This window comes from Monodelphis domestica, chromosome 6, assembly GCF_027887165.1.
Source record: "Monodelphis domestica isolate mMonDom1 chromosome 6, mMonDom1.pri, whole genome shotgun sequence".
Taxonomy (NCBI): Eukaryota; Metazoa; Chordata; class Mammalia; order Didelphimorphia; family Didelphidae; genus Monodelphis; species Monodelphis domestica.
The window spans coordinates 309,846,571-309,917,668 of record NC_077232.1 but is presented as its reverse complement, the minus strand read 5'-3'; the positions used below and the strand labels follow the sequence as shown (position 1 = coordinate 309,917,668).

Below are 71,098 nucleotides of genomic sequence, written 5' to 3'. Positions count from 1 at the left end.
TACTACTGGGGGCTATAAAGAGAAAATTATCCAAAAAAAGAATTAACAACTTGGTAAAGGAGGCACAAAAAATACTGAAGAAAATAATATCTTAAAAATGAATTGGTCTAATCATAACAAAGACATAAAAATTCCCTAAGGAAAAGACCTTCTTAAAAAGCAGAATAGGCCAAATAGAAAAAGAAATACCAAAACTTAATGAAGAAAATAATTTCATAAAACATTAGAACTGAGCAACTGGAAGCTACATCAAGAAATAATAAAACAAAATCAAAACAATCCAAAAATAGAAGAAAATTTGAAGCAATTCATTGGGGGGGGGGGGGAAACCTGGATAATAAATTGGAGAGAGATAATTCAGAATTATCAGTCTGGGTAAAAGCTATGATCACAAAAAGAGCCTAGACATCATATTTCAGATTTTATAAAGTAAAACTGAACTAATATGTTAGCTCGAAAAGGCAAAATAGAAATTGAATCAGTTCACCAATTACCTCCTTGAAAGATATCAAAATGAAAATTCCAATTCCAGAGCTCCTAGGTCAAGGAGAAATTATTGCAAATATCCAGAAAGAAACCATTCAAATTTCATGGAACCATAGACAGGAGCACACAATATTAAGCAGTTTCCATAGTAGGGGGGACTTGAAATATGATATTTTGGAAAGAAAAGGATCTAGGATGACAACAAAAAATAACTTACCCATCAGAACTAATCCTTCACAGGGCAAAAATGGATATTTAATTAAATGGAGGACTTTCACACATTCCTGTTGAAAAGACCAGAGCTGAATAGAAAATTTAACATTCAATTATAAGATCCAATAGAAGCATAAAAAGGTAAACATAAAAAAAAACCACAAGGGTCTCAATAATATTAAGCTATTTACATTCCTATATGGGAAGATGATATTTGTAACTCCTAAGAACTTTATCATTGTTAGGACAATTAAAAGTTTACATGGGCAGAATGCATGGGTGTGAGTCAACTATACTGGTGTGATCTCAAAAAAACTGAAGATGTGAGAAAGAAGGAATCGCTGGGAGAAGAAGGAGGATAGAGGTAGATTGGAGAAAATTTCATCCCATAAAGGAAGTACACAAGGAAGAGCTTTTACAGTGGAAGGGGAAATGCTGGGGCAAGAGGACAATGCTTGAACCTCACTCTCTTTGGAAGTGATTCAAAGAGGAATATAAGGATAGATAGATAGATAGATGGATAGATAGATAGATAGATAGATAGATTGATTGATTGATATCTATAGATATCCTCAGTTGGGTATAGGAGCCTATCTTACCCAATAGGTAAATAGGAGAGGGAGACAATAAGAGAAATGGAAATGCAGTGATAAAAAGGAGCACCGATTAAGGGAGGTAGGATGGATAGGAAAAAGAGGGAGAGAATACCCAAAAATTATTTTTTAGAGCTAGAATAAATCATAGCAAAATTCAACTGGAAGAATAAAAGGTCAAGAATATCAAAAGGATTATGGAAAAAATATATGAAGGAAAGAAACCTAGACTTATCTGATCTCAAACTATATTATAAAGTGGTAATCATAAAAACAATCTGAGGGGCAGCTAGATGTCTCGGTAGATTGAGAGCCAGGCCCAGAGAGAGGAAGTCCTATGCTCAAATCTGGCCTCAGATACTTCCTACCTGTGTGACCCTGGGCAAGTCACTTAACCTCTATTGCCTAATCCTTAACACTCTTATGCCTTAGAACCAATCAATATACAGTATTGGCTGTAACAGGTAATGGTTTAAAACAAACAAATAAAAACCCAGTCTGGCACAGGCTAAGAGTAATGGATCAATGGAATAGGTTAAGTAATGAACACACAATAGTTAATGACCATAGTAACCTAGTGTTTGAGAAACCCAAAGATCCAAGCTTGAGGTGAAGAACTCACTATTTGACAAACACTCCTGGAAAACTAGAAAATAGTATGGCAGAAGCTAGGCATAGACCAACATCTCTCACACCACATGCCAAAATAAAGTCAAAATGGATCCTTGACCCAAAATAAAGGGTGATACCATAAAAAATTAGGACAACATAGAATAACTTTATATTCTATTCATAGATCTATATGGACAAGGAAAGAATTTATGACAAAACAATATAGAGAGATTATAAAAAGTGAAATCAACCATTTTAATTACATTAAATTTGAAAGTTTATTACAAACAAACCCAAGATTCGAAGGGAAACAACAAACTTGGTGGGGAGCGGGGTGAATTTATAGTTCGCAAACCTGCCAAAAGCTTCATTTCTCAAATATATAGAGAATGGAGTCAAATTTATCAAGAATACAAAGCAATCTCCAATTGATAAATGAACAAAGAATACAAACGGGAAATTCTCAGATGAAGAAATTAAAACTATCCTCTATATTCCTATAAAAATGCTCTAAATCACTATTGATTAGAGATGCAAGTTATAACAATTCTGAGATACCATCTCATATTTATCAGATTGGTTAATATGACCAAAAATGAAAATAATAAATGTTGGGGAAGATGTGGGGAAACTGGGGCACTAATACACTATTGGTGAAACTGTGAACTATTCTGGAGAGCAATTTGGAAACATGCCCAAAAGGCCATAAAACTATGCATACCCTTTCACCCAGAAATATCACTACTAAGTCTGTATTCCAATGAGACCAAATTATAGGGGGGAAAGGATCTACTTCTGCAAACATTCTTAGCAGCTTTATAAACTATTTCAAACTATTTACTGCCCCAGGAAGGGGAGGGGAAGGGAGAAAGGGAAGGAATCTGAATCTCAAAATTTCAGAAAACAATTGTCAAAAACTGTTTATATAATTTAAATTTTAAGTTAACAAAAAGAGAGAGGAGGAGGAAAAGGAGAACCACAACAGTAACAACAAACCTGTGAAACAGAAGCAGATAGCAGAATGTATTAGAAGCAAGAATACAATCATATGTTGATTAGGAGAGACACACTTCAAACAAAAAGGCATGCACAAAGTAAAAATAAAGGGCTAGAGCAAAATCTAATATGCTTTAGCTAAAGTAAAAATGTCAAGGGTAGCAATCATGATCTCAGACAAAACAAAAGTAAAAATAGACCTAAATAAAAAAGATGTCAATTGGAAAAAAAAAACAGAACTACTAAAGTAGTCAGTAAAGCCCAGTCTTTAGTCAGGAAAGAAATGGAGTTCAATATTTGGCCACTACCAGAATCAAATGTCTAAAAACCATGGGCTCTGGGGACAGTATCTCTGTGATAATCACCCGCAACATAATTCTCCAAGGAACAATAGATGGTTCCTTCCCAGTGTTCGATTTCTTGGGAAAGGATCTCTGATACAATGGTGGAAACTTCTAAGGCAAAAGGGAGGGGTATTTAATATTTGACTGTCTACTAGTCCCACCTAAATTGGGATCATCAAGCACTTTAAGGTCTATTGTTGAGTCTGAAATGAGTCAGTGTGGGACTTCCCTCAGGGCGAGTTCTTGGGGGACAGGGGCAAACTTGGGGTTCCCAAAAACCCAGTTGAGAGAGAGAACCAGGGAAATTACATTTTGCTAAAAGATACCATGTCAGGTGACTGACAAAAATTTGGGCTTCCAGAAGTGGGGAGAAGAATGAGGCATAGGGACAAGGATGACACAGGAGGGCCAATGAAACTGGTAGCAATCTGAGGCTAGTATTTTATAGAGAAAGTGGCATGGGATTAGGTAAACTTTTTACATGGACAATGGTTAGTAATGATTTACACTCTTAGTACAATGACTTAATTTACCTCACCAAAACTTAGAGTTTCCTATAGGATAAATAAATCAATATGTCATCTAGTCCAGATTATCAGGGAAATGTTTGGCTTCAGTGGATAGAACAAGAATAGCTCGGGACAGTCAAGGACTTATCAGGGGCTTTGGGTGAGATCGTACGTGCCTGGCTCTAGCTAGTTGATGGCTCTGATTTTATTGGGGCCTGCTCTAACTACTGGGGGCTATACCACCGAAAATGAAGTAATATTAAAAGTTTTACAGCAAATTTCTCTGACAAACATGTCATTTCTCAAATATATAGGGAACTAAGACAAATTTATAAAAAACAAAAAACATTCCCCAAATGATAAATGGTCAAAGGATATGTACAAGCAATTTTCAGAAGAAAATGAAGTTCTCTAGTCATATAAAAATACTCTAAATCTATTGGATTGGAAAAAGGCAAATTAAAATATCTCTGCGGTAACACCTCATATCTTTCAGAAATGACAAATGCTGGAGGGGATCAGGGAAAATAGATACACTAATGGATTGTTAGTGAGAGTGAATTGGTCCACCATTTTGGAATACAGTTTAGCACTGGCAACTGGTTGGATATGTGGAGTGTGGAAAAGGGAGGAAACCAAAATCATGCTGAGCTTGCAAAGAAATTTTAGAAGAAGAGAATGTTTGCAGAAAAAGTTAATGAGTTCTGTTTTGGATGAATTGAATTTCTGCTGTGTCTGGACATCCGATGCACAATGTATTGTTAACTTGGCCTACCTGAGTATCCCCACGGCTCTTTAGCCTGGTCCCAAGTCACCATTAATAGTAACTTCAATAGGAATAATTATTACTCATTTGCATGCTAAACACCAGGTAAACTTGTCCAGGAAGTTTCGTCAACTTTTAGCCCTCCTAATCCTAACATTTCCATTTGAATATGGAAAAAGCTCCCTAATCCCATGTGTTTCTATTACAAAAGTGTCCTTCTTTGGAGAAGAAATGCTTAGCAAAATAATGAAGGGAAGGAGATGCCTTCTTAATCCCTGGGAAACTTTCTCTAGATCCCAGACATAATCTGGACCTGAAGGAAGAAGCCTCTTCAGTGTTCTCTGGCCAAAGCCCTTCCTGCTCCTTTCTTGAATCTGAGGCTTCTATTGCCAAGTTTGACTGGCAGATGATAAAGATCTGGGCATTACAATAAGGGATTACTACTGATCTGACACAAGAGAGACTCGAACCAAGGGAAGATGCTTTTCTAGCTAAGTAGGAGGTTGGCTTCATCACTAGCTTTTTCTCCTAGAGCTCAAGTAGATTTCCCATTCCCTCTGATCTTCTGCTTTATTTCTTCATTCATTCCCTCAGAACTCTTCAAGTTTTTCTCCTAAACTTGGGTGATTTCCCCTGGGCAAGGAGTAGATATGCTTATATTGGAGGTGAGTGTCAAGTTAGGAGAAGAGGAAACAATGCTGCCAATTTTTCCACCTTCTGATTGCTAGGCATTTCTTTGGAGCCATGCCGGGGCTTCTCCCTTTCAAGCTCACTAGTCTTCAAGATAAAATTTAGGCTGGTATTCAAGGCCACTCTTCATTTGGATTCAACCTAGCTGTGCAGTCCTTCCTTTACTGTTCATGTACAAGACCCACAAAGTTAATGGCATGTTTTTCTTCTCATTGCAACCATGGGAATTTCTGCTTTTGTTCACAGTGTTTTGCTGACCACATTTCTCCTTTGATTCCTCAGTTTTACAATTGCCGCACCCACCATCTAACATTGGAATGATCTCTCCAGAAGACTTCATCCGAAAGGATTTGAAGACTGTCCATGGCTACCCCATGGTTTGTGCCTTTTCCTACAACTGGGAAAGGATTGAGCAGTTCCAGTGCAAGCCAGATGACATTTGGGTAATCACGTATCCAAAGTCTGGTGAGTATCGTGTCTTTAAATAGGATGTCTGCCCCAAACTCATGTTTCTTATCTCCACATTGGAACAACTTTTCTCCCTTCAGTCTTCACAAGGCAGTGTGTTTTGTAACATGGATGCATTTATGAAATAGTAATAATAATAATTGTGTTGTTGTTCAGTCTTTTCAGTCATGCTGAACTCTTCCTGACCCATTTTGGGGTTTTCTTGGCAAAGATTTGCCATTTCCTTCTCCAGATCATTTTACAGATAAGAAAACTGAGGCAAACAGGGTTAAGTCCTTGCTCAGGGTCATTCAGCTCTAAGTATCTGAGGCAGGATTTAAACTAAGAATAATGAGTCTTCCTGACTCCAGGCTTGACATTCTACCCACAGTGCCACTTGGCTGCCCTCTATTAGGTGTTCCAAAAGTCTTGGTGTACTTTTAAGATATTAAAAGCTTGGAGCTACACCTAGATTTTGGGAACACCCTGTACTGTAATACAACTCTCTGAATCCCCTTTAGCTCCATGAAGGCTGATAATTTGCTTTTTCTGAACTATGTACTCTATGTCTATTTCCAAGAAAATGTAGCCACGTTTCCACATTATTGCATCAGATTTCTCAACTTAATTACCTCGTTGAAAAGGGCTAGCAGCTTCAAATCCTCCTATCCATAAGGAGTTCCAAGGAACATTTTCTAGGCAACTCTATACTTACGTCATGGGAAAAGAAAGAGCCATATTGAAATAATGTGCTCTGCCTCTCCCCTTCATTGCAGAAACAGGGGACTCTAAGTATTGAATATTGCATCCACGGTCAGATTTGCTTGCCATGTTGGTTGGATGTGCTGTCCTACTGGGTCATTGCACTGGTTGGGGTAGGGGTGGGAGTCTTTTTTGTTACAAAGGGTAGCTCGCCGGGTAGAGAAAGGGGAAGGGAAAAATCTGGAAAGGAATACGATATAAAGACGAAAGGTATGCAAAGAATGACTTTATCTACTGTTCATTGTTGTTGGGAAGGGAGGAAGAAAAGTATGTTATTTGGAGTTCATTCCAAATTCAGGTACTGGAGAGGGAAAGAAAAGAGTAGGAATCGCCTCTGGAAAGACAGCAGTTTCCACTGATCAGATTCTGAGACAAGGGCCCTACCTAAGAAGGCAATACGTGGAGAGGGGAGAAAGAAAACCAGGACTTTGCAGCAGGACAGTCTTGCCTTTTATCAACCCCTAACGCTTACTACTGTGATGCGGGCATATGGTGCTGGACAGTCCTATGCTAGTACCTTGTGGCAAGACCTGCTCACCAAGATCAGTGTGGGTCCCCAAGATGGGGTGGGTAGATGAGAAATAGGTTTGGGGTCAGGAGGCCAAGACAAGCTATTTGCAAAGCAAGGCAAAATGTATGATCACGACTTCTATTTTATAGAGAGAGTGAGTCAGACTGAAGGGATTAGGCAAACTTTTCACGTACACAGTGGATGGTAATGATTTACAAGATTGGTACAATGGATTTGCTTTACCTCATCAAATCTAGACAGAATTTTCTATAGGCTAATAAGTCCATATGTCAATGAGTAACCATCTAACCCAGATTCCCAAAGAATGTATACATCAGTAGGTTTTTGTAGGAACATCATCGGTTCAGCAAAATGGGAGGAGAAGAAGGGGTTTGAAGCCTCAGGTGAGACATGGTCTATGCGTCTGACTTTATCTGAACTATGGCTACTTCCAGAGCTTTGCTTCTAGGGGTCTTTAGGCTTTGGCTTCCATTTCTCCAGAGCTTGGCTCAATGGGGATCTCAAGCTGTCCCCACAGTGTCTCCCATGTCTCCCAATCAATACCAAAGTTCTACAGAGAGACCTTGGGAATGTACTTGTGTCATAACTCTGTGTGTTCTCCATCAAATCATCTTTTAGGTAAACGTGAGTTTGACATTTGAACAACATGGCCAGTCCATCAGAATTCCTCTCTCTGTAACAGAGACTGAATGTTGGGCTGTTCAGCTCCAGAAAGGACCTCAGTGACCAGTATTTATCTTGATCTTCAGGATCTTCCTAAGACAATTCAGATGGGACAGTTCAGGCATTCAGTGTCCCAGCGTGGTGCTGGTAGATTGTCCCGGCTTCACAGGTATACAGCAATGAGTTCAGCATGACAGCTCAATAGACCTTCTAATACTTCTTCTTGCCCACATTCTCCTTCAGAGCAGCCCAGACCCAGAGTGAGCTCTTGCAAAGACACCGTGGTCTGGGAGCAAAGCAGAATCGCCATGACTGAAAAGACATGTGAGATGTGCAAATGAAGGGACACCTTCATCTCAAATGTTCATGTGGGCTCTTTGTGCCTGACCAATGGTAGAGGCTTTTCAGGTGTGATTAGCATCCGTTGGAAACACTGTACATTGGCCCCATCGTGGTGCTGTCATCAGTCTTCCTCAAGTAAGAAGGGCAAGAACCAATACTGCCTATCGGTGCTTCCATAGCCTAACTAGGCAAGCGTTACGACAGGAGGTCTACAAACTTGGTTTTATGGGGAGTTTTTGAATGCATATTTTTATATTACCACATTATTTCTTTTTCCTTTGTGGCCTTTTGTATTTTATTTTATGCATTTAAAAACATTATTCTGAGAAAGAACCCCCATAGGCTTCACTAGAATGCCAAAGGGATCCACGATCCAAAAACAGGTTAGGAAATCCTAGGCTCAAGTGAGAGGAGAAAGAGAGAAAGCAATTAATGAGAGGAAGAAAAGGAAATTCAATAGGGAAACAGAGTCACACACAGAGAGCATCAAGAAGAAAAGCTTTAAGTCTGTAGATTAAATAAGAACTACAAGAATAGAGCAAGAGAAGCAAAGACAATGAAAGCAACTGAAATTATTTTCCTATAATCAAAGTCTCAAATATGAACAAAAGGTCCCAAAATTGTCCTTCTTGCCACCAGTACTCGGGGTCAATCAACTCATAAAATCTGAGCCTCAATTTCCTCATCTTTTAAAAGGTACTAGTAATACTTTCACTACACACACACACACACACACACACACACACATATATACACGTGTATATGTGTGTATACGTATACATATCTCTTTCTTATATATCATTTTTCTTGATTCCCCCCAAATGCCATAATCCTCTTCTAAGAGGTAGGAGGCAGTACATGTAGGGAGAAAGAAAGGAGCATGCCTAAGTCTCCCTCCATCCCCGACTAGCCCTGGTGCATGTACCAGATGAAGGCATACCTCTCTAAATAAGTCAAGCACTGTGTGAACAGAGCCTGGCCATCAATCAATCAGAAGGCATTCAACCAGGTGCCCAGCAAGATTGTTCAGATTAGCTGAGGGACTTGGTCCTGACCTGGGAGTAATAGCATACCCACTGAGGACTTGGGGTGTTCAGGGTCCAGCCTGCCAAGTGCCAGCTTGTTAGGGCCCCCAAAAGGCAGCAATGAAAATGACACCGACACAATTGGCGGTCAGGAGGACTGGAGGAGTTGATAGCAACCAGAAGCACTTTATGGAAAGTTGCATCTACTCTTATATGGGGGAAAAACAAGCTGGGGATTTTGCACAAGTTTCCACCTATACAATAGAGAAATAATTGATAAAGCGGCACCATGTGATCTCATTCACCTCATCGAGTCTACACAATAATTTCTATAGCTCATAAATCACCATATAACAACCTAGTTTCGGTTCCCAAGGGAAAAAATCCAGTGATTTTGCAGGATGAGAGGGAGGGGAAAGTTTATGGCTACAGGCCTCAGGGTGAAAAGTTGAGGCATGTGACAGACTTCAGCTGCTTTATGGCTTGAGCTTTGTTGAGGATCTTGGGTTTTTTACCTTCCATGTCTCCAGAGCTTTGCTCAGTGGAGTTTCAGGCTTTGCCCTCCTACAATTCAAGCATCTGGAGGGAAAGAGTGTAGAGTGCCCAAGCCTCCACCCTCTGCCCGTTGCCCTGAGCAGAACTTTTGTGAACTTGAGATCAGTGAATTTAGACCTTTTAAAAATTTTATCTTTATTTTATTCAAATAATAAATTTATACATAAGTTTTCCAAAGTTACATTATTCATATTCTCTCCTTCCCACCTCCCAGAGTTGACAAGCAATTCTACTAGGCTATACATGTATTTTCACTCAAAGCATATTTCCATATGATTCATTTTTGTAAGAGAGTAATCTTTTAAAACCAAAACCCCAAATCCTACAAACAAATAAACGAGTGATAAATCATGTTTTCATGTGTATTTCCCCTATAACAGCTCTTTCTCTGGAGGTGGATAGCATCCTTTCTCATAAGTCCCTCAGAATTGTCCTGGATCCTTGCATTGCTGCTAGTAGCCAATTCTATCAAATTTGATCATTCCAGTATTGCAGTTGCTATGTATAATGCTCTCCTGGTTCTGCTTATTGCACTCTGCATCCGTTCATGAAGGTCTTTCAGTAAGATTTAGAGTTTTGATCAGCACCTTATAAATATGTCCAGGACAGCAGCAGCTGTCAGCAATGTCTGAAACAAGAACGGAGACTAAACTAGATAGAAGGAAAGGAAAATTCAAAACTCTATAAGGAACCTGGCAGAACTGAACCCCCAAAGCTAAGGAGAACACCTTAATCTTTTCAACTGCAGAAGGACTGTGGAAGCTGTCAGTTGCTCCTTGGAAGGATGCCTATGGCTTTAAAACTGAACCTACTCTCCCCTGGACTCTGTATGTGCTTGGAGTTGAAAGTGTCACCTCTAGGGAGAGACATTTTGGCCCAACTCTATTGCCATAGTATATACCTTGTAAGGGGGGAAAGGGGGTTAATTCAAATAAAGGTTTATTTAAGAGTGTGGTTGCTAGGAATTTATATTAATTCCAAAGAGGTTTATTTACAATTTATTTACAAAATGTGGAAAGAGTGAAGTAAGAAAAATCAGAGAGCGAGGATAGGGTAAGATATCTAGCCTAAACACTAAATAATTTACTTCTGGCCCCTAGCCCAACCCAGGCAGGGAGAGTTATTTCTTAGCTGCCCTTGGCAAAGCTGAGGACCTGGGGAAAAACTCTCTCAAGAGGCTAGTCTCTCCTGAGACTAGTTTCTTCAGAAAATATCCAGGAAAGGAGTCAGCTCTTTCACTCACCACATGTCAGTCCAACAGTCTCATCTGGAACAGGGTTTCAGGTCCAGTCAGGAGATTTCTCCTTCAGCCTCCACTCCAAAGAATGAAGTCCCTCTCACAGGAAGTGACTGCTCCTTTTAAAGACGCTTCTTTTGCATCACTTCCTGTGTCTTCCTCCACTTTTAATGTGGACAAATCATAGTCTAAAACCTTGCTTAGGACTGCCCAGGAGGCAGTCGGTCGATTCTGATTTATCACCCACTAAAGTGGGATGTTTACACTTTTGTTGATTAGATCTAAAAAATGGGTAGATCTTCCCACTCAACTTTAAGTAGGGTATTGTAAAAATAGGCAGGGGTTACAATTTTAATCTCCTGAAAGGGAAAGAACACTGGTGGGGGCTCTTCAGATCTCTTTGGATCGATGTTCCCTAACCCTTTGAGGATGTGCCTCATCTCCAAGGAGACCAGTAGACTAGCTGTGGCCATCATGTCTAACAGTACAAACAGGGCTAGAGAGAGCGAGTCCACAGGCTATGCATGCTACATCTCAGTCTGTTTCTTACTGTGTTAAATGTGTATATATAACACCGCACCAGGCTGTTGTGAGAAGCGAAGGAAAGGGTTTGTGTAAAGGGCTTTTCAAGCTCCAGAAAATGCTCACAAAAATGGCAGCTACCATCCTCTTCTACAGAAAACCTTTCTCAAGCTCTTGTTATGCTAGTTCAATTCTTTCCTGGTCACCTTTGTCTGTCCATAGGAGTTTGTGTATTTCTTCCACCATCAGACAATGAGCGCCTTGAGGGCAGGGATTGCCTTTTGTGTCCCCTGCCGTAGGTACCTAATAAATCTCTATAACTTTATTGACTGTTAACAACAATAGCAATAAGGTAAGTGTACGGTGCTGTAAGGTGTGCAAAATGCTTTACATATGTCTATTCCTTTGATCCTCCCAGCCACCCTAGACGCAAGTGTTATGATTAAGCCCATTTTGTAAGTGACCGGGGCACAGTGTTAATAAGTCAGAAGCGGGATACCAACTCCTCTCTTCCTGACTCCAAGGCCAGCCCTCTCTCCAGGGCCACCTAGGACCTCAGTGCCACTCATGCCCTGAAGGACACATGAAGTAGATGACTAGATTCTTCTTTGTCTTTATTGCAGGGACTACCTGGGTGAGTGAAATCATGGACTTAATTAAAAGTGATGGTTATATTGAAAAGCAGAAGAACGTTCCCATTTTTGAGCGAGTCCCAATGCTGGAGTCTGCAGCTCCCGGGATAATGACATCAGGTATACATTGAACTTATGGAAGAAGAAGATGAGGGGAGGTGGGAGAAACATGGTACTCCACTCTAGTAGCGCTGGTCAAGCACCAGCCCCTTGCAGGCTCTTGATTGAACAAGGTGTTCTACTTCTCTAGAAAGCTCTTTATTCCTTTCTAAAATAGGGAGTTAATTGGTCTAGATGCCTTTAAAGGTCTCTCCTAGCTTCAAATATCACCTGATTCCATTAGAACTATTAGTCCTCATTTTTACATGAAAACGCAGTATTTAATCTCTCCAGGCAGCTAAGTGGTATGGTAGATAGAGCACTGGAGTCAGGAAGATCTGAATTTTTAAAACCAGCCCCAGATATTTATTAACTGTGTGATCTTGGGCAAGTGACTTAACCACTATCTGCCTTAGTTTCTTCACCTGAGAAATGGGAACAAGAGCACCCACTTCCCAGGGTGGTTGTGAGTATCAAATGTGATCATAATTATAAGTGTTGCAAACCAATATTTCCTCTTCTCCATCATCATTATCCCCACCATCATCACTACTGTATTTCTCTCAGCCTACAGACTTCAGACTTTGTCTTCCCTCTGTTTGGTCTCCGTGGGAATTTCTTTTTCTATTGTACTTACTATCTCTATTCTTCTCCTTGACTGCTGTCTCTCCCAATATCATTTTTTCCCTCTTTTGAGTTTCTTGGAATAATCATAATACTACCCATCGGGCATTGTGCTAAAAAGCTTTACTGTGATTCTTGTCTTTGGTTCTCACCCCACCATGGGAGGTAGGTGCAGTTATTATCCCCATTTTATAATGAGGAAACTGAGGTAGGATTAAGAACCCAGGAATTCCTGACTCCCAGCAGTGGGCTCTGTCCACCACCCCATATTATTCAGGAGGAGTCCTATTAGCAGGAGCGATGCTATCGGCTAAACGTCCCTAATTCTGAGATGCAGTCATTCTTTGACCATCATCGGGAATGGGGTGTGCGTACGAGCATTCCCTTCATTCAGCTGCACCCTCTCCTCCCTGTTTTCAGGAGTCCTCTGAGAGGTGGACACTCTGACGTGGGGAGGAAGGGGAGAGGGACTTGGACCCAGTCTTTCCCAGCTCGATGGCTTCAAGAAAAGGCAAACTCGATCAAAGACTGCTTCAGTCTTGCGCAGCTTTTCAGAAAGTGGTCAGAAAGCCATTTGTCAAGACTAGGTGGTAGACATTTCAAGGGGGAAATCTAATTTCCGCATGTGTCAATGGACTTTCCCAGGTACCGAGTACTTAGAAAAGGCGCCATCCCCTCGGTTTGTGAAGACTCACCTGCCGATTGCCCTCCTTCCCAAGAATTTCTGGGAGAGCAACTGCAAGGTAAGCACGCCCCTCGGAAGCCGTACAGCTAGCAAGAGGTCGGACAAGGAGACAAAGCCCGGGCCGGGGGAGTTAATGTCCCCCAACATCCCCGGAGCTCAGGAACGGTGTCCTCGCTCTTGCTCTCTTGGCCTCGTGCGAGCGCCCATGCCCATGCTGTTGGCGTGCAGAGCTGCTCCTGCACAGAACGCCCTTCCTCCAAAGCCCTCTGGAGGGAGTCCCGAGGGCGAAACCAAAGACGAGCGAGCAAGGAGTCCAGCCCGGTTTTTGGGCAATGGCGATGGGGCCACTGGACCTCCGTGGGACGGATGCCAGATGCGCTCCAACCTGGCCCTCTCGTCTCACCGGGCTGCTGGGAAGAGCTCCATTTGGTCTGACACTCGCCTCGCTCAAGTGCTTCCCCGCTCCGTGTGCCAGCCAAGCCCGCAGCAAAGGCGGACAGTTAGGTGAAGCGCGGGGGAGGGAAAGGGAACAGGACGGCCTGGAGCTAGCAGAAAAGCCTCCTGGAGCAGGGAGCTTTGCAGGGCGCTCGGGAGCCCCGAGGGGCCATTGCAAAGGCTAGAGGTGACCTGCGCGGAGGCTGCTGGGTGGGGACGGTAGAGAAGTCCGTCTGCAGCCGTTTGGAGTGGACACTGGCTTCAGGGAAGGTCCAAGAGAAGCCCAATGGCTCAGCCTTGAAGGGGAAGCCTCACTGAAAATTACAAGCCCGTGTAGCCCAGACAGAATTACAGCCATACACGGGTATGTCTGATACACGTGTATACGTTAAATATGCACGGTGAATTAACATGTGTGTGCACGTGTCGTTACAGGTCCGTGTGGGTTTGCTCACATTCATGTCTATTTCCATAGAATGTCTGCCTAATTACACATGTAAGCCGGATCATGTATGTGTATGCGTGTACATGCATAGTGCTTTAAGGCTTCTGAAGCACTTCAGCAGAGGTATCCCATTGGACCCTTACCCAGCAGCACTGGGAGCCGGGTTCTTCTCTGTCCCCATTTTACATATGTCTAAACTGAGCCATTCGAGGAGAGGATTTCTCTGAGGTCTCCCAGCTAGTAAGTGTCTGAGGCAGGCTGTGCACTCAGGTCTTCCCCAGGTCCAGCACTCTATCCCCTGTACCGCGGGCTGGTTTGGTATGTACACACATGGCCACGAGCCTCCATGTAAACACACATGTGAGATCTGAGTTCAGTCTGGCCCCAGACACTTCCTCGATGGGTGGCCCACCCATCGCTTCACCCCCTTTGCCTGCAGTAGGAGCTGGAGAAGAAAAGGACAAACCCCTCCAGCGGCTCTGCCAAGAAAGGCCCAGGCGATGCTGCAGTCAGACACCAGGAAGGGAGGAAGACCAAAGGCACCTAAGGATGGCTCGTCTCCCTTACTCCAGGCAGGGAGCAAGGAGCCCTGGGAGAGCCTCCCAGACGCCCGACGTGGCGTGCTTAGCTCAGAGCCACAGCCAGAAGGGGTCCCAGATGGGACCTGAGGCCAGCTCTTGGGATCAGAACCGTCTGTCTTGGCAGATGAGGTTTGTTCCTCAGCAAATCTGGCCCGTGAAGGAAGACATTGAGACTTTTCTCCTACTCTCTGGCTCATTACGCCCCTGCCTCCAAGTAGACTTCTGAGAAAACCATGCTTAGAGTCTCTAAAAAATTACGCGTTCCTTCTAGAAAAATGCCCGGTGTGTAGACTGTACCAGATGTGGCTATTTATTTCCTCCACCCCAAAAGAGATGCTTCAAAGAAAAAGGCTCTTCAACCCACATTGACAGCTACTCCAAACATGAAGTTCCTACTACACTCTCCTGGGAGATCTGTGGGACTCTTTTGTTTTATTTTTTTTTAATCGAAATTTTTTTATTTAATTAATCTAGAATATTTTCCCAAGGTTACATGATTCATATTCTTTCCCTCCTCCCCCCCAGTCAACGTGCCATCCCATTGGGTTTTACATGTATCATTAGAAATCTGTGGGACTCTTGAACAAGCATGTCAACTTCAGGGCACACAACAAGCCAACAAACATTTATGAAGTTCTTGCTATATGCCAGACGCTGTGCTAAGTTCTAGACAGTCCCTGCCCTCAAGGAGCTTCCATGGGAAATGGGAGAAGAAACATAAAAGAGAGCTGAAAAAAGATGGGGAAAGGGGAGGCTGGGCTGGGGACATTATATAGTCTAGGAAGGGAAGGGAACCACATTTATGGAGTGCCTTCTAGGTGCTTATCTTACAATGACTCACTTAAAACTATGACTTTTGATTTCTACCTTTCCCATTTCCAAGGAATGGGTAGTTTTAGTCACAGATTTAAATGGGGAACTCCTTGGCTCTCTAGGCCAGTGATGGCGAGCCTATGGCACGGGTGCCAAAGATGGCACACAGAGCTTTCTCTGTGGGCACGTGGCCGCCATACTCCTACCCCTATAGTTTGTTACCAGAATAGCAGAGGGACTCTGGTGGAGCTGCTCCTCACCCCCTCTCCACCAGCCCTGAAGACATTTTTTCACATTCTTGCCCCTCTGCCCAGCAGCCAATGGGAGCTGACAGAGGGGAAGTAGGCAGTAGTGGAGCACTGGGGCCACTCCCCTCCCCACCTCTACACTCTCTGGGGACATTCCTCACTTACCCCGCTGCTCTGCCCAGCAGCCCAATGTGCTTTCTCCCTCCCCTCTTCCCTGTGAGGGGTAAGGGGGGAGGGTGCAGGGCAGGCACAGCACTGTATCTGGCGGGGGGGGGGGGGGCGGGAAGAGGGGTCTGGCATGTTATCTCTAAAAGGTTCGCCATCACTACTCTAGGCTCTGCTCTCAGCAGTGGCTCTTACCTGCTGTCTCCCTGCAGATTATCTATGTGGCTCGGAACGCCAAGGATGTGGCAGTCTCCTATTACAACTTTGACAGAATGAACAAGTTCCACCCCGAGCCAGGCACCTTTGCTGAGTACCTGGAGAAGTTCATGTCTGGGAACGGTAAAGCCAAGCAATTAAGACCAGTTGAGTGGGATGAGAGTCACAGAGGATGCTGTTGGCAAAAGTACTTTATAGATCACCCTGTGATCCCTAAATAGTGCCTGTCCTCCCTGTGATCCCATCTTCTTCAGCATCCGTCTTCCTTATTGTCTTCTGGATGTGTTTTCTGTCTTCCAAGCTTCTTCTCCTAAAGCTGTAATCAATTCTTCTGTGAACTTCCCTTTCCCTACAAATAGACACTCAGTTTCACCATCACATGATCATCAACAAGAAGTTTCTAAAAAAAAAAAGGAGGAGAAAGCTCGATTTCTCTTCCTTCTGCCCATTCATAGACAGGACTAAAAGATATTATTCATGGAATCACGAAATCCCAACCAAGGGTGGGTGCATGTCCAGCGTGAAATATCTCTAATGTATTTCCGTCTCCGTTTTATTTTGTTTCTGAATACAGTAAGCTACGGCTCCTGGTATGAACACGTCACGAGCTGGTGGGAGAAGAGGAAGGATCACCCCATACTCTACCTGTTCTACGAGGATATAAAAGAGGTGCAGTGCTGCACAGATCTCTCTCAGACAATCCTTTCCCTGCCACTGAGGTGGAAGGCTGAGACAGGCAAATCAGGGATCAGGGGCTTCCTTGCAAGAGATCAGCATCAATAGCCTTTGATACAAATATCTACTGGATGAGTGGTTTCCATCTTATTTTGGTTTTTGAAGATTGTTTAGTCCAACTTTTCATGAACCCATTTGAGGTTTTCTTTCCAAACATGTGGTTGGCCGTTTCCTTCTCCAGCTCATTTTGCAGATGAGGAAACTGAGGCAAATGAGGTCACATCGCTAGTGTCTGGGGCCACATTTGAACTCTAGTCTTCCTGACTCCAGGCTCCGCATCTCTATCCACTGTACAACCTAGCTGCCTTTTTGAAGAGTAGGTATGCATAATCATGACCATTGCGAGGTTCAGCCATCATGGATCAGGTACTGATGATGGTATAGTAATCCTGTAGAATAGTTTTTGCTTCAAAGTCTTCAGACTGACTTCATTGAAGTCCGAAGATCTGGGTCATAGTCCAACTCTGACACTTATTACTTGTGTGACTTGGGGCATCCTTTCAAACTGCTAGTAAATTAAGGGAACCCACATTTCCTTCCTGAGCTTCTACAGCCAGGAGGCAACAGAGCCACTCTGCATCTCCGGAGTCAATTTGTAGAATCAAAGATTTAGAACTGATAGGGACATTAGACTGTTGCTGGTCCAAAATCCTCCTTTATAGATGAGCATGTTGAGCCCTAGAGAGAATATGTGATTTACCAAAAATCATACAACTAGCAACTATCTGAGTCAAGACTTGAACCCAAATCTTCTTGCCTCCAGGTCCAGCTATCTGTCCATTAGACTACACTGATTGTATCATGGTTTCTCCCACTTCTGCTGGCCTCACTAAAATATTAAGAGTAGAGGAAAATGGAGGCAAGTGGGTGGCTCAGCGGATTGAAAGCCATGTCCAGAGATGGGAGGTCCTGGATTCAAATTTGGCCTCAGGCACTTCCTAGCTGTGTGACCCTGGGCAAGTCACATAACTCCCATTGCCTAGCTCATCACTCTTCTGCCTTGGAACCAATATTGGCTCCAAGACGGAATTAAGAGTTAAAAAAAAAAAGAGTAGAGGAAAATGAGGAAACTTTTTTTTAACTCTCACCTTTCATCTTAGAATCAATACCAAATATCAATTCCAAGGCAGAAAACTGTAAGGGCTAAGCAATTGGGATTAAATGACTTGTCTAGGGTCACACAGTTAGAAAGTGTCTGAGGCCACATTTGAACCCAGGACCTCCCATAACTGGGCCTGCCTCCCTATCCACTGGGCTACCTCACTGCTCCAAGGAAGTTTAATCTTATAGAAAACATAATAATTGAAATGAGACTGCAATGTGCTTTCCATCTTCAAAAGTAGCATTCATCACATACCCAAATGAAAATGTCATGGTAATATCTCTGATTTGTTAAAAAAAAATCCAGTGAACATTTATTAAATTTTAAGATTAATTTTCTCTAAATTTTATAATAAATTTTTAAAAATCAATTAAATTAAATTTTTTCCTATTTAGCACTGTGAACCGTTGTAGCCTAACTGAAAGTTCAACATTAAATTAAAGGTATCAAGAAGACCATGATGCTAAATCATCTCATTGCTGGAATTCACTTGGAATCAAATGCAGCGACAAATATTTCTATTGCTGATCAAATAAAGGCTTATTTGGAAGAAGAAGTTCCATATTTTACAATCGGAGACCTTTCTTTGAACTGATTGAAATTGCATTCACCTTGCTCCGGGGCCCCTCCATCTTTCCTGCCTCTCAAAATCTCGTTCTCCATTCACAGGACCCAAAGAGAGAGATTCGGAAGGTGATGCAGTTCTTAGGGAAGAATCTGGATGAAGAAGCCTTGAACAGAATTGTCCAACACACCTCCTTTGAAACCATGAAGACTAACTTCATGGTGAATTACAAGGCTCTACCAGCTACCTTGATGGACCACGACATCTCTCCTTTCATGCGCAAGGGTGACTATCCCCTTTCTTTTCCGTTCCAACCTACAGTTTCCTCCATGTCAGAACTCCCCAGATGGAAAGACCCTCCACCAATACAGTTCAGGGCTTCACTGATTTGTAACTGGCAGTCTTAAAGAAGTGGCTGTGACACTGAAGCATTAAGTGCCTCATGATGGCAGCACAACTATTCCTCGCTCCAAAGGGACCTTCTGTCTCCAAAGAGCTCCATAAGTTGGAAGGTCTAAACCTGAATAGCTAGATTGGGAAGAGAAAGTGGAGGTCTCCTAGTCCAATTCTCTCACTCTACGCATGTGGAAACTAAAGACTAAGGGAGGGAGATCCAAGATCACTCGTCTTGTAAGCAGGAGAACTGGAGTAATCATCGTCATCATAATGAAAACTGCTTTAAGACTGGCAAAGCACTTTACCATTTTGAGAGACAGGCACAATTATTATCCCCATTTTGTAGGAGAGGAAACTGAGGAACAAAGAGGAAAGTGTCCTGCCCAGGATCACAGAGCTAGTAAGTGTCGAAAGACACTTTGAACTCAGATCTTCTCTTAATTCCAAATATAGCACTTTACCCACTGCACCACCTGGCTGCCACAACCTTCTATGAATTTCCTTCCTCTCATTTCAGCCTGTGGAGAGAGAGTGTGGCTTTCTTCCTCTAACCGTAATGGTGGCCAGAAGTAATTGTTCACATGTATTGGAATGGTATTTGGGTCTCCCAACCATCCCTCAGCCCTCCTCCTTTCAATACCTTTACAAGTGGGTTGGCATTTTCATCCACATTTCTTTTCTCTTTTGTCTTCAGGAATTACTGGAGACTGGAAGAATTACTTCACTGTGGCCCAAAATGAGAAATTCAATGCAGATTACAAGAAAAAGATGAGTGAAACAACTCTGAAGTTCCGAACCGAAATCTGAAGAAATTGGCTCTTTTATGTCCCAACAGATCTGTCAGGATTTCATTTCAATAAAATTAAATTTTTCTAAATAAAATAGCCTGGAAAATAAAAGCAACTACCTGGATGGTTCAAAGAAGGGCAATTGTGTAAGAGCATTCAGCTAAGAATTGGGATAATCTCTAAGAAAACTAGTTCCTCATATGATCAATCACGTGGTTTGATGGGGATGTGATTAGGGTTTTGATGTTAAAGAATTGCTCTACTGCAAGTATGAATAACATGGAAATAGACATGGATAACCTAGTGGGACTGCTTGTCAGCTCCAGGAGGGGGGAGGGAAGAGGGATGGGAAAAATCATGAATCATGGAACCATGGGAAAATATTCTAAATAAAAACAAACAAACAAGTTCCTGTCCAAGTCTTGGCTTATGGTTTCCTTTTTAAATTTAATTTCATTTTTCTTTCATAAATCTATCTTCACTCTATCCCATCAGGCTTTCCTCTTTCTCCTCTTCCTCCACCAAATGAGGAGGGAAAACCCTCATAACCAATAGGAACAAATATCAAATTGTTCCTTGAGCAATGTTGTTTACACACTTCCATGTGAGGAGCATCAAATATAATCCAGCGCAGGGTGGCGACCACCACCTCTTCTGTGTCAAAGGACATGGAAGAGCTGAAGAAGGGAGATGCACTTAAGTTTCTCTGATGCTGTTTTGCTGCATCTGACAAACAAGAGACCAGATCATGTCAATAAAGTTCAAAATGTCAAAATGTCAGAAATTCAGAGTCTAGAAGAATTTTTTTAACTCTCCAGAATACCTTCCCTACTTCTATAGCCACAGGGTCCTCAGATCCCTGAGGACAATTGGAAACTAGGAATGACTAAGCAAGTAAAACACTTAAATAGACATCCACTCTTTAATCCAACAACTAAGACCCAAAGGACACCTGCTTGAACCTCACTTTCCTGCTGTGTTCTGTTAATGTTTGCCTCCACTCTGGGATGTTTAATGGCTTTCTCTCCCTGAATCTCAGGGTTCTCTGGGTATTAAACAAGCGTGTTGGGACTCCCTCAATTCCCAGTCCTCTGGACACATTGGGAATTTCATTGCCCTTTCCCTGCCTGAGCCTCAGTTTCCCATCATTCTGAGTGACAATGGTGAACTCCAAGTACTTTGAGTTTGCCTCCATGGAGCCTTCAAATCCTAGATGCCATACTCTCTTTCAGCATCGGCATTCTCCAGGGTCAAGACAATGTGTTGGATGCAGTTGGTTATGTTGCTTCTTCTAGATCTGGCCCTCTGAGAGTCTCAGTACCTTTCCTCACCTGAACCTCAGGTTCCTGATGTGTCACAACAAGGGTATAGGACTTCATGCATCCTGAATCTGCTTCCATTCCTCAAACTCTTCTATAATTTCATTTCCTGAGGCTCAATGCATTCCCTATTTCAAGTAGGTCACCATGCATAAGAAAAGAGGTCATGACAAAATGCTGGGATTGGAGAAAGGAATTTTGAAGTTCGTAAACATGGAAGTGGAGTATATGTTGGTGACCCAAGGTCACTGTGTAACTGAAGCAAAGGAGGACATCATGGAAAGTGAGCCAATGGAGGAATTGATATTTGAGAGGGAATCCATATGTCTTTGAAATTTGAATTTAAAATGGAAGAGAGGTTTTGAGCCAGGCACTACACTCCTTCAGGAAGAAAGGACAATGTTCTGAGGCTCTTAGATAAGAACCACTAGGATTTGGAATGGGGGAGGAATTTGGACAGTCTGACCCTCAAAGGGGGTGGTCAACAGAGGGACTAGGGGAAGTCAGGAAGGTTACGACTAAGCTACCACAACCAATGAGGTGAGGATTGGAGAAGAGGATGAAAGAAAGCATAACCAGTACTAGAAAAGGTGGAGCTATGAGTCCTCCTTTTCTTCCAGGCCACCAAGAAAAACAGGTGTGAGGGGCCAGGATGTCTCCTTTTGTATATGGAGTTCTAACTTGGCAAACAATGAAAAGAGCCATTATGACTGATGAGAAGTAGCCAGAGTAGATCTGCACCTCTTTTGAAATAGGACCTGTAGGGAAGTGACCCTCTATCACACATTCCTAAGAGATCATGCTGCTATTAAGGAGGTTTGAGATTATTTTCCATACCTTCGGTATTTTTCTTCGTTCACCACTGGGGTGACCTTTCCCCCTATGTCGTTCCTCTTCATTCCCTTGCCTGGTTCTCCATTGCAGATAGCTAGGCAGCAGGAAGACTCACCACCTCCAGAGGAAACCTTCTCCCACCTTTGCCTAGGCTCCTTGAAACTCAGATGGCTGTGATCAGATAAAAGTCAACAGCTCTGTTCCTTTTTTAATTTTTAAACCTTTACCTTCTGTCTTGGAATCAATATGGTCTATTAGCTCCAAGGCAGAAGACTGGTAAAAAGGGAGGTATTGAGGATTAAATGACTTGCCCAAGGTCAAACAGCTAGGAAATGTCTAAAGCCAGATTTGAACCAAGAATGTCCCATCTCTAGGTGTGGTGCTCCATCCAATGAGCCCCACAGCTGCCCCCAATTCTATTCCTTCTGACAAAATAGAAGTACATCATACCCCACTACCTGCCCTCCCCTTACCTCCTATCCTGCTATATTTCCTGACTCGATGTCCAGAAGGCCTCCAGCACTCTCAACTGACCCACTGATATGGCCTTAGAATGCCCAGGCCTTTTGATACACCAACTCGAGTCTTTCTTTTTTAAAATCAACCTTCCTTTTAAAAATTTAATGTCATCTCCCCTATTTAGAGGGAGAGCTCACGGAGAACAGGGTCAGCCACTTTTCCATTGTGGATCCTCAGAGCTAAAACATAGTAAACGCTTCGGGAGTCCCTCCTCCAGACCTTTATAACTGCGGTCTCCAACAGGCATCACATTTTTGTATATTTGGTCTAATCCAGATGCTCTCCTCCATCTTCTTCTCTTTAGTTCATTTCTAAAGTCTCTAATGCTATAGTCCGAGGGTGATATCTATACTCATGGCAAAGGAGTCTTTTTTTCCATAAACATTTTTGCAGATCTTTTACATTTTTCTTCTGGTTTTTGCCTGATTTCAATCCTTAAATGCCCTCAGGAGAACTTTGCTTAGTTGGGTCTCTTGCCAAGCTTTCTTTCATGGATTTCACACTCTACCACTTCCACTTGAGAAAGTGTTACTCATAGCTCATAGCCTTTCATCATCTTCTCCATTAAGATTCTACAAGCTAATTTACCATCTAAACTGGTGTTGCCTTTGGTGGCCATCTCTCTGCTTGACACATCAGTCAGTTCCTTGATGATTATTGTGTTTTTAGATCATTTCTGACTCCTTGTTCTAGACATTTGCTTACATTGATCTGACTTCTGTATGAAATTATTAAAATCGAGGTCTAGGGTAACCTCTCCACTCTTCTTTGGGTTTGTTTCCTATGGTGCTTTCAGTCTCCAAATCCGTTTTATAAAATATCAGTGGCGTGTATAAGGAATCATTCCAAATCGAACATTCACAGTTCTTTCTAATACACACACATCTTTCAGCATGGCTTTGTAAAGCAAAGCCTTCAAACATTACAATTGGGATTCAGATTTATTCTACATTTACCCCAAAATCTTCCTGATTATTCCTGGACCTTCCTTATCTCAGGACTTTGCAAGAGAACCGATCTGGGGAGGGGAATGATTAATAATAAAACGGGGAAACCATCACTAAATACAGAGCTTTTTGTATCTTAGGCCAGTGAATGTGAACCTTTAGAGACTGAGTGCCCAAACTGCAATCCTTACACTGCATGTGAGCCACCCCCTTACCCAGACAAGGGAGGGAGGAAGCACTCCCATTGGGGTGCTAGGCAGAGGGTGGGAGATGAGAGAAATGTCCTCAGGGGACATCATGGGGAGGGGGAGGGGAGCAGACCCCTCCAGCATGTGTGCCATAGGTTTGCCAACATGGTTTTAGGTCCTGGGCAGGCAACACATCTGCAGCTGCCTTTGTTTTTTCCTGTTGGAAAGTCATTCAATCCAGGCCCCCACCATCTAGCCAACAGTCCACAGCCCAGATTCTAGAGAAACAAGGCAAGGAGTCCCTCAAAATAGTTGATTCATGGGGAAGCTTAAGCCAACAGACTCTGCTCTCTCTCACCATGAAGTTGGTGTAATCACGCGGCCATGGCTCCTCCTGGCTTCTGTTGGCTGAACTAGGTGCCAGCCACATCAATTTTGCTCGATGAATTTTAGAGACCACAGAAGTAGTTAAGATACAAAATCAAGGACACTCCAGGGTCCATTATGAAAACCTGAGGTCTGGGCTTTACTGCTCTGACTTCATTCTCAGGGCCCAAAATGGCAACCAACCTAATCTATTATCTTTGCACCTGAAATCTTTAAATACCAAGTCAGGGTTGCTGAGTTAAGGGGTTCTTTATCATATAAGAGGGCCACCTCAGGAACAATTAAAAATAATCTGCTAACTTTAGTTTACTGGCACCTAAGTATAAAGGACCCTCACATCCATTTGTCTTTCTCTTGGTGAATCTAATCCTAATAATAATACACTAATCCTAGTAAAAAGATAGAGCAGGAGGGAGGAGGAATGACTAAAGAGAAGAGAAGGAGAAAAGGGAAGGTGGTCCCAACCACCCATATCCAAAGGGAATTCATGCTTTGGGGGAAGTGTAATAGGAAATACACACACACACACACACACACACACACACATACACATAGACACACACACACACACAGAGTTCCTAGGCTTCTCTCATCCAGCACCAAAATCTAGCCAAAATTCATGGTTGGTGTACTAAATACTAAAATCTAGCAGGCCCTCAACCCACCCCACCTTCATAAAGGTTGCAGCAGTAACAATGAAGTAAAGCAAGTCATTTGACATTTATTTTGAAATATATATCACTATGGTAGGAGCAATATTACTCTATACAGGCTAGGCTACTCGGGAATTAGGTGGTTCAGAAGATTTGTATGAACTGATGCAGAGTGAAATAAGCAGGACCAGGAGAACAGAGTACCCAGTAACAGTGATCTTGTGGAATGATCAGATGTGATAGACTCTGCTACTCTCAGCAATGCAATGATCTGGGAGGCTCCTGAAAGACATGATGGGGAATGCTCTCTAGCTCTAGAGGAAGAACTGGTAGGGCCAGATGGATGAGGATTGAAGCAGATTATCTTTCACATCAGTGTATTTATGGTTTTATTTGGGGGTTTTGCTTCTGTATGAGTTTGCTCTTACAACAATGACTCATGGAAGTGAGTTTTGTATAATAATAAAGATTAAATTTTAAAAATTAAATTAACAATTTTTAGACATATTTGTAAAAAGAATTAACTGGTCTAGCACGTTAAGTCTTTAACTATTGATGTAGCTTCCTGATAGCCTAAGTATAAAAGTCCACGCAGGGGATGAGGAGCTGAAGCTTCCTTGAACCTGCGAGAAACCTCAAGGTAGGAAGATGGAGGAAGGATAGAAGTTCTGGATGCCGCGAGGGGGGTGGCGGAGCCAAGTTAGAGATATGAGGTGGCAGGAATGAGTCAGAAATCCAGGCCTTATTAATTATCAAGGAGCCACAGCAGAAACTCCGATCAGTGGACTACTCAGAAGGCTTGTACCCGTCCAAAGATCCAAATTTAATACCACACAGGTCGGAGACATGATAGAGAGAAGAAAGTGCCTGGCCAAAGGCCAGGTCCCAGGTGGGAGAGGTAGATAAGGAAAGGAATCAAAGATGGAGCTTGGCCAGAGGCCAGAGGCCAAGCTCCAGCAAGGACAGGCATCAGTGAGAGCTGAGATCCAAGTGAAAGAGAGAGGTGGAGCTTGCTGTGGCCCGGTATTTAATCTCTTTGATATGCAAATATACACAATACATAGGGATGATTATCGTTGGTTAATGACAAGGCATAGGTGTGGTTTCTCTTAGCCAGGTGAGCACAAAGAAACCTGTTTCCCTTGCCCATAGCTATGGGTGGACTGCTACAGGAGCCATGGTCTCCTTGAGCTTGGCACACTGCTGGCCAAGCCCACTAGGGTGGGAGCTTGAAAGAAGATGCTTCCTGGGGATGGCATTGGAACTCTCAATGGTCTGCAAGCCATGCTTCAGTACTGTGGTACCTGGAGGAAAAACTCAGAAAAAGAGTTGTTAGAGTTGATTTTTATCTCACAGGCAAAGAAGATATACAAAGAGAGATAATATCTGAGCATGGTTCCCTCAGGCAGCAAGGTGATACAAAGGATAGACTACAAGGCCTGGAGTCACAAAGACTCATCCTCCTGAATTCAGTCACTTAGTCTTGTTTACCTCAGTTTCTTCTTCAGAAAAATGAGCTGGAGAAGGAAATGGCAAACCACTGGCATCTCTTTGCCAAAAAAATCCCAAATGGAGTCACAAAGATTGGATGCGACTCATCAACAACAAATAGTTCCCTCATGTTTTCCTCTTGGGGTTTCTTTTCTACAGAAAAACAAGGCTAAAACCAATTGCTTACTCTACTCTGGCTGGCTCCACTAACAATACGCAGAAAAGACACAGGAATGCAGAAAAACACATTCAAAGTTGAGAAACATCTGCTCTACGGTTATAAATGACTTATGCTTTAGGGGATTAGTTGCAGCCGATGAAACATCTGTACAAACAGGCTAGGGCTGATAGGCAACTAACTGCAACAAAGAAATATCTGCCAGCACAGGATCGAAGGTACCTGGTGTCCCTCCTCAAACTGCCGGAACTTGGAGCCAGGACGGTTCATGGTTGAACCCCAGTTCAGCCCAGAGAGAGAAGTTCTTGGGGGACCAACACCCCCACTTTCTCCACAAAGTATCATTTAGGGGAAACGAAGTGCACCAGGAGTTAGGAGGCGTGCTATAACTCACTGTGTGATCTCAGCGACGTCATGTCACCTCTCTGGGCCTCCCTTTCTTCATCCATATATAAAATAAGGGCATGGTCGAAGGTTAGAGGTGCCCATGTGTTTTTGTTGTGAGCTACATGACCAGAAATTTGTAGTGTAAGAGTCACAGGAATTCAATTTTCTAATTAATTTTGGTGAGTTTCAGTAAGAAGTATTAAATGATCCAACTCAGCTAGAGTAACACCTAATAATAGCAGCTTACATAAATCTAGAGCAGGCTAGGGCCTACTGACAAGTATGTGTTTACTCCTGAGCAAAATTGAGCCCTGAGGTCCCTGCAGTAACACTTGCACACGGTCTACAAGACTTAGCAGCTTATGATACCCTTTCCCAAATGGGCTCTTTCCCAAGCATGCTCTTTCCAAAACCACATTTGAGATTGTGCATTTGAGGTTTTGTTCTTGTTCTTGTTTGGGTTTTTTATTAGTCAGAATATGACACCAAAGCAAACAGGCTTTGCTACTGACAGATATATGGAATAAAATCCAGAATACAGCTAGGTGGGTAGAGAACACAGACCTCAGCTCCTTTGGTTTGGCTCCAGTTCATCTATCATGAAACCATATAGGCTCTTTGGAACATCTCAGACAATTTCACCCTAAATTAGATTATCTGTTAACAGGATACTTGAACTCGGTTGTGACATAGAGGTAGGAAAGAAAAGATCTCATCTTAGCTTGGAGGTACCCCACCTGGCTTTCTTCAGCTGTGCTTTAAGACTATAACTAAAGAGCCATCAGCCTGCCCTTGAGGCTCTCATTACTCTACCCTGGTAGAGTGAAGTCCGCCTGGTTCAACTAGTCCTGAAGAGATGAAGCCGGAAAAAAGTAACAGCAGATACTACATAACTATTAGCTACCAGAGCACTCCTTAGATGAGACTAGCAGCTACCAGCAGTCAAGAGATCATCAGAACCAGCAAAGTCCATTAAGGAAGAAAACCACTGTGATGTCATTAGCGGAAGACATCAGAGCTGCTACAGAGTCAAAAGTGTGAGATATCTGTCTACACATATGATTCCCATGTTTCACATGTGATTCCTTCCATATGCTCATTTTCTATACTGAAAGCATATTTGTGGGAGAATTTGTCGAAGGTTTAAGGGGGTTGCAGGAGAGGGGAAGAAGAGACAAGATATTGAGTTGCCAACATTCTTATTATGCTATGTCATTAAATGTCTTCTGGCTAAACAGAGAAAAATATTCATCTATCTTGTTGAGTTAAAATCTGGCCTCAGACACTTACTATATGACCCTGGGCAAATCACTTCACCCTGTTTGCCTCTTTGCCTCGGTTTCCTCATATGTAAAATGAGCTGGAGAAGGAAATGGCAAGCCACTCCAGTATCCTTGTAAAGAAAACCCCACATAGAGTCACAGAGTTGAACATAACTGAATGACTAAACAACAAGAGATTTGGAAGGGAGAAGCACTAGCATCCGGGGGACCAGGAAAGGTCTCACATAGGAGATGAGGCTTGTGGTGAGCTTTGAAGAAAAAGAGGGTTCTAAGAAGCTAGGATGAGGAGGAAGAATGTTTGCAAGAGAACAAGTAGTGCTTGACCTGTGTAAACCTCAAAACTTCTTAGACTTATAAATGTTGGAAATTTCACCATTGGGAAATTTCATACTTGAAAAATTTCCTATTGATAGTGGGTCTTGACTATTGGAATGTGAACCCCATTGGCATGGGAGGTTCCTTCTCTTCCCTTCTTAAGATTACTTTAGGACAGAAACCTTTTGCTGAACAATGGAAAGGACTTTGACCTATGCTTAAGCATAGAACAGGAATTTCTTTGAGTCATGATTGATTTTAGAATTGATACAATGAAGATACTTGGAATCAATCTCCACCCTACTCAGTCCTAACAGGATTGAGTAAGGGCTGCAGCCTAGATCAAAATTTAATTATTTCAATCTCTACCCTACTCAGGTTAACAGGATTTAGGAAGGGCTGTAGCAAAGGATCAAAGATTTAATTATTTGAGAATATGACCTTCAACAGACATGTGCAAAGCCACAGACCTCTGGGTGGTCCTGGGTTAAGCTAGAGCCACCATTGGCACAGGGAAGACATGGACAGTGATTGGTAGATGTGAGAACTGAGGGGAGGCAACTTGGATGGTTTCCTTAAAGATCAGGGGGGTCTGGAGACTCGGGGTGGTTGAGAAGTTGGTTGGTGTGGTTGGTGTGTGCTCTGAGAAGCTTGCTCTGAAGGAAGCTGAAAGTGGGGTCCTCTGAGACTGTTTCTCCATTTTTGGTCACGTGAGTAATAGGGACTGATCTCTTTCCTTTGCCCCAGCTATCTAAGGGCTTGGGCCTTTTGGCCCAGCCTAAACAGAAGGGGTATTTAAGCCCTATTCCCTTCTCTCCCCTTTCTTTCTCCCTCTCTCTCTCTATCTCTAATACCTTTCTTCATCCTGTTTGTAATTAAACTCCATAAAAGGTTGACTGCTGACTTGAGTTTTCATTTAGGAATTACATAGCTGAATTCCTTGGCGACCTTAAATTAATATATATCAGTCTTTTAAAGTGATTTCCTTGTCACATTGTGGCTGACCACACGGGAGTCTAAAGAATCCTCTCAATAAAACTTCTGAAATTCCTTGCCTTTTTACTATACCGTCTCACCACTTAGTCCTTTTTTTTTTTTAACAAAAAACTTGTGATTAAAGTGATTTCCTTGTCACACCTGAACATAGGATACGAGATGAATAATGTGTGAAAAGCCTTTAAAGGGTCATTTCACAGCAATATACACCAAGAATACTACAATAACAGCAACAATAATAATAATAGATAGATAGATAGATAGATAGATAGATAGATAGATAGATAGATAGATAGATAGATAGATAGATAGATAGATAGCATTTAGGTAAAGCTTTAAGGTCTGAGAATCACTTAATAAATATTATTTCATTTATCTTCACAGTAAGCCTTGGAAGGCATGTGTGATTATTATCTCTATTTTACAAATGAGCCAGAGACTATATGACATGTCCAAGATCACACAGCTGGCTAGTGGCAGGATGTTGCACTTGAACTCAAATCTTCCTGACGACCAGCTCTTTTCACTTCTAGAACATCACGTGACGGGCTGCTTCAGTGACTACAGGCCTGAATTTCATGTAGATACAGTTCGCAGATGTGTCCCACTGTAGCATTCCAGGCACGTCCACATCTAAGAAATATAAATGATTGTATGGTTACTGTGTCTTCAGACACAAGGTTCTACTCTGATATCTGTGGGTGGACTCTTGACCTAGCCATGCGGCCTCTGTTCAAGGCAAACTCATTAACATTTGGTGCAGAGTCGAATTCCTTTGTAAAAGCACGGGTTGAAGTCAACACGCCCAACACGCCCAACACGCCCAAAAGGTGTCATCATTACCTTCCCATCCAATGTGAATTATCTGTGCTTTGTTATGTATTCCTTGAGTACCTTCCAAGCCAGGCAATAATGAATCTGGGAGGCAGCCCCGTGATTTCTTCTCTTGGACCTTTTCCCTCTCTTGGCTTTGCATTCTCACTCTTGATACGCTCACCCTATTCTCGTTCATTTCCACGCGTTCCATTGGCTTTCATATTTCCCTACCAAGGGGAATATCATAGGGGTCGTGCCTGCCCTATCAAAAATACTGACTTGTCTGTGTCTCTCATTCTTCACCCATATTCTCAGACTCCTCGCTCCTCCTCAAGTCCAACCCACAAAGGGAAAGTCCCTTTTTGTAGCCCCTGCCGGACAGGAGGCTATACACCCACCATATCCATATAATAGGAAGAGAATACTGATAGCCTAAGGGAAATACCCAGAGTAGGGGTTAGAGAGTGCCAAAGGCATTGAGCACTGGGCCTGGGGTCAGGAAAATCTGAATCCAAATCTGGGCACAGACGTTCATGAGCCGTCAATCCTGGCCAAATCACTTTCCTTTTATCTACCTCAGTTTTTTCATGTGTAAAATGTTATTAATAGTAATCCCTCCCTTCCTGGATTGTGAGGTTTAAATGAGATAATATTTATAAAGCACAGAGCCGGTCACACAGTAGGTGCTGCATAAATGCTACTTGCCTTCTCACCTCTCCTCTCACTTGTACCCCCAGTAATGAGCATAGAGCCTGGCACATAGTAGGTGCTATCTATAAATGTTGGGTTTTTTTTTTCCAATTCTCTTTCTCTTCCCAAACTAATCAGACAATGAGCACTGTGAACATTAAATTAGCTCCCCTGCCCATTTTTAGATTTAATCACCAAAGTGTAGACATCCCACTTAAAGATGAAGTGGGGGAGGTCTGTGACCCACGTGTGCAATAGTAACTGGTGGCAAATCAGTATCAAACTGACTTCCCCTTGGGCAGTCCTAAGCAAGGCTTCAACTGTAATTGGTAGACGGAAAAGTGGAGGAAGGCACAGGAAGTGAGGCAAAAGGAAGTGTCTTTAAAAGGGAGTTACAACTTCCTGTGGGGACTTCAATGTCTGCTGGAGGTCTGAGTTCGAGTTGGAGGCTGGTGAAGAATCTGCTGACTGGACCTGAGACCCTGTACTTGGTGAGACTGTCCTTGAATCTCTCCCTTTGGACTGACATGTGTTGAGTGAAAAGAGCTGACCCCGTTCCTGGATTTTCTGAAGAGACCAGCCTCAGGAGAGAGGCTCCCTGCATCCCCAGGTCCTGGGCTATAAGGGCAGAGGCCTCGCTAGCTAAGGACTGATTTCCCCTGCCTGTTTTTGAGCCAGGGGTCAGAGCAAAATACTTAGTGCATAGACTAGCTATCTTACCCTATCCTCTCCCTAATTTTCTTACTTCACTCTTTCTATATTTTGTAAATAAATTGTTAAATAAATCTCTTTGGACTTAACTAAAATTCCTAACGACCCTATTCTTGAATAATCCAGTCCAACCTTTTATAAATAACCCCTATTTCTCGCCCTTACAGCACATAGCTAAAAACAAAACAAAGGCTAGTTAACAAAGTAAGTTATACACCCATAATACTAGTGCAAAGTCAGTACAAACAATAGAAAACCAATCATGAACCAGGAGCACACTGATGAGGAAACAACTGACATGCACGCTACTGTTTGTCCTTCCTTTTCAAAGAGGCCCAGTGCCATCACAGAACGATGTCTTCACTCGCGGCTGCATTGGATTGAAGTGATGCAGAGTTGCACAAAGTTGTTGGCCTCTGTCTCTTCCAGAGCCATCAAAGTCTAGCAGCAGGACAAAAGGCAGGATGCCAGGCCATCGCCCAGGACGCAGTGGATGCCTCTGGCTTCTTCAGTGTCTAACCCAAGTTCCAAGCACTCCATGACGCCCACATCAGTTGCCTTCATGGCCCCTGAAACAAATTGTTCTCACCCACCCATTCCATTGGGGATGTCTTCCCATGATGCTTGGGGTCAACACTCCCCTAACTCCCCAAAGACCTCATGGTTACCCTCAACCTGGTTTGGCCATCTGCCAAGAAGGTAGGTGCCTGCTGCCGCCTCTTGGAACAGTTGAGTGCCAGCTGGATGAGCAGCCTTGAAAAGAGCCCTCCTCGCCCGGTGCTTGTCCTCCTTGAACACTCGTGTGCCCCTATGACGCTTGAGCATAAGTAAGCACAGCCATGGGAAGCCATTACCATCATTACCAGGCTGATGGGCAACCATTTCCCCTAGAACACCACCCATTAGGTGGTCCTTGCTCTTCGGAGACGCGCCAGCCTTGCCAATCGTCCCCCAGACTATAGCTTTGCCTTTCTAGACCTGGATGCTGGGAGTGTCAACTATGTCCTGCCAGGATACTCAGGAGCACTCATCCCTGTGAGCCATAAAAACCCAAAAGCCAGGATGGGAAGAGCCGGGCATGTTTGCGGACAGCGGCAAAGGAGCCGGAGATGGCGAGAGACTGAAGCTTAGAGAGGGCTCTCCCAAAGGAGACCAGTAGTCAAGGGTACAAGGAGCTGCTCCTCTGGCCTTCAGGAGACCAGCGGCTTCATCAGATGCAATGCTGTCCGGGAGTCTTGGGATGTAGCCAAGGTCAATAGCCCCGATTTGGTCAGCTCAGTGGACAGAGAGCTGGGCCTAGAGGAAGATCTAAATTTAAATACAGACTCGGACCGTTACTAGCTAAATGACTCTGGCTGAGGCACTTAATCCTCAGTTTCTTCATCTGTAAAATGGGGATAATAATAGTACCAACTTCCTGGAGTTGTTGTAAGGCTCAAACAAGATATTTGCAAAGGGCTTTGCAAACCTTAAAGCTCTATGTAAGTGGCAAAGTACCTACAGGAGGTGGTTCTCATCTCCACGAGCAGAGAAGGGAGCGGAGAAGGAAGTTGAACAAGCAGGAACCTCAGGGGGCCTCTGGTCTAACCCCATTGTTGTTCAGTCATTTTTCGGGCGCCTAAGACTCTTCGTGACTGCATCTGGGGGGGTTTGGCAAAGATACTGGAGTGGTTTGCCATTTCCTTCTCCAACTTGTGTGGAGGGAAAATCTGGCAGGGCTTGTTCCCCCATTAATCACTCTAATGAGCAGACTGGAGACTTGATGCTGGCAGAGTTCACATGGCTTATTGGGGGGGGCTGTAGAGTGAGGAACACCACCTGGGGCATAGGCAGTATCCTGGGGGGGGGGAAGAGGAGGGAGAGGGAGGGGGGAGACAGAGAGGGAAAGAGAGAAGGAGGGGGGGGGCTCCACAGTCTGAGAGGTCTCAGAAGTAGAGGACACAGATGCCCCAATTCTCAGATTTTATAGGCATCCAACACCATGTTTTCTCCACTTTCCCATCCTCTGTATCTTACTCTGCCCTCCTCCCTGTCCAGGATTTAGCCAGGCCGTAGCTTTGCAGTTTCTGGTTGAGGCAGGGTTTTCGGGCTGCCCGAGGACTTCTCAGATGCAGGAAACCCTTTTTGAAACATTCTGGGGACCTGCAGGCAAGATTGTAACTTGTAAGCCTGGAGTTCTCTCATAGGATGAGGCCAGCCCAGAAGAGGGGGGCGGCGTCTTGGCCCCATTTGAGAAGGGCCCGGATGTAAAGCTGCTTGGGGAGGGGTTTCTTCTGCTCCTCCTGGGGAACCATGCACAAGCTCATCCCACACAAACTCATCTTGCAGACAGAGAAACTGAGGCCAGCAGGGTTAAGGGACTTGCCCACGGTCACACAGCGAGTCAAAGTTTGAGGCTAGATTTCACCTGGGAAGGGGTCTGCCTGACTTCTCTCAGGGAGATTCAGCCACCGCCTGAGGCGGCCCAGTATGGGGAGGCCTCTGAGCCGAGAGCCAGGCTGCTGCCCCCGTTGCCTGCTGCTGTCTCTTCCCGAGCCTCGGGAGGAACAGGCAGGCTTAAAAGCCAGCTTGGAAGAACCAGTGCTTCCCTGTCGCTTCCTTCACCGGCCAGCAACCCCTGTAACGTGGTGCCCGCCCGTCTGAGCCCCGTGACACCGTGTGAGCGTCCTGCGCTTCGCTGGGACAGCCCCTGGTGGCCAATCCAACAGCAGATACACCCCATGGAGAAACTGAGGCCCCAGTGACTTGTTTCCGAGCCTCCTAACTGCACCCCTACTTCCCAGCTTCCCGGGTTCCTCGTGGTAGACACCTTGGATCAGGGGACTGACTCCCAACCCCAATCCAGTTCTGCCTCACACCCCTCCAGGGAATCCACTACGCAGTGCACATCCCCGGCTGCTGCTGCTGGGGAACAGGCAGGGAAGGACTTTCCTTTCCCGGTGATTGTACAAGCTTATGGCATATTTCCCAGTTTCCCCCGAGCTGATGACCAATGCAGATTCCCCTGTGAATTCTGTTCCCTTTGCCTTGAAATCGGGGGGGGGGGGGGGGGGGGGGGGGGGGGGGGGGGGGGAGAACCAGATTTCAAGCCAGGAGACCTGAATGCAATCCTAATCTCGGCTAGGCACTAGCCGTGTGACTGTGGGCTGCCAGCTGCCTCATCTGTAAATGCTGGGATCAGGCTGCCTGGCTTCTAATATCCCTGGCAGCTTTAAATCTGCAGGCCGGGCATCTGGAACAGGGGATCTATCCAAATGGCATTTTCCCCCATCTAGAGATTTAGTTTTCTGGGGGCTTTCTGAATTGATCCCACATCCCGCTGGCGACTGCATTACACCTGGCTGTGAGCTCTTAGAAGACAGGGACCAGCTCTTAGCAGAGTGCCTGACCCACGGGGAGTAATGAAAAATGCTCACTGATCAACTCTATTGGGCAGGATCTCTTGCCATTTTTAATCGGGGCTCTCTATGCTCAGACTTAGATATCATAACCCTCTGGGCTCATTACTAAGCTCTTGTTGCTTCCCCAAACATGTTTCTACCAGGAGATGCTTCATGCATTTCGTAGTGGGAAACCTGTCTTAGTTAAAGAAAACAAACTCAACTGAGAAACTCTTAAAGATTTGGGAATCTTCTGAAGATGTCAGGGAGCCTCTGATTCTCTCCCTTCCAGAGGCTAATTTTAAAAGTCTGGATCTAGGATTCATGTTTTATAATTATCCTAAAATCCAAGGTTTAAAATATTTTAAAGAAGTTTTAGGAAAAGAAACTGGCCAACACCCCAAATCAAGAAAGTGGATCTTTTGGAGAAGGTTCCATAAGGATGCCTATGGAAACCACACACTGCATCAAAAAATCCAGAGTGACCTTTGGGATATAATGAACTGAACTGAAGGGGGTTAAACATACAATTTATTCTGAATGTGAACGCTTATGCCAAAGAGAAATGCCCCTTAATTGGTGTTTTTGTCCATTTTTTTCTTGTTTTCTTTCTCTTTGCTTTTTCTCTTACCCCCAAAGGTTGTAATTTCCCCTTTGTAAAGTACACTATTTTATGCACCTCTAGTCAGAAGAATCTTTAGAGGTATACGCTAGTTATGTGAAATGATTCATTGGGGAAACTAGGCACGTAAACCTGGGAGATTTCAACATGCTCCTCTCCCAATAGAATCACAGGGGGGATTATGTAAATAGAATCCACTTCCCTCCCTCAGCTCATCCCACCTCACTGCTTGGCTGAATGTCATGTGAATGCTCCAAACTGAGGTCACAGGTGAAGAGCTCTGGGAACATGACCTAGAACTAAAGGTTATGGGTCTGGGTCAAGAGAAAGGATAAAGGTATGGAATGAGACATGCCCAAGGGTTCCATTCCCTGGGACTTTGGGGGGGGAGGGGAACACATTGCTGAGAGACAGCCATGTGGAGAACCATGTGGTCAGGGTTAGGTTCCATTAGGCTTAAATCTCTATGTATCTGCTTTCTCTATTTCAATGTGACTTTAAAGGATAGAGATAAGGATAGAGCTCAGGAGAGGGATGGAGATATGGGACTGGACCCATGATTTTACTGGTTTAAGGAATTCTGGGGAAACTCTCTCTCTCAGTGGAAGTCAAGATTCAGCATTACCCAGCCATCATGTGGCAGAGACAGAGCTTGATGCAAGACTTTGTGGTGTTGAATCTGTCTGTCCATTAGAGAATGTCATCCCTCACACCTTTGAATGCCCCATTTATCAAAAGTCATGAAGATGCTAATTATATAATTCTTTGAGGCAAGTAGCTGGCCAGACTGTCTTAAGTTCAAATCCTCCCATTTACTCACTGTATAACCCCAAGCAAGTCATTTACCCTCTGACTGCCTCAGTATCCTCACCTGAGATGCCCTTTGTAGAGTGCTTTGCTCCCAGAAGGCACCAAGAAATGCTTGTTTCCTTCCCTCCCAGCTCTCTTTCCATCTTTGTAAAGGCAGCTCTCCTTGGTAAATCTTGGCAGGCAAACTGAAGCGGGCCTCAAACCTGTTGGTGAGCTGGGGAATGGCTATCCCATGCAAGCAAAGACTTTCCCTGATGGATGGGCGGTGGAGAACAATTCATCCCAATGGCCGTCGAGGCAGCCAAAGCAGACACTGTGGAGCACTCAGAGCTTGCACAGACACTGAAGCTGAGGCCATCCAGTCATCCTGACTCGTGTCTTGTCGCTGGACATGGATGGCTCTGGAAGAGAGAGGGAGGCTGCGGGCTTTGTGCAGCTCTGCCTCCCCGGAATGTGATTCATGCACAAGTCAAGTCATGGCCCTGTGAGGTCCTTGGTCCTCTGATAATGATGCATGAAGGGCAGCTTTGCCCCAGAGGGAAGAATCGCACCTTGGTAGTCCTTCGGTGTGAGATGTGGCTCTGCCCATTTCTATTTGTGACCTTGGGCAAGACACTTCCCCCTTGCTTGCCTCCATCTGTTCATCTGTAGAATGAGGGGATGGAACTAGCAGACTCTCAGGCGCCCTCCACTTCTACATCCAGTTCGGAAATGCTGATCCCAATTAGTGCCAGACGGGAAGAGAAGTGCCTTTTAAGAGCATGGACTTTGGCCAGCTTAAACTCGTGTTCTTTCCCCTTGGGATTCTTTTCCCTGAGCTGTCACCCAGCAAAGAGAAGCGTGCCTAGGCTCTGCTTTCCCAAGCATCCTCTGGCCTCCACAATGGAGCGGGGATTGCTCTTTCTTACTTTTGCACGTCATTCAGCTGGGAACGTGGAGACGTTCAGCCTCTGCTGCACTGTTTCTTATGGAAGAGTACACGTTGGCAAAAACATCTGTGGCCAAGTTGGGAAGGAAATGGAAGCAGCGGCCGGGACCGAGGCTTGGGTGTGGGGCAGAGCCTTCTGCAGCCGGGCGTGAGGGTGGGAACGGAAATGTGCAGTGACCTGTAGTAAGGAAATGATAGGAACTTTAGGAAAGGGCCTCTGAGGTTGCCGGCACGGCAGAGTGCTGGGCGCGAGATCAGAACCAGGAAGGAGTTCCAGAAACGGGCATCGTTCTGACAGTTGGCCTGGGCTTCTGGGAGTTTCTCTGGCTTCTGGTGAGGACAGACGACTCCGACCTTGCTCTCTGCTGTGTATAGGGGGAGAGAGAACTCTAAACCCACTGACGAGGCTTTCCTACGGTCTCTACCATGAGAAACCGTCGTGGAGAAAGAAGTTGGCAAATCTGCTTTGTTGGAGAACGGTCTGGAGAGAAGAAGGCTCGAAGGCCTGTTTGCCTGGACTCTGCGCGGCCAGCCTGTGCCATATTGGGCGGACTGCTCCTGTGTTTCCTTGGAGACCTCTTTGAGTGTTCAAGTTATTTTAATAAGGATTAAAGTCCGGTTTTAGTCAGCTAGCATTTGGGGGTTTTAGCAAGTGCTAGGCAGCTTCAGAGTCGCTGGAAGAAACAGAAGAGTTTGCTGTGAGGAGCATGTGCACAGCCTTCAGAGAACAGTGTTCTCGCTCCCTTAGTGGCCCCAACTTGGAGTCAGGAAGACAAAGCCAGATTTGGTGAAAGCTGCCATTCCCTGCCCCCTTTCCATGGTGGAGGCCATGGCCGCAAGGGAGAGAACAAGAGAAAATTACATCTGAGACCTACTTGGGGAAGTTAAGGCTTTGTTGGACCCAGTGGAGAGAGCACTGACTGGCTGTGGAAGTCAGAAGACCTGGGTTCAGATTTTGCATCTGTCCTACCTTGTGAAAAATTGGCCAAATCATTTCTTTGCTTCAAGCCTGTTTCCTCATCTGTAAAAGGAAGGAATTGGAGAGATCCCTTCCAGCCCCCTGATGATGATCCTATGAGATCCCAAGGCCAGTGGCTTCTTACAGTAAAATTCACTTTATTCAAGGACCTAGATATTTAATACACATGCCTGTGTGACCCTGGACAAGTCACTTAACCTCACCTTGGTTTCCTCATCTGTAAAACGGGGTGATAATAACACCTACTTTCTAGGATTGTTAGATGATCAAAAGAGATTGCAAACCTTCAGATAACTAAGTGCTAGCTATTACTGTTAACACAATCTCTAAGAAGGAAACAAGCCAAGGATCCCCAATAACCGCTCTCTGATACTCCTTCAGAGGAGAGGCACATGCCTCAGTGCTGTTCCCAGGGTGCCTGCCTTGGGTACAAGGCCCTGGCTCTCTCATTGATCAAGACCTATTTCCCTATTATCGCCTTTTGCACTAGGGTGATCCTGTAGAGGCTACATCCCTAATCCTGTCCCCATCAACCCAGGTGATCAAGCAGGTGTTTTTCTTCTGTGTTTCTGCTCCCACAGTTCTTCCTCTGAATGTGGGTAGTGTTTTTTCTCCTAGATCCCTCTGAGTTGTTCAGAATCACTGCATTGACCCTAATGGAGAAGTCCATTACCTTCGATTGTACCACAATGTATCCGTCTCTGTGTACAATGTTTTCCTGGTTCTGCTCCTCTCACTCTGCATCACTTCCTGGAGGTTGTTCCAGTTCCCATGGAATTCCTCCAGTTCATTATTCCTTTGAGCACAATAGTATTCCATCACCAACATATACCACAGTTTGTTCAGCCATTCCCCAATTGATGGGCATCCCCTCGTTTTCTAATTTTTTGCAACCACAAAGAGAGCAGCTATGAACATTCTTGTACAAGTCTTTTTCCTTATTATCTCTTTGGGGTACAAACCCAGCAGTGCTATGGCTGGGTCAAAAGGCTGTGCTCTTTGGGCATAGCAGACCTTTGCTTTTAGAAAGGAAAGAAGGAAAAGAAAATGATCTATGTCTTTAACGAATAATGCTTGGAAATGATCAAATAAAATATATTTTAAAAAAAAGAAAGGAAAGAAGGTTCAGATTTATGTTAAACTCACACACAGAGAATGTATTTCTACTTGCCCTGGGGTTGGAAGGGGCTTCCGTAGCTGCCTTATTTTACAGATCAGAAAATGGAAGAGGACGGCGAGGAGACTTGGGTCACACAGGCAGTAAGGGCCAAGCCAAGGGTCACAGCCAGAGCCTGGGACTCCAGAATGGCATTCTCTCTGTTGCCTATAGCCTGATGGCAGCAGGGCGGTATTGCAGGCTGGGCAGACCCCTGGCCCCACTGCCTTGGTGAACCCAGGCGAGCTTTCTATTCCGCCAACAGTGAAGTCCATCCAACTCTGGGTGTTTCGATAAAGGACTCAGCCTGGTGATATCTTCGTCTGCCGGCTTTTTGGTCAGGAATCCTACAAAGAATCAATACATCATTTTGTTAATGTGCCATACCCAGGCTGCCTCATCTCGGCACACTGGGGAGTGCCCAGAGGACAGGCTCCAGGCCTGCTGTCCGAAGACTGACCCAAGTAAGTTTGGAGAGAGACACCGCAAGGCTGGCCTGAAGGAGACTGATCTATTGTACAACTGACAGCAGTTTCTCAGAGCCACGCGATTGCCAAGGAAAGTCAGGACCCTTAGGTTTCCAATAGCCTCCCTGGCTGCCTTGGGCTCTAGCTCTGTGAGCCAGGCGAGCCAGCTAACTCTTCTGCACAAATGACATCCCCGTACTCAGAGCACTTACAGCGCCGAGTCACTGGGAGGAGAAAAGCACTTTGGGACACTTGATGCACGATTATCCCCGAGGCCCAGATTTGGCTTGGAAATGGAACAAAATGAGGTCTTTGTAGGTCATTCAACAATTAGAAAAAGGAGATGTGCTTAGCCCTGGCCAGACATTAAGGATGCCTCTACTTGATTCAGCTGAGGGAAACCCCATCTCCTTAGTTGCTCATCATGTCCCAGTACTGGAAAGCGAGTATCAAAGAGTGCCTGAAAGTCCTCTGAGCACTTTGGTACTTGGGTATCATGGAAATCGTGTAAACAACAACCTGAGTCTCTAGTCTCCTGAGTGTCTGCGAATGGCATGAAAAACCTTTAAAGAAATACTTATATAACCTGTGTGGGGAAAGGGGTGACTCAATAAATGCCAGTCATCATTAATAAAGGAGGAGAATTTGTGGCCAGATGTCCAAACCTCAAATCTTTGCATTCCTCCGTACTTCCTGGGAGACCTTATTTGGCCTCCGATTTGCTGACACTTACGGACAGGAAGTGTCAGACACCGTATTTGAACTCAGATCTTGGCTCTAGCCCTGGCACTGGATCCACTGCACCAGCAAGCTGCCTGGTGATATCGGCCATGTCCCTTGGGGGCTTTAAGGAAGATTAGAGAAGAGAATTCTCTTTGTCAGCTGAGTAGAGAGCTAGAGGAAGAGCTGAGATCTTGAGGAAGCTCATAGATTTAGAGCTGCCTTCCTACCCTTGTATTCCATGTACGTGCTTACTCTTTCCACAGATAATCGGAGGAGTTGTAGGTATGAGCTCCAGATTTATGGAGGAAATGTTTCGTAGTTACTGTTCTTATAATGCCATTTTAATACGTGCCTTTACTTTAAACTGCCTGTGTCCTCTGGCTGACTATTAAAAATAAACCCATCAGTGCGGACCGATGAGCTTTAGTACCAGAAGTAGAGGACCCGGAGCCAGTCTCAGTCATCCCCTGGGCCACGCAGCCTGAGGCTCTGAGTGACAGGAGAGTCCAGGGAGGATTCTACCTGGAAAATGGAAAGCATTTGACAAGATGATATCTAAAGCCCCTTCGGCTCCAGAGCTGTGATTCTAGGAACTAGAACATTTGGTCTGGAAAAGAGGTGAAGGAACACGAGGGCGATCTTCAAGTTCCAACGAAGGAGGTGCCCGTTATTTTTATGCCAAAACACCTCACAGAAGGACCTTCACTGGCTGATCGAGTTAAGCTGATAGAGATGGCCATTCCCAAGAGAGATCACTCGAATGCCCACAAACGAATGGCATCACCAACCCAAGCAGATGCCACCGAGCCACGTGTGATGGTCCCTCCAAGGAAAGAAAAAGGAACCATCAGGCACGGTCTTGCTCTCTGTGGGGATGGAGTATCTGGATAAAAGGAATCTGCTTTCCCCAGTCCCCTGACACCTGCCTTTACCTGAGGTTGTGTTCCATGCCCTGGACATGGCTCCTGTTATCTCCCGTGCCAACACTGCCAGTGAAGGCTGCCAGGACGTGATGCTAGGAAAGCCAACAGTGACAATGAGAAGCAGTTTACCCACAGCCAATCAAGTATCTATGGGGAGCTAGGGTGGTGTGATGAATAGAGTGCCAGACCTAAGACATGAAGACTCATCTTCCCGAGGTTAAACCTGGCCTCAGATACTTACTAGCTAGGTGACCCTGGGCAAGTCACATAACCCGTCCGCCTCAGTTTCCTCATCTGTAAAATGAGCTGGAGAAGGAGATGGCCAACCCCCCCAGCATCTTTACTGAGAAAACCCCCAATGGGGTCACAGAGAGTCAGACACAACCAAACAACACTGGCCACTACAGGGCCACTTGGATGCTATTCCCTGAACCAGTAAAAAGACAAGTTGTTTAAAAAAAATATGAAGAGAGGAGAACGCTAGGCTCAGTGGATGGAGAGCCAGGCCTTGAGTCTAGAGAACTTGGGTTCAAATCTGGCCTCAGACACTTCCTCACTGTGTGACCCTGGGCAAGTCACGAACCCCCCATTGCCTAGCCCTTACCGCTCTTTTGCCATGGAAGGGATACGTGCCATTGCTTCTAAGACAAGGGTTTTTCTTTTAATAGTCTCACCGAAAGTGGGCCAGTAACAGAACTTCTTTTATGCGAAGGGGCACTCCCTTTCAGAACGTTTTTCAAAGAAATGAGCACAGGAGGCGGGACGGACTCGGAGTCCTCTGTTTTCCGGGATCCCTGGACTATGTCCCTTTAAGAAAGTCCAGCTGGAGTGGTAGGCCAGCCACAGGCAGCCAAGATTAGTCACTCTTCCAGCTTCCTTCTGGAATCTCTTTATGCCCGGCTTCCTTTGGTTGAGCTGGGAGCGGGGAGGGCAGGGCCACAAAGCCCTTAATCCAAGCGCATTAGTAAGCCATCGAGCGAGCGTTGACTCAGCAGCGTCTCCAAGCCCTGTGCCCCTGGAGAGAAAAGGGGCAGGAGACCCGTCTCTGATGGCCAGCCGTCCACCTCCCACCAGGGGAGGAAGCGCCCAGGGACTGGGACTTATCAAGGCAGAGAGCCGCTGAGCCACACTGCCCTCTCCGTGGACAGATTAGATAGAAGCACAGCCCTGAAGGAAATGGAGAGTTTCCGGAATGCGGATGGGATTTGGTGGGAACGTCAGTCATTTCGATGGCGAGGGCTTTGTCTAAAAGCAGATGCTCGGGAAGACCCCTAAAAGGGGACCGAGCTGGGGCTCATGTGACGACGTTCCAGCCTGGCGCTGGCTCACACTACTGAGAAGTGGCAGGAAGGCGTTCAGAGACATTTGTTTGAATTTACTCCAACCGTCCTCTCTCCCAGAGACCTTTGTTCCATTAGTCACGTGGTCTCGGCCCCTGCCCTTGTTCCCACTTGCCCTTTATGTGCTGAGAGTGTGTGTAGTTCTTTCAAAGCCCTGTTTCTGTGTCAGTTGCCTGCCCTCGGGTCTGATTTTGATTCTGCTCTTCTCTCTGTGCCCCAGCACTCCCCCCAGAATGCTCACCCCAGCAGATTTCATCAGGAAGGAGCCGAAGACCATCCACGGATACCCCATGGTCTGTGCCTTTGCACACAACTGGGAGAGAATTGAGAGGTTCCAGTGGAGGCCAGACGACATTGTGATTGCCACTTACCCCAAATCTGGTGAGTCTGGGGACCTCCCCTGGTCAAGAGATCTCATAGATGTTACCCAGTTTTATCAAGTCCCTGCCCTCGCTGGTCACATGGAAGAATGACCCCCCCCCCCCCGGGTTATTTTCCTGGTAGAGATAGACAAACCAGGCTTTGGAGCCTTCTAATGCCTTTCCCTACAGTCATGGCGGGAGGGCTGAAAGCAGAATCCACTTAAATGCCGGAGAAAGGGCTCTTGAATTATTGAGAGCTTTAAAATTATTCCCACACTCAGTTTATTCATGTGACTGATATGTTGGGTGTTTTGGAAAACATCGGCTTTGGGTTTGTCATCTGTATTTCATTTTTTAAATAAAAAGTAAGACCCGCTCTTTAAATCCACAATGAGACAATTCTGCCTAATTAGTTTACTGATTCAGTGCCATACCATTCAAACGATCAAAAACCCATTTTATAGAACTAGAAAAAGAATAACAGAATTCAGCTGGAAGAACAAAAGGTCAAAAATATCAAGGGAACTAAGGGGAAAAAATATGGTGGATGGTGGCCTAGTGGTACCACGGCTCAAGCTGTACTATAAAGCAGTGATCCTCAAAACAATATGGCGCTGGCTAAGAGACAGAAGGGAGGGCCAGTGGAATAGACTTGGGGTAAGTGAACTCAACAAGACAGTCTAGGATACAAAATTTTTTTTCACTGCTCGTTCTGTGGTGGCAAAGAATTGGGAACTAAAGGGATGTCCCTTGATTAGGGAATGGCTGAACAAACTGTGGTCTGTGATGGTGATGAAACACTATTGTGCTATAAGGAATGATGAACAGGATGATTTCAGAAAGAGCTGAAAAGACCTCCATGAACTGATGCGGAGTGAAATCAGCAAAACCAGGAGAACACTGTACACAGTAACAGCAATATTGTGGAGTGATCAACTGAGATAGACTTAGCTTCTCTCAGCAATACAATGGTCCAGGACAGCTCTGAGGGACTGACGACAAAGAATGCTCTCCACCACCAGAAAAAGAACTGTTGGAGTTGGAATACAGATCAGAGCATACGACTATTCGCTTTAGTACTTTGGGGGTTTTATTGGGGGGGGGGTTGGTTTTATATGCTTATTCTCTTACAAAATGAGCAATAGAGAAATGTGTTTTGCATGATAATATATGTATACCCTAAATTGAATTGTTTGCCAGCTCCAGGAAAGTGAAGGAAGGGAGGGAAGGAGACAATTTGGAACACATAACTTTGGAAAAATTATATGCAAATTCATTACTATGTGTGATTGGTAAAATAAAATATCTTTATTAAAAAACTTTAAATGATTGCATAATGAAATATCTGCTTTAGTTCTAACCATCAAAACTCACTTGACTTTAAAAAAATGCCTCAAACTCCTTGGAGAATTGTATTAGCCTAGCCAAGGCAGGGAGTTCATATGATATGAGGGCTTTCCAAGCTCTTTCAGGGCTGCTCATCTACTGTTGGTGTCCACGTTTCACCCAACTCTCACCTATGGCTTCAAGAAGCTGTAGCTTGCACCGTGGCCACTCCCTGGTAAACCCATCTTGGCAGATGAGCTAAACCAGGTTGAGAGTAACAAATGAGACATCAGTGAGTTGTGTAATAAATGGATAATCTGTGTGACTATTTCTTGTTGAGGTGACTGGATACTCTGGCTTGTGACTAGAGAGAGCTGCTAGTATGGGACACTTGAGGCTACCTAGTTACAATGGGGATAGATGAGAGATGCTGCCACAGGGGAATGCTCTGGGGTTTGCCTACTGATTTCTACTGATGACTAGTAGATCAATATATTTCCTAACCTCCTCCTCCCTTCACTCCCTCCCTTCTTCCACCCTCTCCTTCCCAGTTTCTTCTGAAGCTTGTGGCTTTGCCTTTCCCCCCTGAGTGGACTGTGATATTTATGAGGAAAAACTTCTTCCTTTCTTTTCTCAGGTAAGGGGCTTATTGGGATAACAGGACAAGGAGACTGAGGTGAGAGGGATGAGGGTTTCCCTAATCTAAAATGAAGATTATGAGGGTTTGGGAAGTCACAGCTGTGATAGAGGGACAGTCAGAGATGGAGGACAACTGAAAGTCTTCTTTTCTTCTTTCAATTCACAAAACCACCAAGGTCTCTCAGCCTAATTTCAGAAGCCCCCCTCAAGGGTCCTTTAGCTTGGGACAGAAGCTAATAGGATCAGTTCAGCTTCTTCCCCTTCCAGCCGGGCTTGCCTCTCTTGGTCAGAAAAAAACCCAGAGCCGAGGTTTCTCTCTCCTTTCTTGATCAGTCAGCCCCAGAGAGAGAATCCGTTCCTCCCCCGGCCAGCTTCAACTGCCCCCGTTTGGAATCTTCATCTTGATTTTTGCAGATCAGGTCCCCAGCCTTGTTTCTTGCCTGACCTGGCTCGCGAGTCCTCTCTCTCTTCATGCCTCTTCCACAGTTGGGGGTGTCTATCGCCAGCAAGGAAAGACTTCCCCCAGTGGAAGGGGAAGGTGACAACTCCATGAGAGTGATGGAGGCAGGGGCTGTGAAGCGTCTAGAGTTTGGTCAGATATCAAAGACCCCCAAGGCCACCTACTGCAGTCTGGGCCCTCCCCAGTCATCCTGACTTCTGTCTTGGCAGTGGGCGTTGATGACTCTAGGAGAGCACGTGAGAATCGGTTTTGTGCCGCTCTGCCTCACTTCATTCCAATGGCTGGATAAGGCAGGACGCTTCTGCATGGCCGCGCTGGTCATCTTCAAAAACAAAGGCAAAGAAGGACGCCAGCTACCTGCTATGAGTCGGACTGTCCAGGGAGTAGCAGTTTGACCCAATCTTTCCCCTTCTTGGTCTGGTATTTTTTTAATTGAGTTTTTTATACAAAGCAACATTGAACATTAAGACAAACTCAAGGCCGTCGTTACGTTCATGGCTACATTGTAAGGATCCGCGTTGCTTCCCAGTCCGTAGTTTCTCTAAGTCGCCTCCCGTTGCTCGCTGATTGGTTCTCACTCACTTTCCTTCATGTGATGTGGCATAGCTGCCCCCCCCTCACTTGTAAAAAGCTTTTCATTTTGTGACATTTAGATGGTTCTTCCCAGGTTTCTCGCTGCTCTTCCCACATCAGTTTTTGTTGTTTGCTTTGAAACCTTTGCCTTCCGTGTCAGAATCAATCCCATGACTCAGTTGTCAGGCGGAAGAGCAGGGGCCACTTCACCGTCCCTCAGACCGCTGGCGGCCGGACTCTAAGCACCAGCCCTAACCGGCAGCAGTAGACACAGTGCCGGCTAGCAGTTAAATTCGTTTCTCTGCTAAAAGGGTTATCTTTTCAGAGGCTCATTCAAGATGATTAGAGTTAAGAAATAAAGAGACACAAAATAAGACATCATGTGTGACCTACTCGCTGCATTGCCTGCCTGGTGGAGAGACGCGTGAGCCCAGAAGCGGAAGCAGAGAGGCCAAGTAGGCGGTCCAGTCAGCTTAAATACAAATTTTGTTCTCGGCCCAGGTGGGGATTCACGTGATATTACAGGGAATTCTGGGAACTGCCAAGGACTTCTGGGGATTGAAGTCTGGGGTTCAAATCTCCATTTTTACAGCAGAATCCCCTCCCCAGATCCCGCTCACCATGCTGACGTCTTCCATTGTGCAGCCACATAGTCCTTTGCACGGCGCCTCGTTCTTGTTCAGTTACTCTCAGAACGAGGCGCCATGCAAAGGATGATGTCACCGGAAGTAGTACCGTGCATGAGCGACGCCTCGCTTTGTGGCGCCGCCACATCCAGTGCTCCTCTCACTGACCACCAATGAAAGAGCTGCCCCTTCCGGAAGTGCGGTGGTGGCTGGATACATGGCCTCAGGGGGCCGCATGTGGCCCGATCGAAGTTTGGGGACCCCTGCAGAAGAGTAATAAGGACCAGATAATGGAGGTTAGGGGACTTGCCCAGGGTCAGACAGCTAGAAGTGTCTGAGGCCAGATTTGAACCCAAGACCTTCTTATCTTCAGGTTTGGTTCTCTATCCACAGAGCTACCTGGTTCCCCTTTAATCTCATCATTGTTATCCTATTCACCTCTATTAAAGGGATTTTCTTAATCTCTCCCTCTGTCTCTTTAAGAGGCAAGAGTGCAGGATTTCTAAGTCAAGGAGAACTGGCAGGTGCCGGTTAGCCAGAGCTGAAGATTCTGTTCCCTAGGAGATGAGGGGGTTAAAGGAAGGGAAGGTGGCAGTTTGGGGTCTTTTGCCTCGGGACCTTGAGGGAGCAGGAGCTCTGTCTCGGCTACTGACAGTTGGAGAATAAAATCTGGTTTCAGGAGTCTGGGTGATGAATGCCTGTTTAATTAGGAGGATAGGTAGTTAGTCAATATTTTATAGATAGAGTAGGTTAGATAGGCCTGACCTGGCCAGGCAAGAAGCACCTGTCACTGAAGACAGAGTACGGCTTTTGGAAATTTTAGATAGTAAGAGTATTAGAACCATCTCTTTCCTCCTTTCAATTTCCCATCGGTACTTCTCAAATTAAACTAAGTGTTTTATCAAACTGCTCTCCTCACTTTTGTCAGACTCCTACCATTTAACCCTTATCCCTCACATAGGCAGTCTGTTGCCACTCGTTGCCATTTCCCCCTTTACAGCATCTCATGCACACACTGCTCTCTCTCCTCACCCAGCCGCCATCTTCATCAGCTCTTTGGCCCTTTTTGCCTCGGGTCTTCTCCTTCTGGCCTGTCCTTCATGCCACTGCAAAGTGATTTTCCCAACGTGCTCCCCACCCCTACCCAGGAGCTCCAGTGGCTCCCCCTGGATTCCAGAACAAATAGACGTCTTCTGTTTGGCATCCCAGAGCCTTCCTCGCCTGACCCACTTCCTCCTTTCTTGACTTCCCGTACAATGGCTGTTCAATTGTTTTGGTTTTTTCCAACTATCCATTTGGGGTTTTCTGGGCAGACATGAGGGAGGAGTTTGCCATTTCCTTCTCCAGCTGGATGGAGACAGTCGACACACATTGATTAATAGCCTATCATGTGCCAGTAAGTAAGGACTAGGGGTATAAAAAAGGGGGATCAGTTCATTCCTTTAAGGGGTTCACTTTCTAATGGGGGAGACTAAATAAAACTAAGTAGCTACACAAAGGATATAGGGGGCTTGTCAAGGACAGGGCCAAGAACAGCCTCCCACAGAAAGCAGGCTTTGGCCTGAGTCTTGAAAGAGGCCACAATTGAGGCCAGGTGAGGAGGGAGAGCATTCTGGGCTCAGCAGACAGTCACTGGAGAAGCCCAGAGTCATGGAGCTTGAGGCCAAGGGCCCACGAGGAGGCCAGTGTTGCTGAGTCGTGAGTGCCAGGAATGGAGGAAGACTGCCAAGGTAGGAAAGGTCCAAGGGACAACCTTGCTGTGCTTCCCCACACAGAGGGATGATTGCCCCTTGAATCTTGTCATTCGCTGCATCAAGGCAAATGAAAGGAGGCCAAGGCCTCTGCTTCTCTCCACGTGTCACACTGCATAGCTACCCAGGTTGGAGCCTTACCATCTCCTCCTTGGACCATGCAATAGAGCAGTGATGGGCAACCTTTTGAGCTTGGCGTGCAAAATTCACCCAAAAAATGAGCATAACTCGGGTGGTATATCACTTCAAGAAAAAAACTAAAATTTCATGATATTTATAGTTCAAATATCAAAAACGTATAATTGTAATCTGTAACTGTATTTGATAAGCCAAAAACCAATTATTTAACTCATCTGCTTAGCAACTTCTTTGTTCATTTGTCAGTCGGTTTCTTTTGTTGGTCTTGCTATTGTTTAACGTGTGTGGGGTGCCATGAACAAGATAAGTGAGGGGAGGGGAAATTCTTTAACTAACCTGCCTATTAGTGACTTTTTTGTTTCTGAATTTCATTGGCAATTGAAGGTTGGTATTTTGTACACTTCAAGCCCAAGCAAACGCTACTAACTTCATTTGTCAATGTGTTTCTTTTGTTGGTTTTGATATTATTTAATGCTTAGACTAAGGTCTCACGAAAGTACATAAAGGGAAAAATTGAGTAAAGCCATTGCTATATTTTTCAGGGTGCTAAAAGTGTCTGGTAATTGGTTCCATGCACTCCTCTGTTGCATGTAGGCTGGAGCCCCACCCCTACCCTCCCCAACCAGCTGCAGGGGAGGGTGGTGGTGGAGGGGGTCCTGAGAACAGCAGCTGCTGCCCACCAGCCTGCTTGACCATGTGCACTCCTTCCACACACACACACCTTCCTCCTCCCAGCCTCCACAGGAGCCCCTCGTGCCCCAGCCACCTGGCACATGCCGCCCGATGCTCACCCCATAACCCTGGGGCCAGCCTGTGGAGCAGCCCTCATCTCCACTTCCCCAGGCCTGGCCAGGGCATGGCCATGGCCATAGCTGTGTGCAAGCAGCTCCCAGCCCCGAGGCGCTCTGAGCCCACATGCGGCCGTGTGTCATTGAAAATGACCACGTGTGTCAATGCTGACACATGTGTCATAGGTTTGCCTTCATGGCAATAGAGGCTCAATTGCTTTCTCCATTTCATGCTTCTCCCCTGGCCTCGCTGCTGCTGCCACAAGGTAATATTTTAACTCTTCCCTACTCAACAAGTTCCCACAGAGATTATTCCAAACCATGCCTTCTCTGCTCCTAGGACCCCATTCTTTCTTTTCTTTTCTTGTTAAACCCTTACCTTCTGTCTTAGTATCAGTTCTAAGAAAGAAGAGTGGTAAGAGCTAGGCAATCAGGGTTAAGTGACTTGCTCAGGGTCACACTGCTAGGAAGTGTCTGAGGACAGATTTAAACCTAGGTCCCTGCAATTCCAAGACTGGTGCTCTATCCACGGGGCTCCCTAGCTACCCTTGACTCCTTTCCTTTAGCAGTGGACATGGCCTCATACTTGACTGACAAAATGGAGGTCTCTTCTCCCCTATTCTGTATCTCCAAACCCTTTGGCACTGTGCCCCATTCTCTCCTCCTTTATTCTTCTTTCCCATGAAGGGGTATCCTTACTCACCAAGGCTAACCCCTTTAGACAATTCTCTCCTTAAGTAAAGTGCCCCATAGTCATCCCCTCTCTCTTATCTTTAGTCTCTATCTGGGGAAACACTTTACACATATGATCTTGTTTGATCCTTACATCAATCCTGGAAGAGAAATGCTATCATTATCCCCATCTTACGTTAAGAAAACTGAGATAGCCAAGAAGGTTAAATGACTTATTCAGAGTCACACAGAAGTGCTGAAGGCCAGATTTGAACTCAAGTCTTCCTGATTCCAGGACTATCTACTAAATCCTCCTCCCTCTCTAACTAAGTATTCCCCAAGATTCTGCCATCATGCTTCTGTTCCCTTACACCAGTGATGGCAAGCCTATGGCGCGGGTGCCAAAGATGGCACACAGCATACTCTGTGGACTCAAAGCTTCCCCCATCTTCAGAGTTTGTTAGTAGAAAATCAGAGGAACTTGGACAGAGCTGATTCTCTCCTCTCTTCACCCACCTGATGACATTTTTTCACTTTCCCTGCCTCTCTGCCCAGCAGCCAAAGATCGCATCCCTGCCCATAGCTGACCATGTCTCTCTGCTGCTCAATAATAGCTTTTCCGTGTGGCATTAGCAGCCCTCCACAACCTGGCTCTGGCCAGCTTCTCCAGGCTTCCTACCCATTACTCTCTAGATTACACTCCGTGTTACAGTTAAAGAGAACTCGTGACTCTCTCTTTCACCCCTGTCCAGCTCTGCTCATTGTCTGCACTCTCTTCCATGCCTGGAAGGCACTGCCCCATCACCAGGCCTTTCCTGAGCAGCCCATGCCCCCACCCAGTATGGGCTTTATTCATTTCATCTACCTCCGCCACTGCCTTTGTTGTTATTTAGTCTCGACTACCTCGTGATCCCATTTGGATTGTTCCTGGCGAAGATCCTGGACTGGTTTGCCATTGCCTTCTCCAGTCATTTTATAGCTGAGGAAATGAAGGCAAACAGAGTTAGGTGACTTGCCCAGGGCCACCCCCGCTAATAAGTGCCCAAGGCAAGGTTTGAACTCACAAAGATGAGTCTTCCAGTAGGCAGACCAGACCAGACCCTCTCTGCACTGTGCTCAGCAATGCTTTATACAGGTATATCTATTGTCTCCTCCACATAAAAAATGTCCTTGAGGGCCGAGCCAGAGACAGTTTGGGTTTCGCCTCCGGGTCCCCCCATCAAACTGTGTGAATGGTACGCGGATTGATTGTGGAACCCAGAATTCAACAGGACTGCGTGTGGCGTGCTGGACGTTGAAGCTCCAATGGCGTAACTAAGCAAGGAGGCGCGTCGTTAGATTGCCAAGAGCTGGCGGCGGTTCCCTGATGGCTCTTTGTTGCCTTGCCTTTCCGCCTCAGGGACCACCTGGATTTCGGAAATTGTGGATATGATTCAAAACGAGGGCGACACCGAAACGTGTGGTCGAGATGCAATTTACAACAAAGTGCCCATGTTGGAGCTGTCTGTGCCGGGAGTGAGGACGTCAGGTAACTGCTTGCCGGCTCCTGTTCACTAGGCTATTCCTCTGGGGTGGACGGAGGTGCACTCACAGCCCCGGCGGGGTCGGCAGTTCTCTTGGAGCACAGATAGATGGTGGGAGGAGGAGGATCAGGGACATGATGTGGCTTGTTCTGTGTGCCATGCTGAGCGCTTTGCTAGGATTCTTATTTGATCTTCCCAACAACCCTAGGAGGAAGGTGTTATTATGACACCCATTTTGCAAAGAAAGAAACTGAGACAAACAGTGGCTTGCTCAGGGTCTCCGGTAGTAGGCATCTAAATCTCGATTTGAACTCAGGTCTTCTTCCCTCCAGGCGAGGCACTTTTCCCCCTGCACCACCTAGCTGCAAAAAGAGTTCCAGTATTGAAGTGATAATAACTCCTTTTGTGGTCTAATATTTGCAAAGTACTTTTCATGAGTTTTTCTTGCTTGATCCTCACAGCCCCAGGAAGGAGATGCCATTATTATTCTCATAGTTACAGACGAGGAAATTGAGGCAAACAGAGATGAAGTGGCTTGCTCAGTCACACAGCCAGTGTCCGAGGCAGAATTTGAACTCGTCACCTAGACTCCAAGACCAACATTCTCCTCCCCATGCCATCTCGCAATTTGTGATCAAGTTATCACAGAGATACGCGGCAATGGCCAAAAGTCAATTCGTTGGGGCATTCCCTTTTGTCCCCAAATGGCCTGACAGAAGTTTGCATCTTGCCATCGGCCGCTTGGAATGCACCTCTGTGTTTCAGAGCCTGCCCAGAAAGGGTGATTGGCAGGCATTTCCATGCACACGCCTGGCATTTCTAAAGCACTGAGTACAGCGTCAGCGTCCTCAAAGCGAGCGCGCTCGTTGGGATGGCCAAGGGCAGCTTCCAGGCTCTCAGCCCACAAAAGAGGAAGTCTTCCTGTTCCCCAAGCCCAGAAGTCTGTATCCAAGCAAGCATGTGGCACGCCTGCGTCCTGCCAGGCTCCATCACAGAATGGGAATGGCAGAAAAATGCACGCTGATTTTCCAGCATTTTTTAGGTTGAGTGGTTTTAGCTAAGTTGATCAGATAGTCTTTTTTTTTTTTAACCCTTCCCTTCCGTCTTGGAATCAATGCTGTGTATCGATCGGTTCCAAGGCAGAAGAGCGGTAAAGGCTAAGCCATGGCAGTGAAGTGACTCGTCCAGGGTCACCCAGCTAGGAAGTGTCTGAGGTCAGATTTGAACCCAGGACTCCCATCTCTGGGCCTGGTTCTCAATGCACTAATATTTGCTTTACATGCATGTATGTGATAAGAGGATGAGAGAACAGGGGCCCTAATTTATCTAGAAGACCCATTATGTAACCACCAGCTTTGGGCATTAAAAATCCCTGAGCCTTATCCCCCTCGGCCTCACTTCGAAGCCCGCGGCTCTTGCTGCTTGTTGAAATGGTTTTTGGTTTCTATTTCTCTGTTACTGGACCAGATCTGCGCTTTCCTTGGCATAGGGAATCTCAAAAGAGGAAAGTCTCTCTACCAATGCAGAGCCCTGCCTGTTCTGTCTGCCAGATTCCTAGAAAGCTGCCTAGAAGCCTGGGCCATTGTTTATGGCAGCGGCAAGATTTGAACCTTTATGTCGGAGCACAGTGGATAGAGTGCCGGGCCAGACCTGGGTCCCAATGCTTCCTAGCTGCGTGATCCTGGACAAGTCACTTACCCCCAATTGCTAAGCACTCTTCTGCCTTAGAACTGATACTTGGAATCCTACAATTCTAAGCCAGAAGGCAAAGGTTTGCCCTCGATCTTCCTGACGCCGAGGCCTCGGTGGCCTTGCTGCTTTGATGGGTTCACCTGTAAGAGTCCTCCTCTTGCTTCTGTCCTGGGCCAGGTTCTCACCGGAGCTCAGCGGCATCTAATTCAAACGGAACATGCAAGAATTCCCTCTACGGCATTCCCCCAAAGGGCTCACTCAGCTTTTTCTTGAAGAGCCTGGTCGAGCAGCGTAGAGAACTCGTGTGCAATAGAGCTGGGATCGGAATCTAGAACCTTGCCTTATTTTGGTAGGAAATGAAGCCCTTGCCCATGGTCCCACGTCTCCCAAGTGGCAGAAACAGGATGCTAGACATCGGCAAGCCCCCGGAAGGTTATCTATCACCCATGTGGCTGGGGGAACAGCCGTGCTTGGGGCCGAAGAGGGGAGAGCCAGAAGCAATGGGTTTAAGCGACAGAGCCCAGAGGCACCCACCAGCTACTTCTGTGGCTGTGCTTTCCTTCTCACTTTGACAACCACGCCTAAATGCCTCTCCCTTGTTTTAGTAACCTCTTACCCAGACCCATGGACTTCTCTCCTTCTGTACCTTGCTCTTCCAGCTCCCTTCTCCTCTTCTTCCTTCTCCTCCACCGTCAGCCCAGGTCTTCCCTCTGGTCTTTCTCCTTTATCTCCAATTCTCCTCCTCCTTCAGCTTCTTAAAACTTCCCTTCCCAATTCCAAAAGCCTCTGAGCCCTCTTCATAATCCCTTCCCTTCTCTTCTTCCGTTCAAGTCTTCCTGCACCATCTCCCCCCAGACAGCCAAAAGCTCAGCATGATGACCCCGTGCCAGCGATCCATGTTGGCCAGCCTCCCCCTGAACCTTTGAGAAGGAGGACCCCAGGTCCCACCGTGGCTCCGCCATATCTGGCATGGGAGTGACCGTCATTGAGACAGAATAGGAACAACGAGCCAAGAAGCTCCTGGAATCCACGGCAAACTCAGAATGATGAAAGCATCTTGATCTGTAAAAGAAAAGTTGGCTGATAGATGATTTCTAAGGTCTCTCCACCTCTAAGTCCTAGATAAATCAAATTAATCCAGTTTAGCTAACGGAAATGGTATGTAGGAGCAAACGAGGTGGCTCAACGGATTGAGAGATGGGAGGTCTTGCATTCAAGACTGACCTCAGATACTTCCTAGTGGTGTGACCCTGGGTAAGTCACTTAACCCCCATTGCCTTGTCCTTACTGCTCTTCTGCTTTGGAACCAATACATAGTATTGATTCTAAGACTGAAGTAAGGATTTTTTTTTTTAAAGAAGACATCAGCCTTATGATTGGCTCAGGTTACACTCCCGCCACTCCCACCATGTTGGCCAAAAGGTACAACAGGAGAACCTAAAGAGGAAATGAGCTTCTGTTTCAGTGTTCAGGGATGGCTACTCAGAAAGCATGGAGGTAGTTGGCTCTGCAGATGTACCAGGCAACGTCTAACGTCTCCCTCTATCAACTGGACTTTTCCTAGGCACAGAGGCATTAGAGAAGATGCCATCCCCCCGCCTTATCAAGACTCATCTGCCAGTTGACCTCATACCCAAGGATTTCTGGGAAAATAACTGCAAGGTAACACACGTTTGATGCAGCTTTGTAGTCTACCAAAGCATAGCCGTTGTTCAGGCGTTCTTCAGTCCCCTCTGACTCTGCATGGCAAAGATAAAAGGGGGGTTGGCCATTTCCTTCTCCAGCTCCCTTGACAGATGAGGAAATTGCAAACAGGGTGAAACAACCTGCACAGGGCCACAGAGCCAGTCAGCGTCTGAGGCCAGATTTGCCCCCCAAGTTCGGGGAAGTGGAGAGATACATGGGATACTATGGGGATATAAGAAACAGACACCGATAAAATCAAAGTAAATAATTTTCAAAATTGAAAGGATAAGGTAAGAAGGCCAAAGCGGCACACAGGGAGACAGGCAGGCGATTTACGGAGAGCTATACATCAGCAACCTAAAGTGGAAGCCTACCTATCTGAGCAGAGGCTCGGAGACTAACATGGTAACTCACCTTGAGACAATCCTAAAGCCAACCTCTAGGGGTGAGTACCAGTAAAAAGCTATTCGTGATTAACTCCTTTGTTGATCCCAGTGCTCTTCCAGAGGTTCTCACAAAATCCCCCTCCATCCTCTTGCAGATGATTTACGTGGCAAGAAATGCCAAAGATGTGGCGGTTTCATATTACTATTTTCACTTGATGAATAAATTACTGCCTCACCCAAACTCCTGGGCAGAGTACCTAGAGAAGTACATGACTGGGAAAGGTAGGTTGGAATTATCCAGAATTCTTTTCATTCTTATTTTCTCAGCCATTCTTTTTCCAATTTTTTATGTCCTTTATTTTTTTAATTCCACTTTAATAGTCACAGTATTTCCCTTCCCCCTCACTAGTCCAGAGAGAAGGGTCAGAGAGATTACCCCCCCCCCATATTAGCTAAATCCATTCTCTGCAGCCTTCTCTACCCAAAGTCCCACAGCTCCACAAAGACAAGAGCCAGGGATCTTCTCACACATCTTCTCTGGGCCACGCTTGGATTGTTTTACTGTTGTTCTTTCCATTTACAGTCATAGTCATCGTGCATCTGTTTATTTCGGTTTGCATCCGTTGATACATCTTCCTATGCTTTCTTGTTTCTTTCACATCCTTCACTCTTTACATTGTGCCAAATGTTCCATTATGGTCGTGTGTCACCATTCATTTAATCATCACTCAATCTACTTTGTTTCCAAGTATTTACAACTTTTCACACAACCATGATATATAAATGGTACTGATATTCTATGAAGTTTTTTCCTATCCTACCAAAGCTATTTCTTTCTGTATTCTCTAAGGTTTTCTAACCAAATGATCATGTTGTCAGCCGTTAGCATTGTTTTGTCTCCTTTTGGCTATCTTCATGCCTTTCATTTATTTTTCTCATCTTATTTCTATTGTTTACATTTCTAAAATTATATCAAATAGCAGAGAGGAAAAGAAACATTCTTGCTTTGCTCCTTTACTGATTGGAAAGGTTTCCAATACTTTCCCATCACAAATAACAATTGCTTTTGATTTTAAATAGGTTTATCATATCCAAAAGTCCTTCTGAGCCTATGTATGTTTTTTAGCAGAAACGAGTATTATATTTTAAGTCAAGTCAGTTGGAGGTTTATCGATTTGCAATTCAACTTATGAATTTAATTCATTTTTCTTTTTAAAGTATCAGCTTTCAGCTTTGCTTGTTGCCTTCGTGGTCATTGTTTTTCAGCCTGCCCAGTCCTCTTCTGTGTTATTTATTTGTTATTTCTAGTGGCATAGGCAGTTCATTGATCCTATCTCTGTCTCGACTGGTAATTTGCCTTTGTTCATTTTTCCTCGTTTGAATTCTTTTTCGAGAGCATCATTGGTGACCAACACACTTTTAGCTTTATCAGCACGTATGTGGGGTGATCATATACTCTGCTAAACCAGACCCTGAAACTATCCCAACCTTCTGGAAACTCGTCACCGCTCATAGCAGATGTTGCTGAGCTTCCTAGAAAGAATGGAGATGCAGGAATTCATAAATGTGCCTCGCCTGCGAGCTGTTCAGGGTAGAAAACCCAGAAGTGATTTTAGCACGTTTCTCCTCATCTCTCTGCATCTACAAATAATCCCGTAGAGTTAGTCCTAATACAAATACTTGTCATCGTCAGGGTGATGCCACAAGGCACCAAATGAACGGCTTGGTACTTTTCCCTGAACTTTTTCGCCTATTCTTCCAATTTTTCTCTTTCTGTCTGTCAATAATGCTATGGGGAAAATAGGAACCCTACTCGCTTCACCACCCCAACTGCGTGGTAGCCTGGTAGTGGGAAGCATTCATTGTCTTTAGAAGGAGAAATAAGATAGAACAGACAAAACAGGAGCATCCTGCTTCGCACTAAGCAGAGAGCCTCATTCACTGTAATGACAATATTTCTGGTCCGTAGTTTTGTCTAAGGAACAAACCGCGGAGTTCTGTCTCACTGGATTTATTTAGTCACTGTAAAAGTATCCGTTCATTCTTCTTTGCCTCCGAGGGGATGGTTTCTTATTCTGTTAACAGTTCTTACAGCTGCATTCCAAATGCTCCCACTTTCTACTTGAATGATCCCCGCTTTCTCTATCCCTCCTTCTTCTGCAAAATCTTTTCTGAATCCACCCTAAGTGCCACAAAATGCTTCTGACTGGCTGTGTCCTCTAAGCAGGGCTGCGGTAGAGGTAGAACAACCCTAAGAAGTTAAGTGTTCCCAAGAGCAGTCTTCCAGAGTGCACTAATAAATGGCTTTGCTTCCAGTGAGGTGCAGCATCAGGCTTCCACTCCACCCAAGCCTCTCCCAAGAAGTCCTGTTCTTCTTGGTCAAGAGAGTTCCTCCACAATGAACACCCAAACACACATGCTAAACCAACAAGTATTTATGGGATGTTTGCAGTTGTTCTGGTGGCCAGAGTAGGTCAAGGCCAGAGCCTTGGACCGCTATCATGATGTCAAAACCCTGAGCAGGTAGAAGCATGGTTGGTTAAATGGATTCTTACCAGAATTACCTTTTCCTTTCTCTGGATTTAGTGTCCTATGGTTCCTGGTTTGCCCATGTGAAGAAGTGGTGGGCTAAAAAGGAAGACTACCCCATGCTCTATCTCTTCTATGAAGATATGAAAAAGGTATGCCAGATTTGGTCTTATGTGCTTCGCTTGTTCTCTTATTGGGATGCTGGTCTGCCCAGCCATCACGTGCCCAAGGCTCCTTTTGAAGACATGTCTCACTTATAGCTACTGGAATTATCTGGGGAATTTAGGAAGTTTTGATTTGGATAGGTGGAAATCTCAGCTGACTATAAAAAGAAAAAAACAGGGACTTCCGGGTAAGGATGTCAGCAGTCTAGTCACAGGACGCTTCCTCTCTCCAGCACCCACTGAAATAGACTACCTCAAAAGACCAAAAAATCCAGTCTCATGAGAATGGAGGGGCTCTACAGTAGGGCACAACATTGAAGGTACATGGGATTTGGGCATTTCCACACTATTAAGGGGGTGAAAAAGCTCCCACCAAAACATGAGCTGATCTACCCCCCCTACCCCACCTACGGAGCCAGAGATAGAGCCAGGGTGCCTGAGAATCAGCAAGTGAACGAGGAGCACCTCTAGATCCTTGGGAGCTAACTAAGACCACCAAAGACCTACCCCTGAGAGAAGCTACACCTGTATCCCTGGCAGGCAGGGGAGTGCAGACCATGGGCACTCCCGCGCAGAGAAGAGCTGTGAACAGCAGTGGCTGTGGAGATTCGAGAGTTTACCTCAGGCAAAATCCTTGCTCCTTAACTCTATACACAGAGAACCTGACCAGCTCACTCAGATTTCTGACTAAAATGGGAAGGTAAAACCTCCACAGTGATGGAAAATTGTGCCCCGGGGAAAACATCCTCCAAGAAACAAGAACAAAAAAAAGGCAGTGACCCTCGAAAATTTTTATGTTGGAAAAACCCAGGCTACAGAGGAAATACAGGAGGAAATTCAAATAAAGCCAAAACATCATACTACAAGAAATCATTCAATAAAACTGCCCTGATGTTCTTGAACAAGGAGGGGGGGGGGGAATAGACATTGATAGAGTTCATAGAACACCCTCTACACTAAACCCCCAAAAGACAACTCCCAGGAATGTAATTGCCAAATTCCAGAGCTTTCAAGCTAAGGAAAAAATTCTACAAGAAGCCAAAAAGAGATAATTCAGATACCAAGGAGCACCAATCAGGATCACACAAAACCTGGCAGCTTCTACACTAAAAGGACAGCAAGGCCTAGAGCATGATATTCAGAAAGGCAAGAGAACTGGTCTTCAACCAAGAATCACCTCTCCATCAAAACTGACGATATACTTCCAAGGGAAAATATAGGCATTCAACAGAATAGAAGATTTCCAAGTATTCGTAAAGAAAAGACCAGAATTAAGTGGAACGTTTGATATCCAAACACAAACACTGGGAATGGTGTCAGTGACTACAGCCCAAGTTCTCTAACTTTTAGTATGCATTAGCTTTGGCAAAGGAGCCTCAAAAATAGGGCAAGAACAAAAGGGAAAGCATTACTCCCCAGCATCTGGAGGGCACACTCTCTGCTATCACATCTCCGTCTCTGGGGAGAGGGACCTCCACAGAGCTCAATTCCTACGTCTCATTGTTACCAAGTTTGTCAGCCCCTGCTGAGCTGGGTCCCAAAGGTGACTCCATGTTCCTCCAGGCATCCGTGCTGAGCTGGCCACAAAGTCCAGATGCGAGGGCACGAGGATCCCACTCTCCCCTGACCCACAATGAGAGAAAGGCTAAGGACCCAGTCTGTTTTCAGTGAGCTTACTGGTAGCTTCAGTGGGAACAGCCCAACCTCTTTCCTGATAGCATTATCTCTGGCCATATTCTCCCAGCAGAGACATCAGGCCAAGAGCAGAGCAGCAGAAGAGTGTCAGCTGAGGCTGCCTGGGGCTTTTGTGAATGATTCCACAGTGCGTCACAGAGCAGCCCATTCACCAAGGAGTTAGCCAACTAGGACCAGTTTCAGAATGTCTAGGTATCCCCCAGTGTCTCTGAGGCGCTTCCGTTACATTGCACTACTCTCCCCCAGGAAGACAATTGGCACCCTCACACCAATGCCCCTTCGGGACGTACCAGGCATACAGATGCCAACACAGACTCTCCCATTGACTTCAGAAAACAAAGCCAAGTGAGGGCAGAAACAAAAGTGCAAATTGAAAATCTGCCCAACTGGATAAAGCCTTTTCTTTGGGGCCTATTTTTAATCGTGTAATTTATTAAGATAGTCAAACAAAGAAGGCAAGGACATCAATGAGTAGGTTCATTCAGAGAGAGAAAGGATGCATGCAGCCCACGGACCCACACTCAGATGAAGAAAACTGCTAACAGAAGAAGTGACAGGGACTCTGGGAAAAATGTGTCTAGAAAGCTAGGAGAAAGAAGCAAAGATACTTTTGCCCAGAGTTCAACTGGACATTAGTTAAACAGAAACTCCTGGGTAGGCAAAGGGATTAGGGGGAGCAAGAGTTTCATAAAAAAGTAGGGAGAGAAGTAAAAAGAGGGGAAAGACCAGTGTGTCCAAGCTAGCAGACTCTCAGAAAGAACATATGCTTTGGCAGAAACTGAGGCAAACAAAAGGGACAACACACCTCTAAACAAGACAGGGAAAGCATGAACCTCTGCCAAGCTAGCTTCAGGGAGAAAGACTGTCTGGGCCACCTAGAGAAAAAGATTCTCGGAAAATACTGAAAAAAGAAAAGCCTTTGCAGGTCCCAAAGAAGAAGACAACGAGTCATCTTTCACCCAACCTACCTCACCTCCACTTTCTAATGAGGACCTTCTCTTCCAGACTCCAAAATTCATAGACATTAGCACCTTTCATTTCCCCTAACAAGAACATTGTAAGAAATGAGATTTGCTGCATTGTTTCTCATGTTGCCCTTTCTTGGTCTAGAAAGCATGTTTCTTTTCTGCATAGGCAAGTTAACTTATTGCATATTTGAAAAAAAAAAAAGAATTCCATTCAAAGGCCATTTAGAATGGAGAGAGACAAAGCCTATATGGCAGCTGCTGGTCTAGTTTTGTGTTTGTTTTTTCTTTCTTAAACCATTAACTTCTGCCTTAGTATGTCACCAAAATCTCAGTTCTAAGACAGAACGGCAAGGGCTGGGCAATGAGGATTAAGTGACTTGCCTAGGATCACCCAGCTAGGACACGCCTGAGGCCAGAACTGTCCCTGGAGCTGCCAGCTGCCCAGATTCACTTAATGCTATTAAGTGTGGCATGCTAAGAACATGCAGTCCAAGTCTGACACCCTTTGACAGGGCCTGCTCCGTCTGCTTTTTTCTTTTGCTGCTCTTGGTTTAGCTTAGAATTGGCCGCCCCTTCATGGTTCATTATTGGCTCCAGAGTTAGTCTTTTCGACAGTTTGCATTTCCTACTGTGAGGCCAGGGCTGAAACCACAGAGACAGTACAAGCAGGGCAGTCCAAGAGAAAACCTGCCACCTGACCTTGAAAAGCTTTTCAGATTCCCCTGTTCCTTTGGGGTGGCCCCCCAACACCAATTAACCAGTCAGAAGCATCCCTCAGAGCCCTGTTATGGCTCTGCCTTTTTTCTTTAAGAAGGAGCTAGTGGCACATGGATAGAGCCCAGAGGCCAGAGCATCTGAGTTCAAATATAGCATCGGGCACTTACCAGCTCTGTGCCTGGGGCAAGTCTCTTTACCTCTGTTTGCCTGGCTTTTCTTCAGCTATAAAATGGTTGTTGTAAAGATCAAGTGAGGTGACATTTGTATAAGGTGGAGCACAGTCCTGGTGCACAATAGGTGCCATATAAATTCATTCCCTGGTGCCTTGCATGCTGCTACACTGAATGTAGGCACCTTTGCCCGCTATCATAAGAGTTACAAGCCATAATTGTGGGCCTGCCAAGTCCCTCTGTAGAAGATGGTCACGCCATGAGCTGGTGGAGCTCAGAGGGAGGGTCGACACAAGTGCCAGGAAAGTCTATCCAATCCCTCATCCCGAGCAGCCAGGGAGCAGCTTCTGGGCCAGGTGGAGGAGAGCCTACAATTTTCCCTTTTCATGCCCATGCTTGAGGGGCAGAATGGCAAAGGTAAAGAGGTGGAGAAAAGAGAAGTGTGTTTGTTGTCTTCCTCACGGCTCTGACCAAGATCCTATTTTCTAAACTCCTTTCTCTTGGGCTTTAAGAGTAGAGTAAGATCAAGTTCCCAGCCCATTGAGCCCCTCACTGCAGCTCGGAGGTGTGACAAGGAAATCACTTTAAAAGACTGATATATATTAATTTAAGGTCGCCAAGGAATTCAGCTATGTAATTCCTAAATGAAAACTCAAGTCAGCAGTCAACCTTTTATGGAGTTTAATTACAAACAGGATGAAGAAAGGTATTAGAGATAGGGAGAGAGAGGGAGAGAGAAAGGGGAGAGAAGGGAATAGGGCTTAAATACCCCTTCTGTTTAGGCTGGGCCAAAAGGCCCAAGCCCTTAGATAGCTGGGGCAAAGAAAGGAGATCAGTCCCTATTACTCACGTGACCAAAATGGAGAAACAGTCTCAAGGGGCCTCCACCTCCAGCCTCCTTCAGAGCAAGCTTCTCAGAGCACCTCTCCAACCACTCAGAGCCAAAACTCTCCAACCAACCACCCCTCAGTCCTCAGACCCCTCTCTCTTTAAGCAAACCATCCAAGTTCCCTCCCCTCCATTCTCACATCTACTAATCACTGTCCATGTCTTCCCTGTGCCAATGGTGGCTCTAGCTTAACCCAGGACCACCCAGAGGTCTGTGGCTTTGCACATGTCTGTTGAAGGTCATATTCTCAAATAATTAAATCTTGATCCTTTGCTACAGCCCTTCCTAAATCCTGTTACCCTGAGTAGGGTAGAGATTGGAATAATTAAATTTTGAACTTTGCTGCAGCCCTTCCTAAATCCTGTTAGGACTGAGTAGGGTGGAGATTGTAATTTCCAAGACCTGGTTCTGTCATTCCAAGTATCTCTATTGTATCAATTCTAAAATCAATCATGACTCAAAGAAATTCCTGTTCTATGCTTAAGCATAGGTCAGAGCCCTTTCCATTGTTCAGCAAAGGGTTTCTGTCCTAAAGTAATCTTAAGAAGGGAGGAGGAGGAACCTCCCATGCCAATGGGGTTCACATTCCAATAGACTATCAGTAAGAAATTTTTCAAGTATGAAATTTCCCAATGGTGAAATTTCCAACATTTATAAGTCTAAGAAATTTTAAGGTTTACAGAGGTCCACGCTGTGCACTGAGCCTCCGTCCTCTTAGAGGAACAAACCTGAAGCACTTGCCCCAGGACGACGGATTTGGTGATTTCCTTCTGTTTGGGCATGGGGAGGAAAGGTGGCCCAGAGGCCCAGGAACACATTGTTTCACCTACAAATAAGTAGAGCCCATCGGGTTCCTTCTCTTCCTCCACTCCCTTCTTCTTTGCACAGGAAGAGGAAGGAGGAAAAGAATAAGAACCCTGCGACGAATCTTAGCATTTCTCTTGGCAGACAAGTCCTGGGCTTGAGGGGCAACATAAGGCCGACACCTTGAGACAGAGTCCGGGTGCAGATGTGACTCTGTGGATCGGTGACAAGGATTTGGGCAGGGGGAAGTGGGGAGAGTAAGAAAGTACTGAGTCATGCCCGTGCCTTTCTCTAGATTGAATTATTTCTGGTTTTGATGATTAAGTGTATAAAGAAAAGAACTGGATAATAAAAAATAGAAGTAACAGAAGAAAGACCAGTTAAAACGAGTCTTATTGAACTGGCCTCATGTCCTTTACAAAATCCCCACATCTATGGCTCAGGTCAATAGGCAGTGATCATTTACTCTTCAAAGAAAAGATGGAGGGGAAAAAAGTCATCAAGCTCTCCAGAAGAAAGCAGAAGTTCAGAAGGGAACCCAGACGAGTAGGACAATGCTATATCGTAAATAAACCAAAAAATTCCAGCCATCAGTCATGAGTTTCCCAGGCAGGTCACGGACACCCATGCTCTCATCTGTTCTCTGTGCTTTTCATAGGGCACGCTCGTGTCTGATGATGTTTCTCAAGTTCATAATCATCAAACAGAAAACTTTTTTAAACAGAGAAACAAATGTGAAGTACAAAAGGGCCATGGCCTTCCTCCCCAACCCAATCTCATTCCAATATTAAATAGAGCTACAAAAATGGGGGATTTTTTTCCCTCTTGTCTTGGTTCTTCAACACTTCCACCCTTCTGCCTGTGTTTGTTTTAAGGGCCCACCTAAAGAATAGAGAAAAGGAAAAGGAGAAATACAATTTGGGAGAGCACCATAGGAAAACACTGAAGTTTTCATTGGAGGGGATGTGTAGTAGGGAGCAGGAACCCCCCTCAAAATGTGTAGAGGCATCACCCCCCCTTAATTATAAGTGGAATAAGTGCACATAGTAGCTATGCAACTTTGGGTGAGTCACTTAGCCTCTGTCTGCCTTGGTTTACATATCTGTAAAATGGGGATAATAACAGCACCTACTTTCTTAGGTCTGAGGATCAAATGAGATAATAACTGTAAAGCACTTTGCAAATCTTAGGGTGCTTTATAAATGCTAGCTAGTATTTTTCTAATAGTAATGAAATGGAAAGAGGAAGCAAACCCAATTAAAGGTAAGACATATAGCTATTTTGTGCTGCAGTTAGAAGACAGACCTGTGCCTAGTCTCCATACCTAGCGGGAGGCAAAGTAGAGCAAGTCAGCGGCATATCACCATCTGGCAAAGGCAACCCACAAAAGTCTTAGAGGGAGGGAGGAAGGGGAGGGACACCTGGGAATTAGGATTACTCCTTGACTCAAACCCTCCCTTCCATCATCTCCCCCGTCACACATTCCAGAAAAACAAATCCACTGAACTGCTTAGCATACTCACTCTGGAACTGTTGCCCTCCCCTCAACAGAACCCCAAGAAGGAGATCGTGAAGGTGATGCAGTTCCTGGGGATGAGCCTAGGTGACGAAGTCTTGGAGAAGATCATCCGTCATACTTCATTTGAAATGATGAAAAGCAATCCCTTGTTGAACTTCACAAAGATACCAAGTGCCATGATGGATCATGATGCCTCCTGTCTCATGCGCAAAGGTAACAATTTCCCCAAGATTCTGTACTCTCCTTGCTTGGGGTGGTGGCAATAAATGATCATAATAATTATCACATCACCTCGAGCATTTCTGCAGAACACTACCTTTTCCCTCATTAGATTCTACCTCCTCAGTGTCAGTCCACCACTCCAGATCTTTAGATTTCTCAACTTTGTGTCATGCCAGTTTGATAAGCAAACTATATCTGCCTTCATCCAAAGAATTCAAGATCTCAACAGGAGAGAGTGGTGTGTAGGGAGAACTTCTCCAATTTGAGATCAGTTTAATAATCACTAGTCTTTAGGTTGAGATGATCAAAGAATCTGAATCACCTATAACAGTATCCCATATCCCCTCCATCTTATCTGCAAGAATTGCATAAAAAAAACTTCATCAAAAGGGGGGCAGTTAGGTGGCTCAGTGGATAGAGAGCCAAGCCTAGAGACAGGAGGTCCTGGGTTCAGATCTGGCCTCTGGGCAAATCACTTAACTCCAATTGCCTAGCTCTTGCCACTCCATATTTGGAAACAGTCCTTAGTATTGTGAAGATTAAAATTGTAACCCCTGCCTATTTTTACAATACCCTACTTAAAGTTGAATGGGAAGATCTGCCCATTTTTTAAATCTAATCAACAAAAGTGTAAGCATCCCTCCTAATCTTCAAGTGAGAGATCTGTGACCCACCTATGCAATAGTGGGGGATGAATCAGAATCGACTGACTGCCTCCTCAGCAGTCCTAAGCAACGTTTTAGACTATGATTTGTCCACATAAAAAGTGGAGGAAGATACAGGAAGTGATGCAAAAGAAGCATCTTTAAAAGGAGCAGTCACTTCCTGTGAGAGGGACTTCTTCATTCTTTGGAGTGGAGGCTGAAGGAGAAATCTCCTGACTAGACCAAAACCCTGTTCCAGATGAGACTGTTGGACTGACACGTGGTGAGTGAAAGAGCTGACTCCTTTCCTGGATATTTTCTGAGGAAACTAGTCTCAGGAGAGACTAGCCTCTTGAGAGAGTTTTTCCCCAGGTCCTCGGCTTTGCCAAGGGCAGCTAAGAAATAACTCTCCCTGCCTGGGTTGGGCTAGGGGCCAGAAGTAAATTACTTAGAGTTTAGGCTAGATATCTTACCCTATCCTCTCCTGAGTTTTCTTACTTCACTCTTTCTACATTTTGTAAATAAATCTCTTTGGAATTAACATAAATTCTTGGCGACCACACTCTTAAATAATCCAGTCCAACCCTTTTAAAATTAACCCCTTTCCCCCCTTATAGTATCAATTCTAAGATAGAAGGTAAGGGATATTTAAAAATGAAAAAAATGGCCATATGTAGGATCTCATGAAAAACCACTATCAAAAGTCATCCATGAAGTAATTAGCAATTTCAGTGCCTGAAATAACTATTAATCAGGTCAAGCAGCCCCATCTAGTTTGTGTCTTTCATTCAATATGAAATATACTGCCAAATCAACTTTGTAATTCAGGATAAAGAAAGGAGTGCAAAAAGTAATTAAGATAAATTTAGCTGAATTAAAGAAAAATCCACTATGACATAATAGTGACAGAATAGCAGGTTTAGAAGAGACCTGGGAAATCACTTAGGCCAGTGATGGTGAACTTTTTAGAGACCACATGCCCAAACTGCAACACATGTGAGACAGTAGAGACCTGAAGTCAGGAACACATGTTCAAATCTGAATTCAGATACTTCCTAACTGTGTGGCTGTCCTTGGGCAAAGCACCTTGCCTGCCTTGGTTTCCCATAAAAGAGGGCTAACAATAGCACCTATCTCATAGGGTTGTAATGATCAGATGAGGTAATAGATTAAAGTACCACATAAACTGTATTTATTATTATTACACTAGTTTATTCCTTTCTAAGACCTCACAAACAATTGTCAATACAGAAGTGACTTTGAACTTTCATTCCCTTTCTTTTCTGTTTTTCAGGAACTGTTGGTGACTGGAAGAATCACTTCACGGTGGCCCAAAATGAAATCTTTGATGTGATATATGAGAAGGAAATGGCTGGAACCTCACTAAAGTTCTGTACAGAGATCTAAAGTGACCTGACTCTGAAAGCAGTGTTCTGGTGTTGTCAGTTGAAGGTGCTTGTGGCTAAACACACACATCCCATCCCAACTTTGTGGGTCCTTCATGCCTTCTACAGGTTTCTGGCTGCCAGCACCCTTTTCATAGCCTGGATTCACCATAGCAAGTCCCTGGCCACAAGGGAGAATAGACTCACTTTTGCCTTGCCCTGATGGCTCTGAAAACACTACACAACTCTCTTTCCCCTCTGTTCTTCTTCCTTTTTTCCTTTCTTCTTATTTTCCCCTTTCCTCTACGGCCCTTCTTCTTTCTCCTCCTCCTCCATCTCCTCCCTGCTTCTAATAAAGGGCCTTCTATGGCTCAGCAATACAAAGAAATGGGCCAGGCTTTGAATGAATGAATGGATGAAATGAAACACTACAAAGGGCAGAAATCAGAAATGCTGCCCTGAGCTTCCATAAAAGCATACAAGGAATTAGGCACTGCTGGGTGTACGAGAGAGGGAAATGGGTGAGATATCGTTGGAAAATCAAAGAAGTTACACCAGGAAGCAGCTATAAATGAAAGAGGCTGAATCTTGAGCCCCCTCCCCTCTCTACTTCCTGTCCTGCCTTCACCAAGCAACCTCATGGAGGGTTTCTTCAGAGATGGCAAGTTAAATTCTTCTCTCTAGTAACAATAATCCTTCAAACTAATTTCTTTAGTTAAAGACTCTTGCATTCTTGGGGGAGAAGGGAATAGTGATGAGGTGGGGAAAGAGGGGGAAGGTTTCCCTATTCTTTTGAGTTGCAAGATTGGCTGAAGGCTTTGAAATAAGTCTCTCCAAAAGAAAGAAATGAAATCTTTAACTCGGAGAAAAGATGGCAATAGCTCTGCCAGGGTCTCTTCTGGCCAAGACTAACCATTCCTTCACTTCACAGTCCAAGTAGTAAGGTCATGGCCAGAGAGGAGACGAAGTGGTCTGTCCCCAAACCACCTTCAGGCAGAAGAAGAATGAAGTCCAGGCAGCTGGGGGGCGGAGTGGGGGGGGGGGGGGGCGCATGGAACTCTCTCTCTCACATCCCCGATGATCTGTGTTCCATGTGATTTCCTCCTCTTTGCTCTGCACATCATGTCTTCTGTCTGGGCCCACATTTCTTCACTCACACGGGTCAGATTCCTCTTCCATGCCTCATCCCCAGAGTCAACTTGTCCAAGGTTAGAAGGCAATTGATCAAGCGCAAGGATTGCTGGACAAAGCAGATTCCAATCGCCATGCAAACTCACTTTCTCTGGCTCTTTGCAATCTCATCAGTTCTTTTGCAAGGCAATCTTCTGGATGGCACGAGGCATTTTTCTCAGCATTCTGTCTCCTCCAGTACTTCCCTGTCCCCAGATCCCCACTCCCACATCCTTGGGTCCCCCTCAGCCTGCCTATAAGGACTTTGTGGGCTTCACGCTCGGTTTTATTGGTTGTGTGGCAATATGAAGTCTGGACGCCATTTTGAGTTCCCTGAAAGCGGAAAAACTCACCATCCTCCTTGCTTCACTCATCTCCCTTAGAGGATTCTGTGTGTGCGGGTGTTTGCTGGCATTTCTGATCCATGTACACTGTTCTTCTTTGCCTTCTTGCTGTTTTCTGAGTTGTTTCCCTGGAGGAAAACGTAAAACCCTTGAAAGAAAGAGCTGTTTCCATTCCATGCTTGAATCCCGGGATCGCCCGTGCCCATCCCTTAATCCATGTTTATGACATCAAACTGTGCGGGCGGCACTGCCGTGGATTGAATGAAAAAGCCTGGAGGAGAGGGACTATTCTCTCTCTCTCTCTCTCTCTCTCTCTCTCTCCCCCCGCTATCCAAGAGTCCTCCTTTGAAGCTCAGGCTGTCCTCGAGAGCTCAGCCGCTGGCTCCTTGCATCGCATTCACCTAGAGAAATTCCCCTGGGTGACAGTCCTCTCGGGGTGGATTTGTTTTCCTAAAACCATCTCATCAGGTACCTCCATGTGGAGAACGCCCAGCCTGGACATCCAGTCTGACGCTGTCTTCTGAGCTACAGGCCAGCACAACCCCCGGCCGTGTGTACAACTACCACCGGCCCGAGCTCAGCCATCCCAAACTGAACGTGTTATCTTTGCTCCCCAGCCTTCCCCAGACATGCTGACTTACAGTTCCTCCTGCTCACTCATCCCACACAGCCAGGCTGTTGCCACATGCTGTCCTTCCTGTCGCAACAGCATCTCTCACATAGAGCCCTCACAGAGCCATCACCGGAGTCCCCGTCTTTGTCACTTCTTGCCTGGCCAACTGCAGAAGTCTCTCCCCCGTGGATCTCTCCCAACCCATTGTCCACTCAGCTGCCAAAGGGACAAGCCCTACGGAATTAGATTCTCTGTTGCCTCTAGAACAAAGTCTAAACTCTTGTGTTTGGCATTAAGACCGTGTGATTTGGACCTTCCGAGTCCCCAGTCTTCTTCCACTCCTGACTCACCTCTGCGTATTCTTCAGTCTAGGGGCCCAACTTGCATTTCCTCCAGCATGGCACTTCGTCTCCCACCCCAGGGCCTTCTCATGGGAACGTTCTCCCTCCCTCTTGACCTGCACGCTGGGCTTCCTTGTTTTCCTCCAAGACTCAGTACATATCACTACATAGAGCTTACCTGTTACTTGGATTTCTTTTGGTTTGTCACAGTCTAAGATCCACAGCCATGTACCATCACTGGGGAAAATATCTGTGTTGTAAGGAGACAGAGACGGAGGCACAGATCACTTCAGGCTTCGTCCTGGAAAGCAATTTTGAAGCCCTCATGCTCAGTGGGTCTAAGGTGGATGATGATAAAGCAAAGCAGGCTGAGAAGAAGCCACCAGACAAATGGAAGCAAGCAAAGACAGAGAGAGGAGAGGAAGCAGAGCAAATAAGCATAGGCAATTTTTTAAAGGAATTTGGCTGAGGAAAAGCTTATCTGGGCAACTGGATGGCTTAATGAATTGAGAGCCAGGCCTAGAGATGGGAGGTCTTGGGTTCAAATCAGGCCTCAGACACTTCCCAGCTGTATGACCCTGGGCAAGTCACTTAACCCCCTTTGCCTAGTCCTTACCACTCTTCTGCCTTGGAACTAATATACAGTATTGATTCTAAGATGGAAGGTGAGTGTTTAAAAAACAAAAGGAAATACATCAGGGCAACTGAGTGGTACAATGGAGAGAGCACTACACTTAGTCAGGAAGACCTCAGTTCAAGTCCTGCCTCAGACAGTCACAGACTATGAGATCTTGGGCAAACTCTCCCTGACTCAGTTTCCCTATCTGTAAAATGGGAATAACCATAACACCTACCTCACAGATCAACACACATGCTGGGAGCTTTAAAGCACTATATAAATGGTAGTTCTTCTTATCATGAATCTACCTTTTCTGATGACTCAGACATCTCCATCACATTACAGTGTGCTGCCCTGAAATGGCAGTATTCCTCAAGGGTGAGGGAGGTGAATGAGCATAGCCCCCAGTAATGAGAGCAGGCCCAAATAAAATCAGAGCCATTGGCTAGCTAGAGCCAGGCATGTATGATCTCACCCAAAGCACCTGATAAGTTCTTGGCTATCTCTGGCTGTCCTTGTTCTACCCAATGAAGCAAACATTTCCCTGAGAATCTGGACTACAGGGTTACATATTTACCTGTGATTTATTGTCCTATAGAAAACTCTGTTTAGAGCCACTAAGATAATCTACATCCATTGTTAGCCTGTGTCACGTTCTCTATAAAATACTAGTTATGATCAATAAACCTCACCTCTGATTGCTACCAGCTTCAGTGGCTCTTCTGACTCATGTCATCCTTCTCCCCACATTTCATTCTCCTCCCCACTTCTGGAGCCCCACATGTTTGTCAATCATCTGACAAATGAAGAGGGCACGT

At 45.2% G+C, this 71,098-nt stretch overlaps 2 protein-coding genes across 7 annotated transcripts in view; both read left to right on the top strand.

Moving 5' to 3' along the window:
* LOC100010102 (sulfotransferase 1B1-like) overlaps positions 1-20,242 on the top strand; it is a 25,344-nt gene extending 5,102 nt beyond the window's left edge. The window contains exons 2-8 of the mRNA XM_001362336.4: positions 5,492-5,674; positions 11,918-12,046; positions 13,295-13,392; positions 16,234-16,360; positions 16,812-16,906; positions 18,744-18,924; positions 19,730-20,242. Of these exons, the coding sequence (XP_001362373.1) occupies positions 5,527-5,674; positions 11,918-12,046; positions 13,295-13,392; positions 16,234-16,360; positions 16,812-16,906; positions 18,744-18,924; positions 19,730-19,842 (891 nt within the window). The 5' untranslated portion in view covers positions 5,492-5,526 and the 3' untranslated portion in view covers positions 19,843-20,242. The remainder of the gene's footprint in view (positions 1-5,491; positions 5,675-11,917; positions 12,047-13,294; positions 13,393-16,233; positions 16,361-16,811; positions 16,907-18,743; positions 18,925-19,729) is intronic.
* Positions 20,243-42,413: 22,171 nt separating this feature from the next.
* LOC100010054 (sulfotransferase 1B1-like) lies at positions 42,414-67,581 on the top strand. 6 transcript variants are annotated; one of them, XM_001362249.3, is made up of 8 exons: positions 42,414-42,733; positions 43,086-43,246; positions 51,600-51,728; positions 54,980-55,077; positions 55,643-55,769; positions 58,074-58,168; positions 64,975-65,155; positions 67,103-67,581. In XM_001362249.3, exons 1-8 carry the CDS (start codon positions 42,702-42,704, stop codon positions 67,213-67,215), a joined length of 936 nt encoding a protein of 311 aa, XP_001362286.3. In that variant the 5' UTR covers positions 42,414-42,701; the 3' UTR covers positions 67,216-67,581. The 6 variants fall into 6 exon arrangements, with proteins under 6 accessions (XP_001362286.3, XP_056659507.1, XP_056659504.1 ...); XM_056803529.1 differs by having other exon boundaries at positions 42,416-43,246; XM_056803526.1 differs by lacking the exons at positions 42,414-42,733; positions 51,600-51,728 and having other exon boundaries at positions 42,755-43,246.
* Positions 67,582-71,098: the final 3,517 nt, after the last annotated feature.

What these genes read in the sequence shown, in the direction of transcription:
- LOC100010054 (XM_056803529.1), top strand. Translation starts at nt 42,781, where the DNA reads ATGCTCGGGAAGACCCCTAAAAGGGGACCGAGCTGGGGCTCATGTGAC. An exon ending in TGCCACTTACCCCAAATCTG is followed by an intron (nt 43,247 to 51,599) that starts GTGAGTCTGGGG and finishes TTTCCGCCTCAG; the next exon opens with GGACCACCTGGATTTCGGAA. An exon ending in GCCGGGAGTGAGGACGTCAG is followed by an intron (nt 51,729 to 54,979) that starts GTAACTGCTTGC and finishes GACTTTTCCTAG; the next exon opens with GCACAGAGGCATTAGAGAAG.